The following is a 72,089-nucleotide window of genomic DNA, read 5'->3' on the forward strand; positions in this document are numbered from 1 at the left end:
AAGAGCTGTATGTGTCCAAAAACATGTACTGAGTAGGAGTTACATGACATGGCTAAATAGTTTAAAACTCTGGTTCACCCCAAACAAAGATAAAACCTTCCAGTAATCTCACAACATCATGTATTCCATAAGTATGTAATCATGTCTGTGCAATTTAGACGAGTCCAATGGATTCATAGACCCAGAAAACATTGGGCTAGACACCAAGATTACTTGGCTAGGTCAAATAATGAAGGAGTTAGGATATTTTAAGGGTTTTCTGCCCATCTTGGACGCCATCTTGAAAATGACACCTTTCTAGTGGTCAAACTTTGGTAAAGTTTTAGTATGTTATTAAGGACACCTAATACTACAAAAAACAGCTGAGAAACCTTTTGTTAGATTTTTTTTGGGGTTAGGTGTTTTTTTTTCATATATGCAGCCGCCTAAAAAGAAAGGCAGAAAATCACTCACTGCTCTTGGCTGAATCACATTAGTAGCCCTAATAAAGATTAATCTAAATGTATTTATATAACTAAATGTCTGATTGAAAGAATGAAGAATGTGGTAAACCAGTTGTTATGAAGAATGCATAATTAGCCTATATGTGGTTTAATTTCATTTTAATATATCACAGCAGTTAAATCTGTGTCTATCATGATAAAACCTTAATATGAAACCTACTTAATGTGTTTGGTAATTTTAGAGAAATGTTTAATAAATGCATTACACTTTAATTAAACCCATTAGATTTTAGCTGACTAAATCTACTTTAGATTTAGTTGACTAAAATCTTATATTTAGACTAAAATTAAAAACAATTCAGATGACTAAAATATGACTAAAACTAAATCAAAATTTGCTGTCAAAATTAACACTGGTGGTCAGTATGAGAGAATTGTACTTAAAGCTCCTAATTTTAACTGCTCTAATACAAGATACACAAGTTTTTATGGTCCTGTCAAACAGACAAAAACATAAACATGATGAATAGGATGTGCCTTTGCATGGTTAAACAACATACTGCTGTTATCACTTAGGGTCTACTCACTTTTGTTGCCAGCTATTTTGACAATAATGGCTGTATTTTGAGTTATTTTCAGAGGACAGTAAATCTATACTGCTATACAAGCTGAACATTGACTACTCTAAAATATATCCAAGTTTAACTTCTATAGTATTGTCCCTTGAAAAGATATACTAAAATGGTTACTGGGTATACTAACTTTTGTGAGATACTATAACCGTCATAATGTACTGATAAACCGCTCTGTCCTTTCAATGCAGTGTGCTGTCAAGTGACATCAATAAGGCTTGGTCATTGAAGCTTTACATAAATTCTGTACCAGAAAATGCTGAAGCAGATGTTAGACATAAAACAACACTTTTCAAACAGCCCCTTTTAATGCAGTATTTTGTATTTCAACAGTAATGTTGGAAAAAAATCTGGATCTTAGTACCTTAAGATTCCTGCAAGTTTCAAAGGAAATCACAGTATTTTTTTTTTTTTTTTTAGCTTGTGAAAATATTTGGTATTAATATCTATTAGGGATGTCACAATACTCAATATAATATCGAACCGTTCGGTACGACATCCACGGTTCAATACGCGCTAGTGAATTGCGGTTTTTCGGTTGTGCATCTAAATATCTTCCTTCCTTTTATTTCTCTTGGAATTTGCTGTATGTTTGCCCACGATTTCATGTGCTGAAATGAGAAAACGCTTCCCCTCTTATATTTGAAAAAAATATCGCAACACGCAGAGCATCTTCCATTCTAATGACATGCAATGATAAGCCTTTCTAAACCTGTTGTCCAACAAAAGTTATAAAAACAAAAACATTATAACTTGTTTTTAATTCACAACATCAGTCGAGTGTTTGAAATAACTTCCTTATGTTGTGATCTGATGTGGATTCTCATCACAGAAAGAGGCAGTCGATAAATTCTATAACGTTACTCATATTCAATGTATGTCGATTAGCAATGGCTTATGAAAATACCCGAGATGGCTTGAAGAACACAGATAAACCATATATTATTGCAGACGAGTGTTTATTGTCCTTAGATTTCATCATTCAAAACGTTTACCGTTATATCTTGTTTTTAATAAGTTACAGCAATAGCGATGCTTTTATCCATATTAGAGAAGCTGGAACGGAACGTTATTAGCGCTACTTCTTTGATGCATATGTGTTTTTTTTGCACAAGGGCGCCCTCTGGCATCCAGTATGAATGAAACCCATTCTATTTTGCGTAAAAAATCAAAAAAATTATACCTCTCTCAAAAGAAAAAATAAGCAGACACCTACTAAACCACACTTTATCTAGTGTGCAGATGTTTCCAAAAAAACCACACTGAAGTGGCAAGATATCAGAACCGAACCGAACCGAACCGAAAACCGTGGTTAAAAACCGAGGCACGTATTGAACCGTGGACTAACTGTATTGTTGCATCCCTAATATCTATGTACATTCATTCTATATTTGACAGATGAATGCTGACACCGTTACTGAGATGTCAAGATCCTTCCCAGAAGCAAGTTCAGAACAGGTAAAGTGTCATTTTGGTTGAGTGTGCTTACTTTATATCTGCAAAATAGAAAGTTGACAGAGACTTGAGGTAGAGTTACACACCATTTAACAGAAAACACACTGCATTGAGGACAGAATGGTTTGCCAGGACATTGAAGTGAAACCATAGGCATTTTAGTTTCACCAAACATGAAACTAAAGTAGATATGGAGTAGTTAGATATATTGATTTATATAAACTTTCTTTTGTCTTGCAGTTTGTTCCAGTGTGTGGCATAAGTACTGCCTGAAGCAAGAGTTGCCTAATGTGCGTCAGCTTTACTTTTTTAAATACCATTTCTTTTTGTTTTATACAGCATATTGTTCAAATATGTTTTATATGTTTAGGAGAAACATGATTTTGTGCCCATTGACTGCCATTATATGACTGACAGACTGCATCTTTGTTCTACTGAAGAAACAAAGTCACCTACATCTTGGATGCCCTGGGGGTAAGCAGATAACATCAAATTATCATTTTTGGGTGAACTATCCCTTTAATCGTAAATTAATCACACATTAAATTTGGCTGAGAAATTACTCCCGAAAGATAATTTAAAGTCATTGTTGACTAAAGCATCAAACAGACATTACAAAAAGTAGCTTCAGCACAAAATATACAGTTTGATTCAATATAACATTTAGTACACAGTAAATTATGACAACATTTTAATTTTTGTGTGGGTGAACTATATTTTAATCATTTTTATTATTATTACTATGGTAATAAGAAATTATTTCTGTAACACTTTCTAATAACTATACACTATGAACCATTAGTAAAGCTTTAGTAAATAGTCAATTCTTCATTTATAAAGCATTATCTCCACATTAATAGACAGTAGTAAGCAGTTTATAAATGCAGCTATAAATGTTTTGTTCCTGATTTATAAGCATATCTGTAATGTTTTTAAGAATTTTTCATAATGTATTAATGATCAATTCATAATTTCTAAATTAAATATTATATTAATAACAGACCAGTTATTTAGGAGTTGTCAGGTTCATAAGATCATTTAGAAAGTGTAACTAAATGATTAATAAACTTTAAGTGTACATTTATACATATTTAGACATTATAGTGTCTATAATAGTAATAATAGTTACTCAGCGTGTTAATAAATGCTTTATTAATACATTCTTACTGTAGTTCATGATTAATTCAGGTAGTTGTTGTCAGTATCTATTTTTTGAGCTCATCTAAAGTGAAAACCATTTATGCCTCGTAAAACTTTTACAAAGCAGATTTAAGGCTCAAGATTCAAAAAAAAAAAAACTGTACACTTGTTATAAAATGAAAAATAAACCTCTGCAATGTCACAGAAAATTAAAAATTCCTGTACACCTACAAAAAACATAACTTAGCAGTAATGAACCTAATCCTCTGAAATCTATATATATATATATATATATATATATATATATATATTTTTTTTTTTTTTTTTTTTTTTTGTTTGTTTGTTTGTTTGTTTGTTTGTTTTATATACAGTTTATGTTTCAGCTAATTGTGAGTCAGTTTGAAATGGAAAATTTATTTGAAATTTACCACACTTGGCACGTCTTTGTGGCTCACTGTTTGCAATGAATTTAAAAACTGCCATGAAACTTGAGACAAGAAAATTTCCTTACTACAGCAAAATTGTTGTTGCTTATTTTGTTGATGTATATTAATTTTGTTTATATATATATATGGGTGATTCTTAGACTATGGGCACTTTTATGTACTTTGGTCATATTTTTAAAAATACATATAATTTTGGACAAATTCCTCTTTCTTTGTCAAGCTATCAATAGAACCAACCTAAAAAAATGCACTACCTTTGTATTATGATTTTTTCATACTTTTCAACCTTCTTATAGGTGTCAAAATCAGTGTTTTCTCCTTGTCGCACAACCAGACTTTTAAACTTCAACAATGAAGATACAGTTTAAAAATATGACTTATCTGGTAACTATTAATGTCCTTGAATTAAGCACTAGTAAAATAATTAAAATACATTATAGTATTTAATATGAGACCTCTATCAATATTACTTTTTATACAAAATATAGCTGTCGTACAGTATTGGTGTCATTTGCACCACAACACTGTAATGTATTTTTAAAAAGTTTGTGTGAAAGATTTTTTTTTGATGTTTTCTATGGAAATGTTGAGTGACATCAGAGCACATGTTGGACATGGAGGGAATTTACATTTTCATCAACAACAAATGAAGAAAAATCAAGAGTAAAAATTGTTTGATCAGTTAATATATTTATTCTACGTCATTTCCACCACATGCTGTACCGTCAAATGTAAAAAAATGTAAAAAATGTAAGCTAAATAAGAGTATTTTACATACACAAATGCTAAGTAATAATTCAAAGCCAATCAGTGAAGCCATCTTCCATTTTTTCACAAAAAAACTACAGAAATGTAATTTCCTACCACAGTCATTTCCACTACACTGTCCTCTGTGGTGGAAATGACATTTATGGTTACAAAGTACAATTTATATGGATTGTGAGAATAGATTTGCATGACTGCAAATGTTTCTATCCAGAAACAGTCATGTTCCAGCATTGGGATGAAGCTTCCCTACATTTACCTTAATTTCTTGTCATTTCCAAAAATTTCCACCACCACCATGTCATTTCCACCACAAACACATTTTAAAAAAAATATTTAAAGAGTTCTCATCACACATTAAAAAAATTATCCACAATTTATGAACCATGCTCTACTTAATATAAAAAACAAAGTTATTCTATTTTTTAAATAACAGCTGTATATTGATATGCACATTTGTTCATTGCAGGTCAAAAATAAAATGTAAAATATTAACCATTTCTCTTGTAATCTAAGTTTGTCCTCTTACAGACCTTAAAACTAGACAAATTATTTAAACTTATGAGACTGTGTTATGTGACTTTTGAAACATTTTTTGGTAACACTTTCTATGAAGCCCCTATTTATAACACATTATAAGGGTATTTCTAAGGCATTATAATAAATGCATAATGCATTATAAGAAACCTTATAATATGTTATACCATCTCATGAATAATCATAACAACAATTATAATACATTATAATACTTGAGTATTTGAGGTTATAACTTTTAAGATTATGATCATTTATAACACACAATGAATGGCATATTAAATCTTCTTAATTTATAATGGACTATATCATATTACATTTATTTTTTTTTACATTATATTACATTTTATTTTGATGGTCCCCTAAGTCTATTGACTATAAGCTTAAACTTTCTAACTACATGCCAACTAACACTCCTTAGAGTAGTAGTAGGCTTAGGTTATGGTTGGGCTAGGTAGAATGTTCATGTACTTGCAAAGTTACTTATAATGTAACATAATAGTTTGTCTTTTGGGGAAACATCGAAATTTAGTGTTAGCATATATTCAGCATAATAACAATTACTGCTAGCTGACATGCAGTTGCAGAGTTACTTATCAAAAGCTGTCTGAAGGGTACCATCAAAATCATCCAACTGTTCATATTACACATTTATCTAAACTGATACCTAATCTTAGGGTTCTTTGGGAAATATTATTATAATTACTTATAAGTGGTCTTTGTATGCTTTAAGTAAAGTGACATGAGAAAGATGGCAAGATATGAGACTTATAATATGTTATAACTATGAGGAGGTAATCATACTCTTAAAAGCTATAACCACAAAAAAGTACAAATTATAATACATTAAAACTGTTCTTATGAATACTCATGAGATGATATAACATATTATAAGGTTTTTTATAATGCATTATGCATTCATTATAATGCCTTAAGAATACCCTTATAATGTATTATAAATACGGGCTTCATAGAAAGTGTTACCCATTTTTTTTTCTTCAAATTCTCAAGGCTAAAAGTGCACCTAGTTGAAGAAACGCCCATATATATATATATACCGAGCTTTTAAATCTTTTAACACACTATTACTATATTTATAAAATATAAAATTATTAACACGCTATTACTATATTTCTAAATATGTATGAATGTACATTTAAATAGTTGATGAATAATTTACTTACACTTTTTGTGAATCACTTTTGCAGTACATACACTAATCGGTCTGTGCAGGGCACTTTAAATCCAACAAGCCTAATGGTTCACCCAATTCATTCAAAATGTGGATCAAGAAATTAAATTTAGGTGTGTGTTGCTCGGAGACTATGGAGGACGATAAATGAGTAAAGTATAAATAATTTAATAAATGCATAAATAAATGTAGAAATACATGATTAAATAAATTAACAAATAAAAAATTAAGGAATAAATAAATGTAGAAATGCATAAATTAATCAATAAATGAATACTGAAATAAATAAATGCAGATATAAATCAATTTGTCAAAGTGCAATTTTAATTGTGCTTTTTTGTACCATTTGTGTTATACTACATTTATTTCTACATTTACTACATTTCTGTGTCCATATGTTAATAAGGTAGGCTCAATGCAGGATTGGTTAAACAGGATCGCTATCATTACGACTGTACTACTGAGGATACTACTAGATATAGATCATTCACCAAGCGACTACCTTCCGTTTCATTTGTACGTGTAGTTGATGATTTAGTTCAGCTCAGTGCTGATACGCATTTAGACCTTGAACCAGCTGTGTTCTCTGGTGTTACGGTTTAGCTGCTAGCTGTGTTATCTGGTGACATAGTTCCTGCCTGTTCCTCCGCTGCAGATGGATTGGAATGACCGCAGCATATTCGCTGATTCTGAAAGCAAAAACTGACGTGATATTAAGCTTTCTAAAAAAGGCAGACTTGCTCATTACATGATTTTGGTATTCTTGTAAAGATTACAATTTATTGGTATGATCGCCTGTGAACAAAAAGCACAGTTTAATACGTTTATATTAAGTATAATAAGCAGTGTTTCCATTAGAATATAACGTTTACATGTCATTCACTATTACGGTCAAATGAGAAATGAAATCATGTTTCCAAAGTATTTCAAGTAGGAAATAGTGGTGAAAACAATGTGGAAATAACGTTAAAGGAACCGTATGTAGGATTGTGGCCAAAACTGGTACTGCAATCACTTTCAAAATACTGTAGAACGGTGTATCCCCTCCCGCTCCCCCCTGACTCCAGGTTTCCAGCTAAGCTGCAGGAGTAGGCTGCTAGTGCTACAAGGAGCTTCAATGGCAAGTGACGAGTCCTACACAGTAATTTGTTTTTCTTCTGTTAATTATGTTTATGCTTCACAAGAGATGTTTTGCGAAGTAATCATGTATCGCAAAAATTTACAGATGGCGATTAGCCAAATATTTCTCAAAGATGTACTGTAATACCACATTTCAGTTGGAACATAGATTGTTTTCATACCCTGCTAGTGGTGCGATATAAAGGTTTTTTTGAACGCATTTAGCACGGCCGACCGCAAAAAATCCACTGTGAACGGAAGCAAAGTTAGCCAAACACAGATGAATCTTACCTGTCCAGGAGAAAATCAGCAACGTTGGCGTCTATCTTCAAATTCTTCTGCGTTTTCAGCCGTCTCCATCTTTCAAAGGCATCTCCTATACCAATCCTTGTTTTATTTCGGACTTTGTCACGACGTATTTCGGATTCATAACGAGGTCTTTTAGGTTTCGTAACGTTATACATGTTTTATCCGACACGTTCGTGCAGCTGTAACAGAGCTGGCAACCCGTCTCACAAAACTCTACTGATTTCGTGATTGGTAGATAGCTGGAGGGTGGCGCCTCAGACCAAAACACAAAATGACAACAATAACATCAGTTGAGGGCTGCAACTCTCACTTTTAAATGACAATATCCTGGCCGGACCACTGTTGTCAGTGAAAGAAGTATTTGAAATGAACATGATTTCTTAATGTCTAGTGACATGTCAGGGCCATTTTATGATTAACTGACATAAATTTCTTACATACGGTTCCTTTAAGTTTTTAAATGAATCAAATGAGACATCAGCTAGTCTCTGAAGAATTTGTACCATGTTTTTACTATAGTTTTTTTAATGAAACCATAGTAGCCTCGAGTTTACTATTGTCTGAGACTCCATGAAATGCAAGTTAACACCATAAACTATAAAATTTAATATACATTTTACTATAATAAAACTATGGTTGGTTTTCATAACGGGTCACAAATCCTGACTTCAATTCAAAAATCTGTGGCTTAATCTGTTCGGGTTGATAGCTCAGTGCATTTCTGTTGCTTCACAACTTGGCTTTTTTAATGTGTGTTCGAAAACCCGTGCCAAACAGACTTTGCAGAGGACCAGGCAGAAACTTACCAGACAACACAGCTACCAGTTAAACCGTGTCACCAGAGAACACAGAGCTGGTTCAAGGTCTAAATCCATATCAGCCCTGAACTGAACTACAGTGCCTTGTGAAATTATTCATACCCCTTCATTTTTGTTGCTGCCTCATGTTAAACTACTTTAAATTACTTGTTTTTCCCACATCAATCTACACTTCCTTCTCCATAATGGCAAAGCAAAAAATTGGTTTTTAACATTTTTGCAAATTTATTAAAAATAAAAAAATGAAAAGATCCCGTTGCATAAGTATTCATACCCTTTTCTGGGACACTGGAAATTTAGCTCAGGAGCATTCATATTGCTTCTAGATGTTACTACAATACTTATGCAATGTACTTATTTCAGTGTTTTATTTTTAATTTGTAAAATTTGCACATCTGGTTTTTGCTTTGTCATTATTATGGTGTATGGAGTGTAAATTTTACAAATGTATTAAGAATAGAACACTAAAATAAGTACATTGCATAAGTGTTCATACCCTTAGTTGAAGCACCTTTACAGCCTCAAGTCTTTTTGGGTCTGATGTGAGCATCTTTGCACATCTGCATTTGGCAATTATCTGCCATTCTTTGCCTCACCTTTTCACCTCTCCATCTCTGTCAGCTTGGATGGGGGCTGCCAGACATTTTCTAGAGTCCTAGTTGTTCCAATCGTCTTCCGTTATGGAGAATGCTTCTGTCAACCTTCAATGCAGCAGATTTGTTTCTGAACTCTTCCATAGATCATTGCCTTAACGCAAGTCTGTCACTGAGCTCTACAGGCAGTTATCTTGACCTCAGGACTTGGTTTTTGCATTTTCAGACTCATTCAAATGAATTTGCCACAGTTTAACTCCACTCGAAGTGTAGTAACATCTAGAAGCAATATGAATGCTCCTGAGATACATTTCCAGTGTCCCAGAAAGGGGTATGAATACTTATGCAACAGGATTTTTTCAGTTTTTTATTTTTAATACACAGAGGTGTCAAGTAACGAAGTACAAATACTTCGTTACCTTACTTAAGCAGAAATTTTGAGTATCTATACTTTACTGGAGTAATTATTTTTCAGACGACTTTTTACTTCTACTCCTTACATTTTCACGCAATTATCTGTACTTTCTACTCCTTACATTTTAAAAATAGACTCGTTACTCCTATTTCTTTTCGGCTAGTTTTCATTCATGTCATCGTTCAAAAAAAAACTATCCAGATAAATTGCGCCATCCACATAGAGTGGATTTGGTTGTGGTTGGATGAGAAGTATAAACATATACCATTCCGACACCCTATTGGTTTGTACACGATCCATCACACCTGCACGTGACATGACACAAATCACGTCACACTCCTGGCCATCGGGGAGAACCGGGACATTCCCGGTGGCCCGATCGCCGAAGAGAGGCAGACCTCCCGCACATTATGCGCAGGGGTGATAGCGTTCCGGCACCACGCCGGATTTCCGGCGTACTGTGGCTGCGGGGAAAAAAAAAATCAGGTTCGCGGATATTGATCTGTCATTTCTCTGAGATGTGCAGGTCAGAGAGCAGCTTGACGCTCAACGACTCAAACAAGTCACATTCTAGCCGATGAGCCAATCAGAAGTAGGGAAGGGGCGGGCCTTGTGTCTTTGTCAAATAGATTGATACAGGTTAAGGCAATGCTCCATGCGCGAAGGTGTTTTTAGCTCCCATACTGTACAATTGTCTCCTACTGGCAACTCAAACCGTAATTCATGGATATGTTTATGAAGCCAGGGGAAGACATTAAGGATTTCGATAAAGGCATATTTACAGGGCTCGCAAAATCGCTAGCCCGACGTCCCGGAGCTATTGGGTTTTCCAGTCGGGCTACCAACATTATTTGACCAGCTGCCCGACGGCTATCCTGAAGTAGAGGGCTCATGGGGTCCTTAAAACTCAATTTAGTTGTATCAAATTTAAGGCCATAAAAAGTGGTAAATATTTTAAATAGTAAAAGAAGAGGATTAATTATTTTAAGAGGTCTTACAGTTGGGGACGGAAAGACGAGAATCGCGATAGAGCTGGATTAAACTTTAAGAGGCAATGATTTCATTGAATAAATATGCTCACTGCACTTTCAAAGTCAAAACGCGGCACTGTTGTCTTTATATGAATGTATCTGAAGGGAAGCGACTGTCCTCAGAAACGTGTCGTTGGCATTTTCATTTCATGACTGATAAAACAGCGTTAATGCTGCTTTGCTTTCAGCCATTCTTAGGGAAACCGTAATATTTCAGCGCTCCTAAAGCGCCCCCTCGTGACATAGAATTAATTTGCACGTCCAAATTTTTAGCTGTTTTTGGTCAGTTCACGAGTTCGCGCTTACATATAATTAGCCGGAGAATAGAAATGCATGTTTGGCGTGCTGTCCGGTGAAGGGCTCCGAGCTCGGGGATGGCCCGAACCCAGAGTACCCCCCAAAAAGCAAATAGATAGAAGGACAGCCGCCGGATTAAAGACACCCCCCAAAATAGACACTAATGTGACGGGGGCTGATGATCGGGAAGTTGGCAGGTAGGCAGGCCAGAGTGCTCTGGTTTGAGGCTACAGTCAGGTAGGCCCTGCCAGCTGTTGATGTTGGAGTACGTGGTTTGGGGTCGGAAAGACTACTGAGATGATAGGCGGGAGATTATGGTACGTGGCGTTGGATAGATGAGTCTCGCTTGTGGGCGGCGAGTATGTAGGCCCGACCGGGAGGGCTCTCACCGGCGGGGAGGTAGAATGAAAAGCCCGCCTGGGAGGGCTCTCTTGGCAACGATGGGAGATCAAGACTCCTAGCGTTGCACCAGGCGGGGGGGAGGGAGAGTTTAGCCCCTGGGTGGGGGGGATGAGAGAAAAACCTGCCTGGGAGGGCTCTCATGGCAATGATAGGAGATCAAGACTCCTAGCATTGCACCAGGCAGGGTGAAGACGTAGCGTTTGGCCCGCCCGCTGGGTGGGAAGGGGAAACTGAACGAACCTGCCTGGGAGGGCTCTCATGGCAATGATAGGAGATCAAGACTCCTAGCATTGCACCAGGCAGGGGAAAGGTGTAGCGTTTGGCCCGCCCGCTGGGTGGAAAGGGAAAACTGAACGAACCTGCCTGGGAGGGCTCTCATGGCAATGATAGGAGATCAAGACTCCTAGCATTGCACCAGGCAGGGGAAAGGTGTAGCGTTTGGCCCGCCCGCTGGGTGGAAAGGGAAAACTGAACGAACCTGCCTGGGAGGGCTCTCATGGCAATGATAGGAGATCAAGACTCCTAGCGTTGCACCAGGCAGGGGGAAGGTGTAGCGTTTGGCCCGCCCGCTGGGTGGAAAGGGGAAACTGAACGAACCTGCCTGGGAGGGCTCTCATGGCAATGATAGGAGATCAAGACTCCTAGCATTGCACCAGGCAGGGGAAAGGTGTAGCGTTTGGCCCGCCCACTGGGTGGAAAGGGAAAACTGAACGAACCTGCCTGGGAGGGCTCTCATGGCAATGATAGGGGATCAAGACTCCTAGCATGGCACCAGGCGGGGACGTTGCATCGGACAGAGGAAGGCATGACGTTTGGCCCGCTGGGCGGGAGGCGGAAAGACAAGCCCGCCTGGGAGGGCTCTCATGGCAATGATAGGAGATCGGGACTCCCAACATTGCACCAGGCTGGGGGAGGAGGCGTAGAGTCTGGCCGGCCGGGCGGGAAGGGAAAGTGAAAGAACCTGCCTGGGAGGGCTCTCATGGCGATGATGGGAGATCAAGACTCCTAGCATTGCACCAGGCAGGGGAAAGGTGTAGGGTTAGGCCCGCCGGGCCGGGAGGGAGAAAAAGACCCGCCTGGGAGGGCTCTCATGGCAATGGTGGGAGATCAAGACTCCTAGCATTGCACCAGGCGGGGGGATAGGGAGACCTGGAGAAGGTTACTTTGGGTGGCTTATGGGCTGATGAGGGTTTGGTGGGCTTCTTTGATATGTGACTGGCTAGTTCTGATGTAGCTCTGAAAGGCTTCTGATGACCATCTTCCTAGGGTTTGGATCTGCTGTTTAGAGAGGCCTTTCTGGGCTGCTGGCGTTGCTGCCCCGATGCGAAAAGAGTGGCTTGAGAAATTTCCTGCTGGGATGCCTGATGATTGCAGGACGGACTTGAGATGTTTTTGGAACCAGAAGCGATTAGCAGGTCTTTTGGCTTCGGCATTGGTGTTGCAGTGAAGAGCGAGTACTGTGGTTGGAGGAGTGAGCTGTAGGAGGCTGGTGGAGGGCCTGTGTGAGGCAGCCAGTGCGACCAGGCGCTCGCTTGAGCTGCGAGCCCCGAGCTGACGGCAGAGGGAGGCGGGGCTGTGTGTGACAGCCAGTGCGGCCAGGTGCTCGCTTGAGCTGCGAGCCCCGAGCTGACGGCAACGGGAGGCGGGGCTGTGTGTGACAGCCAGTGCGGCCAGGTACTCGCTCGAGCTGGGAGATCCGAGCTGACGGCAGTGGGAGGCGGGGCTGTGTGAGGCGGCAAGTGCGGCCAAGCACTCGCTTGAGCTGCGAGATCCGAGCTGACATGAGCTGGAGGCGGGGCTGTGTGTGACAGCCAGTGCGGCCAGGTGCTCGCTTGAGCTGCGAGATCCGAGCTGACTGCAGCTAGAGGCGAGGCTGTGTGAGGCGGCCATTGTGGCCAAGTGCTCGCTTGAGCTGCGAGCCCCGAGCTGCCGGGGGCGGGCGGCGGAGCTGAGACTGGTGGCCAAGCGCTTGCTTGGGCTGCGAACTCCACGAGAAAAAAGGTTGGTGGCCAGGGCTGCGATTGGCAGACGAAGCGGCCAAACGCTGGCTTGGGCTGCGGGCCCAGGCATTGCTTGAGGTGGAGCTGCGGTGGAGGGCTGGGCTGCGGCCATTGTTCTGTGTAGGGTTGTTTGATTCCGAAATTTTTGGAATCAATTTCGATTCCTGGTTCAGAATCGATTTCCTCACTGTTGTTTTCAATTCTTGCCATTTAAATTGGATGAAGCTAATTTTGCAATGACTGCAGGATATTGAAGTCAAAGAAAGTAGCTTTCTCATAATATGAAGCTTCATTGTAAAAATATGAAAATGTACAATATTTTTGGCTCTGACAGATTTTAAATTGTAATTTGTCTGCATTGCCCATGGAATTAGTCATAACCCAGGGCTCAGCAGTGGACATGCATTTATTGCAATACTAAAACAAGTCATGAAGTGTCTAATGTCCACAGTTCAGCTGAATGATATTTACTTTAACAGTATGCGTCGCACAAAATTAGCAAACGATACAGTGAAACAAAATAAACAACTTTAACAACAACACCAATGTTAGAGCTTGTGGATTAGCTGTCAATCAGGTGCGTTCTAGAGACCACTGATTGGTGCTCTCTGCATTCTCACGTCTATTCCGTCGTGCAGCGCTCAAATTTGTGGACAACATGGGTGACTCCCATCGTAAAATAACTTATAGTTTTTTGGACTAGTTTATTAAAACGATCTAACAGAATTTTAATAATTATCAGTGAGCAAGAGCCGAATTAATGGGTGCTTCAGACGAGCTCTGTAATGATCGTTTCATTCAGTTTATTTTCATGGATCGCCGAAAACGTTCGGCAACATTTGATGACTAGCAGCTGAGATATGCAGCCTTCGTGGGATGCAGTCTTTCGTTTGACAGGCATCTATGTACATAGATATAAGTTGTTGAACTGAACACGGCTCTGAATAAGGAGTCAATTCCCCTTGATGGGATCGATTCCAAACTTGGAATCGACTCTCGATTCCTAATGCTTCGGAATCGATTCTTTGGAATCGATTCCCAGCCCTGTGAGAGGCCTCGCACGGGAGAAAGACATTGGCGTCGGCGCGGCCGGAGGTTTGTGTTTCCTTTTGGTCGACTTCGGGGTTAGAGGTTTAGTTAGTTGCAGATTATTGTACAAGTTAAATAATTCTGTTTTGTTTAACTTGCGTGAAGGCTGGACATCGGATTTTGCCAGCGCTAGTTTCATACTCGCCATAGTCCGTTTGTCTATGGGCGGAATTGATTGCCTGACCGAGCGGATGATGCTGGGGAATCGGCTGGTGTTCTCGCCGATGGAGGCGAGGGCAGGCCGAGGCGTTGTGAGGCGGTCTGGGCCGAGCGGCGGCCGCGAGATGAGGCCTGGGGCTCAATTGAAGCGAAATGCGGGGAAGACACGGTCCTGGAGCCGGCCGGAGGAGAGTCGGAATCGTCTTCTCTTGTGGCAGTTTGTCTTTGCGACGTAGTAGCGGACGGGCGAACCAGTTACTGATAAACCATCAAGTGAATGGAGGTGAGTCCGCTGTATTTAAACCTATGGCGCTGATTGACTTGAGTGGGCTCCTCTTGTGCTGTTTACGCTAAGTATCTGACGCGCTTCTCCCGAACTTTGTTAATGAAACATCATATAATTGCAAATCTCGACCAATGTTTTTTATGCAAACACAGAGTTGTAAATGTGAAAGAAGTTAATGTGCTTTCTAAAAATCTAAACAATTAGGACATTGTTTTAAATAAATGTTATGCATTATATACTTGATTTATTCATTTTAATGGGATAAAGGCTGAAATGCCAATCTATAAGCTTTTTTTGTAAAAAAAAAAAAAAAACCTTTATCTGACTGAACTGAACCAACAAGTTATGTGTTAAAAGTGCGTCGCATACATAGTACCTCCACCCCACTCACCTCGGGGGGCAAGGGAAAAAAAAGTTCAGGCTCAGGAATTTTTTCCACTATCAGGCCTGTATGCGCTATTTTAAATGACATTCGAAACTGCAAATAGTCCAAAAGTGTGACGTGGCGGAATCAGTCACCCGCACAGCGCGATGCAAAGTGATAAATAGCGCAAGTTCAAGTTGCTTGACGCATTTAGATTTAACACAGAATTGTGTTTGGCAGTTGTGTGATATGAGAACATTAAAGGTTCTGTAGGTTCTGCTGGGCTGCTGAAAACAGCTGCATGAGGAGGTAAAGTGATAAACGTCAATACATAATTACTGTCATTTTTTTATTAAAAATTTCATAGTTTATTATTATTATTATTAAAAAAAACAACCATTGTAAATTTATTCTTGTGACGACATCTTACTAATACTAGTCAGTTAATATCTGGATTTTAAGCAATAATTTCTTTCTTTTTAAATATTAAGTTGTAATTCATTTTAATTGGAGTAAAATGTTAATTCAGTAAGAGCCTGATTAAAGATAAATATCAGTGCCTTATATAAATGAGGTGTTTACTAGGGATGTAACGGTATCAAAACTTCACGGTACGGTAATACCTCGGTATGAATGACACGGTACGGTATTTATTGAATCATTTACAGGAAAAACAAAACTAATGAAGAGACTCGAAAAAAGTGCCAGAAGTGTTTATTAAACAGTTTACATGAACACTGAACATATCAGTAATACAAGACTAATATTGTTCTGTTACATGTTAAACCGTACTTTTATTTTGACAGGTTGCCGTAAAGTTTCTGTGTGTATACCGTAGTTAGTATGATATGATACTAGTTTTCTCAAATGAAACGGTAAAAGTGACACTCACAGCAGCTTTGGAGACTGAGTTATCTGTTCATGTGAGATGCAAAGGCCAAAAATAAGCGTGAGCGTCACGCGTGCTTCAGTATGAGTGTAGTAAAAAAAAAAAAACGTGTCTCCTCCATTCATACACACAGAGGCAAACGGAACATGCAGGATTCATATTAAAACGGTCTTTCTCCATTTCAGTTTTCACAGACACTAGTCCATATCGTGATTTGAATTAAGTGACAGACCAACTTTTGATTTATTAATCCAATAATCGACAAATTCCGTGGCATTTCGCGCTATAGTAAATTCCGTTTTTATAAATGGAGTCCGCGATCCAGTCCGTGTTTTCGCGGAGGAGACATTGTAAACGCGTGACAGTGTAGAGACAGAAATGACATGCCTTCGTGTAAATAAGATAAATAACATAAGGCAATTTAGTTTGATTAATAAAAGAGCAATGTATATAGACCTGTTCTATGGGAAAGATAACCTTAAATGACTTCTATTGTGATCTGGCGCTATATCGAAAATAAAATGAACTTGACGTTCAAGGGGGGCGGCCACACCTGGGCTGATGGGAATTGTAGTTCCCGCTACCTCCCGTTCGCTCCATTCGCCTGAGCAAACTTTTCTTAGAAGAACTATGGTTTTATCGAGTCATGCGACCACGGTAGTATCGAAAAAATCTGCTATTGCGGTACGACGGTATTTACAATACCGTTACATCCCTAGTGTTTACTATACATATTAAAGTTCTTAAAGGGACAGTTCACCCAAAAATAAAAATTTTCATTATTTACTCAACATCATGTAATTTCAATCCTGTATGAACTTCTTTCTTCTGTGGAACATAAAGGAAGATACTTTGAGAAATTCAAAAATTGTGTCTATAGAGTAGAAATCAAGGGTAAACAAATATGTTTGGTTACATTCTACAAAATATCTTTTGTGTTCTACAAAAGTAAGTAATTTTTACAGAATTTCTTAGCAATAAAAGTCCTGCATTCTAGCTCAAAATCAATGCTTTACTGCATGCATTTTTATATGACAAAAATGCATTATTAATTTTATAAATTATTAATAAAAGTCGCATTTGAATTCAGTATCTAACATTATTTGATTCTGTCCTGTTTTATTCATTCATTTATTTACTTTAAATAAAGGCCCTGCACTCCAGCAAGGATATAGCCAGTGTTCGGGTCATTACTCAAAAAAGATGATTTCTTACAAGTTATTATTTCTCGACTACTTGCTTATTTATCAAACGGGTGCTTTCTCTTCATCCTCTGCAAATGAAGCTATAGTAGGTAGTTTGATAGAAAGACGTTTGAATAAATAATAGTTTGCGATTGACAACGCGATTGACAATGTTGCGATAACAATACTTATAGGCAGCAACTAATCATCATATCTTCCGCTCCATGAAACACGTTAATGCTCAGTAGTACACATTTATGGTTCTTTAATGTAGCCTATTTGCATTGTAATAAAATGCGTTTATTTTCAATGGGCAAATATGCAGCTAAAACAGGTAGCCTAGTGCATTCCAAATTTTTCAACATTAACATTTTAATATAACATAGTCACTATGGCCTTTAGAAATGTTTTTTGGGGAGGTGGGGTAGTGCACAATAGGCCCCTGTGGCGCGGCCTAAGCTTTGGTCCTTAATGGCATTTTTTTTCCCTTACATTACTTTTACTTTTTTACTTTAAGTAGTTTTGAAACCAGTACTTTTATACTTTTACTTGAGTAAAAAGCTTGAGTTGATACTTCAACTTCTACAAAAGTCTTTTTAAATCTTAGTATCTATACTTCTACTTGAGTAATGAATGTGAATACTTTTGACACCACTGTTAATACATGTGCACAAATGTTAAAAACCTAATTTTTGCTTTGCCATTATGAAGTAGGGAGTGTAGATTGATGTGGGGGAAAAAGTAATTTAAAGTAGTTTAACATAAGGCAGCAACATAACAAAATGTGAAAAAAAAAATGAAGGGGTATGAATAATTTCGCAAGGCACTGTAAATCATCAAAATTTTTGCCCAGTCTCTTTCTTATGATGGAGTCACTTTTTCACACAGGACCATATATATATATATATATAAATAGAAACATAATGTATGGCTGTATATCAGCACAGCTGTGATTCTTTGAAATAAATTATTTAAAGTATCAGACAGTAATAAATGCATTGTAATACTATTACACAGCAAAATAATAAAATATATATACAGACAGTATAAATTATAAATTGTACAGTTAAACTAAAATTGCAATACTGATATTTACATCTTGATTTTTACCATCAAGCTTTCATTTTAACAGTTTTCAGAGTGAAGCTTAGCACATTTTGTTTGTTTGTTTGTTTTTCATTAAAAGCAGCCAGCTTATAATCCTGTTTCTCTGACTTTTATTGTAAGCATTTTTGAAAACCTCTAAACTGTGCATGACTTATTTCATTACATGCACTCATTAACATTGTATAAAGCAAATTGAAAAAGTTAATGACAGCATTTTACAGTACTTTTTTTGTTGTTGTTGTTTTTAGTGGCTGGAAGTGTTGGACATCCTGAGAACACTAGGAAGAGAAGGATGGTGTGGCCAAAAGCAGAAGTTGCCGCTGTGATTAAATATTTCAAGCGCATATCGCCAAAGGACATTTGGCTTCTAAATCCTAATGTCTTCAGTGCAAAAAAGCTGAAGAGCCTGGACTGAAAAACCAGTCAGTACAAAACATCAGAGATTTCATGAGAAACCGAGGTATTACACTCAAAAGAAGTCTGAATGTTAGTTCATCTGAAGGTTAGTTCATAGTGCTGTTTGCAGCCTAGTTGTCAGAGATTGTTGCACTTAATAATGACTATTTTACTCTTTTGTAAATTGTTTTTGTAAAACTGTTTTTACTTTTTGCAAAGTGTTGTTTCTTCCTTGCTGTTGTTGTAGCTTACATACACTACTATTTAAAAAGTTTTTGAAAAGTAAGATAATGTTTTTAAGGAAGTATCTTCTGCTCACCAAGCCTGCATTTATTTGCTCCAAAATAAAGAAAACCCGTAATATTTTAAAATATATTTTTACTATCCAGTCTTCAGAGTCACATGATCATTCAGAAATCATTCTAATATACTGATTTGCTGCTCAAGAAACATTATTATTTCATTTGATTGAAATATTGAATTATTGAACAAAGATTATTATTATCATCAATATTTAAAACAGGATTTTTTTCTATTCATCAAATAATCCTAAAAACATTTGGTAACCTTTTCTATGAAGCCCGTATTCATAATACATTATAAGGGTATTCTTAAGGCATTATAATGAATGCATAATGCATTATAAAAACCTTATAATATGTTATATCATCTCATCTCATGAGTATTCATAATAACAGTTTTTGTATTATAATTTTTACTTATTTGTGGTTATAGCTTTTAAGAGTATGATAACCTCCTCATAGTTATAATGTATTATTAGTCTCATATCTTACCTTGTTACTCATGTCACTTTACTTAAAGCATACAAATACCACTTATTGTATAAGTAACAATAATAATATTTCCCAAAGAAAATCATTCATCAGATCAGATGAATGTGTGAAATGACACATTTGTATTATCAGTTTGATTATTTTGATGGTACCCTTTAGACAGCTTTTAATAAGTAACTCTGCAACTCCATGTCCGCTAGCAGTAATTGTTATTATTAGTATGCTAAATATATGCAACACTAAACTACACTAAATGTTGATGTTTCCCCAAAAGACAAACTATTATATTATATTATAAGTAACTTTGCACGTACATCAACCTTCTACCTATAGCCTAACCTTAACCTAAGTCTACTAATGCTCTAAGGAGTGTTAGTTGACTGTTGGAAAGTTTAAGCTTATAATAAATAGACTAATGGGAACCAGCAAAATAAAACATAATATAATGTAAAAAATAAATGTAATATGATATTGTTATGGGTGTGACGTGCTGGACGGACGAGACGAAAGACAAGATTACAATAAACACTATATTTAATATCTTCTTGGAATAACAGGCAGGAACACGAAGAACATCCACACACATTGCCATCAAACGATTATCATGGGAGATGGGAGAAACCAAAGACCAAAACAGACAGAACTATGACAGATATAGTCCATTATAAATGAAATCGATTTGGTAACACTTTCTGTGAAGCCCCTATTTATAATACATTATGAGGGTATTTCTAAGGCATTATAATGAATGCATAATGCATTATAATAAACCTTATAATATGTTATATTATCTCATAAATACTCATAACAACAATTATAATACATTATAATACTTGGGTATTTGAGGTTATAACTTTTAAGATTATGATTATTTATAACACACATATTTATTCTACCTAATTTACAATGGACTATATCATATTACATTTATTTTTTTCATTTATATTATATTTTATTTTGATGGTCTATTGACTATACACAACTTTTCAACTACATGTCAACTAACACTCCTTAGAGTATTAGTAGACTTAGGTTAAGGTTAGGCTAGGTAATAGAAGGTTTACATGCTTGCAAAGTTACTTATAATCAGTTGTTATAGTATATACAGTGTTAGCATATATTTTGCATACTAATTTAAAAATTATTACATAAAAATTACTGTTAGCTGACATGCAGTTGCAGAGTTACTTATAAACAGCTGTCTAAAGGGTACCATCAAAATAATCAAACTGATAATACTAATGTGTCATATTACACATTTATCTCATCTAATACCTGATCTTATGGTTCTTTGAAAAATATTATTATAATTACTTATAAGTGGTCTTTGTATGCTTTAAGTAAAGTGACATGAGAAAGATGGCAAGATATGAGACTTATAACATGTTATAACTATGGAGGAGGTAATCATACTGTTAAAAGCTATAACCACAAATAAGTAAAACATTATAATACATTAAGACTGTTCTTATGAATACTCATAAGATGATACAACATATTATAAGTTTTTTTTTATAATGTATTATTAATGTATTATAATGCCTTAAGAATACCCTTATAATGTATTATAAATACAGGCTTCATAGAAAGTGTTACCATAGATTTAATATGGCGTCCATTGTGTGTTATAAATAATCATAATCTTAAAAGTTATAACCTCAAATACTGAAGTATTATAATGTATTATAATTGTTGTTATGGTTATATGAGATGATATAACATATTATAAAGTTTTAATGCATTATGCATTCATTATAATGCCTTAGAAATACCCTTATAATGTATTATAAATAGGGACTTCATAGAAAGTGTTACCAACACCATGTTTTACCATGTTTTTAACATGATGATGATGATGATAATGATGATTAATAATAATAATTATGATGATTATTATCAATAATATTTAAAACAGGTTTTTTTTCTATTCATCAAAGAAACCTAAAAAAAAATTCAACTTGGTTGTTTTTAACATGATGATGATGATTAATAATAATAATAATAATAATAATGTTTTTTGAGCTGCAAATCAGTATATTGGAATGATTTTTTGAAGGATCATGTGACACTGAAGACTAGGGAAATGATGCTGAAAATTCAGTTTTGATCACAGAAATAAATTACATTTTAAAATATATTCAAATAGAAAACAATTATTTTAAATAGTAAACCTATTTAAAAATGTTACTGTTGTTGCTGTACTTTGGATCAAATAAGAGCAAGCTTGATGAGCAGAAGAGACTTCTTTAAAAAAAAAAAACATTAAAAATCAGTGTACACTTCATTAAACTAGTTTTGAATGAAATTTTCAATATTCTATAGTTGGCGAAGAGCAAACAAATATTTAGTCAAACAAACAGGTTTCTCTTTGTTTGTGTTGTTTTAATGTGATATGAAGTATCTGCATTGTTTCCAAGTCTACCAAAATGTGTTCACATTGACTGTTTTAAAGCTGTTGTACTAAATCCAAAATGAATGTTGCCATCACTGAGATGCTTCTCTAATTACGAGGAATTATTTCTTCACTTTGATCAGTTTTAAGTGAGTCTGTGCTTCATTAAAATCTGTCTTCAGCAGGATTCATTGTGAATGTGTTGTTTTCACTGCAGTCAAGTCTGAAGGAGGCAAACGTATTTCTATAGACATTCAGTAGGCAATCTTTAAGGCCCTTTTACTCTATTTAAATTTTTCATACAACATTAAGTTATTAACTTGACTGACTTCTGAAACAGAGGAGGTAACCAATGGCGTTTGAGATTACAATTAAACCAGAAAGTCCCGCCCCACTTTTGGTGTTTGTCAGCGCCGCGCTGCCCATTGGGTGGCGCTACCAAACACGTCTTCCCTGCGCTGTCGAGTCGGCCGCGCAGATGACTTGTCAGCGCGGCGCGAGCACTTTAATACCGCGCTGTTTCGTCCCACTTTTGGGTTGTTTGGCTTCCCATAGTTTGGCTTCCCATACAAACACGCTTGTCCGAGCTCAGAACAGCCTTTACTCGAGAACCAAAGTTGATTTTGCGACACTGCACAGTGCTGCGAGATCCAGTGAAAATTGTTTGAATTCGCCCTGAATGAATTAAGGTTGCTGCAAGATCTAGGGAGAATCATTCAAATTCTGCTCAGAATTCTGTTATAAACAGCGCTGATGTAGGCTATGTCAGACAACCAGAAGTAACACCAACTTAAGCATAGTCGAATGTTATTACTGTATTCATTTCAGGGTTTGTACAACCTTTTGAGAGACAAATTTAAGCACTTTTAAATGACTTTCAAGCTTATTGCACAACCATTTTCAGCACTTTAAAGCTCTTATGATCCAATTTGAATGTTATTTTGATGGGCAAAATATACTTTGTGGTAAACAAACACTTATGTCAAATTAAAATACATAAAATCACGATTATAACCAGTATATGGCAATAATAATCTGTATAGTTTATGTATATACAATTGCTAGTTTATGTGAAGATCGTTTTAAAATAACCTAAATTAAAAGTTTTTATATTCAGAGCCCATTAAATGTTGAAAATATTGGCTTTCAATTATACTGTAATGTTGAAATGGACAAAATTAATATGTAAAACTGAGAGAAAATTAATTTAATAGAGACACCAGTAGCAGTATTGATATCAATACTTCATTAATAATAGGAATTGGTAAAAAGATGACATTAAACACATATTTAAAATGTACTTCATGTTTTACCATGTATTTCTACCTTAATTTGAAGGTTCAGTGTGAAATTTTGACAATATAAATATATTAGGGGTGGGCATAGATTAATTTTTTTAATCTAGATTAAATCTTGGAATTAATCTAGATTAATCTAGATTAAAATGGCTAATTTGAATTCTGCTGAAGGCATTCAGAATATGTGTGCTACCCAAATAATGACTTAAAGTCTTTGAGAATGGATCATAAAGCTCATAAAGCTGTTCTATGATAATCTGTTGATGAAAATAAATTATGTTCAATTAGATGTACTTGTGTTTACTAACTAACTAACAATGAAATTATTTTTTCTCCCTATTTCTCCCTATAAGATTGTGTTTTTTTTAACGTCAACACCTACCCAGCCCATTACATGTTACACCGTACTTTTATTTTGACAGGTTGCCGTGAAGTTTCTGTGTCATACAGTATGATATGATGCTAGTTTTCTCAAATGAAACGGTAAAAGTGACACTCACAGCAGTTTTGGAGATTGAGTTTATCTGTTCATGTGAGATGAAAATGCCAAAAATTACCGGGAGCGTCACGTGTGTTTCAGTATGCGTGTAGTAAAAGCTCGTCTCCGCAATGCATACATACAGCTAGGCAAACGGAACATATCGGATTCATATTAAAACGGTCTTTTTGCATTTCAGTTTTCACATACACTAGTCCATATCGCGATTTGAATTAAGTGACTGACCAACATTTGATTTATGAATCCAAAAAACGCAGAATTTACGTGGCATTTCGCTGTAGTACATTCGGTTTTTATGAATGGAGGACGACGCGATCCCGTCTGTGTGTTTTGGCGGAGGAGACGTAAACGCGCGACCATATTCTAATCTATAGTCTTTGGTATACATCCGCGTTAAACTATCAAGGTGAAAGTCATCATAGCTTGCGTAGTTTAGACCCAGCTCCCAACCCAAATTTGAGAATAGATTAACGGCGATATTTTTTTTATCGCGCGATAAGAGTTTCACGTTAACGCAGCACGTTAACGCCGATAACGGCCCACCACTAAAATATATAAACATGCAATTAATCATGATTAATTACAGAAAAATGTGTGATTTTTATTTTATTTTTATTGATTGAAAGACAGCACTAATGTTAACCTTTTATAGATGCTGGTGTTGGTAATATTAGTTAATTTGAGTGAATATGCATTTCAATGTAATTGTATAGGCCTCCCTAGAAAGAGTTCAGGACGGCTCCCACCCCCTTGGCCCCCTTCAAATTTTCAGTTCGATAATCCGGCCCTCAAATGAATCTAATTGAATAGCCCTGCTCTACACCGTGAAGTGAAAAGTTTCCACTTTAGGCCATAAAGTTTCCTTGTAGAGGCAGCTCTAGAGTGAAGGATGGTCTCAGCAACCTCGGTTGAGAGACCCTCACTTATGAGATGCGCCCCCTCAGGGGCCACACCCATAGTTTCCACTTCTCTGGGTGGGGGTGGCAGATTGCGCCCCCAGCCTGAGAAAGGAGATCCCTCCTGATTGGAATCTCCCACGGAGAGCCGTCTAGGAGGGCTATGATGTCCGAGAACCATACTCGGGTCGGCCAGTATGGGGCTACTCACAGTAGACTGACTCCGTACCGGCGTACTCTTTCTAGAACTCCCGGGAGCAGGGCGAACGGGGAAAAGGCGTACAGACGGAGCCTCGGCCACGTCTGTACCATGGCGTCCAGTCCCAATGGAGCTGGAGGCACTGGAGAGAACCAGAGGGGACCTTGCGATGTCTGTTGAGTCGCAAAAGGTCCACCTGAGCCTGGTCGAACACTCTCCATATCTGCTTCACCCCTCGGGGTGAAGCATTCCGTTCTCCGAGCCTCAGCCGGGCATCTGCTCTTGACCAGGTGCACTGTTGGAGGAAAGCGTATGACCCAGGGGATTCTAACCACTGACAAGCACCGAAAAGGGGCGTGGAAGGCCAGTAATTCCGCCATGTACACCTTTTGGGTGGAGTGGGTCAACCCTGCGGAAAGCGAGACTGCAGCGACTTCAGTACTGTACCAATTGGGCAGTAAGCTGAGTCATATTTGGTGCTGGTTACACCACGCAGTAAACCACTTTTCCTCAAGGCCATAGGACTTCCTCATAGAGGGAGCTCTGGAGTAAAAAGGGTGGTCTCAGCAACCTCGGTTGAGAGACCGGTCTCCATGAGATGTGCCCCCTCAGGGGTCACCCTCAAAAACTCCAGGGAGTAGAACGATCGGGGGGAAGGGCGTACAGACGAGGCCTCAGCCATGTCTGTGCCATAGCATCCAGTCCCGCAGGAGCTGGAAGCAGTAGAGAGCACCAGAGGGGTCATTGCGATGTCTCATGAGTCGCAAATGAGTCCCCTGAATCTGGCCAGACATTCTCTAACTCTGCTTCACTCATTCTGGGTGAAGCATACATCCCCGGGCCTTGGCCCCTGCCTCGACAGGACGTCTGCTCTCATAAAACACCAAGATTTCCTCCACATGTCCAGGGCACGTAGGCATTGCCGCGTGACCTTGAACTTGCGGAATGAATTTCCCCCTCGGGGAAAATCCCTTGGTCTTGAGCCACCACTGTAGCGGCCTCATGTGCAGCAGGCCAAAAGGTATCACGTTGGCTGCTGCTGCCATAAGATCTAACAGTACTTGAAACTGTTTGACAGTGAGTGACAGGCCTAGCTTGACCGCATTTGCTGCAGTAAGGATTGACTCAATCCGAGCAGGAGACAACCGTGCCTGCATCGTGGTCGAATCCCATACGACACCTAGATAAGTGGTTCTCTGTAATGGAGACAGCACACTTTTCTTGGCGTTGAGTCTCAACCCCAGTTCTTGCATGTGAGCGAGAGCAGCACCTCGATGCTGCCCGGCTTACAGTGGTCGAGTATATGGATGCTCTGGAATCATGGAGGAGCCAGAGCCGCATCCACACCCTCTGCGAAAGTTCGGGGGGGAGAGTGCTTGGCTGAAAGAAGAGCTCCCTGCTGTTGTTGAGGAAGGATGGAGACATTCTTAGATCTATCGTGACAAATTCGTCCTCGGACCTGATTTGTGACGTAACCGCCAGTCTGAACTTCAGTTACTCTGACTGAAAGATTCAACTGTCTGAGATCTAGGAAGGGCCGTAGCCCCCCATCCTTCATGAAGAGGGACCACCTCGATGGTCCCTGTCTAGAGCCTGCTCGGAGCCCACCTCGGTGGAAGCCCCGCGTTGAAGGAGGGTTTAGATTTTAGATTCTGAATGTTAAAAGAGATCGAAATGATTAACGAAAATTAACGAATATAAACGAATAATGTCCGAAGAAGATGTCCCCTCCAGGTCACCGTACAAACGAGTCATTCGGGCTTAGAGCGATGTTTGCTGCTGCTTCAGTTCAGTGCTTTACATGACTGCCTCCTACTGATCATGTCTTTCCTATGTCAATGTATTTTCCGTGTTCCCTTGGAATACACTGGCGAGAACACTTTAATTCCCGCGCGCATTTTAAATGGCCAGATCTGTATGGTTTTACTAAAAATAATACCAAAACATGGTTACTATAGTTAAACCATGGTAATCACAAGTTAACAATGGTTTTGCTACACTATGTAGTTTCACCATAGTATTTGTATAAATAGTCATCAATCTGCAAAAAAACATGGTTACTATACTTTTAATATAGGCCTAATAATACCATTGTTAATTTTCATTAGGACAAAACATGACCCATAATAATTCAAAAACATGTTTAGTTTTAAGACTTTTCTATAAATATATATTCAAGATGTAGCAATTACTGTACAAATTTTGACATTTTAACCCCCACTATCTGATGTGGAATCAATCATTTTTTTGCATCAGTTTTGGAGGCACCGCTGGGATCCTCAACAATCCATCGAATATTGTTGATGCTTCGCAAGGCAAAATAGAGGTGTGAGTATATCTCTTCTATTTTCATGTGGCTGACTGTGTGGATTGTTGAGTCTAGGAGCTATATCTTGCAGACCCATTTCATTCAATATTCTTGACTGCAGCAAGAGAGTGAATTTGGGGTGTGCGATGGTTTAATCGTGTAAAACGGGCACGCTCTGTGATGGGGAATGACGATTGGCGGCATTAAATGTATTGTACACTGTTTATGGGTTACTACAGTGTGGATAAATATTGTGCTGTACACTGTTCAGGAGTTACTGCGGTGTATAGCAGTGCTGTCAGTAATTCTGCTGCACAACAATATTTTGAGACACGCGCTGTTGGGGTTACTTCAGTGTGCTGGTCAGATCTGAAGCCGTTCTTGGCATGTAGGCTCTGGGATTAGACTCGACTGTTCGGTCACATTAGAGCCACACCTTGCTATTAATCATTTGATTATACTAAATTTAGGCTTAAATAATTGTCAGACGGTTTGTAGAATCAATCAAAATATAACTGCTGTGAAATTAGTGTTAAGGAAATAAATACCTTGATGGAATTTAAGTAAAGAATATAAAGATAAATCCGAGTAGAGTAATTCTATCAGTCTTTGTTTGTGGTGTCAGCATACGGAGTAATGGCTTTTGCACTTAGGAAAGATGGTCCAACGAAATCTCTTTCTCTTACTGTCCAAGCCGCCTTAACTGACCTGGGAGATAAGGAAAAGGATTACCAGGTAATTAAAAAAATGGATTTAGAGAAACGTAGGGACTGCACAGACAGTTTGAATGGCTGATGAGAGAAGTTAGTGAAAGTAAAAAGCATGTAGTATGCACATGTGTTGAATTGTCTGTGGATTTCTCAGGCAAGGCTAATGTTGACAGATAGGAAATGGCAGGATTATGCTTCTGAGTTAAAGAATGCAAACGGGCAGACTGGTAGGGATGTTACTGATACTTCTGCTAACAGAGGTTGTGGACTAGTGAGTTATAACCAAGATCTAGCCCCACCCACCCTGCCGATTGTCTGAAAGAGGAACAGGCAATACAGAGGTATTCAGGGTGCAGCAAGTTCTCCTGGCAGTTTGAAGAAAGCTGGAGTGGTCAAGTGGGGACGTATAGACCAATGTGTGTCCGAGATCTGAATGGCATTGAAAACGAAAATATCAAATCAAACTGCACTAATTCTAAAGTTATGGGATTGTTTATGGTTCTGGACATATTAAATCAGATTGAAGCTGACATATTGTTGACAAGAGGGCAGCTGATTGGTCACTCATTGTCTACACCTATACTCAATGAGGCTGGAATTCCCAGAATGAGTGTCAACGCTGTGATTCAAACTGTGAAAGAATTCACTGATTCTTCAGTGATTGAATATTTCTCTGAAAAAAAATAACATATATATATATAGGTCTGTTTGATTGCAATGAAACAGTTTGTTTATCGCATGCTGGCCTCCACCATGGCTAAAGCTGTAAACATAACAGAGACTCGTCACAAGTGAAAATATGCAATTTTTATATTTACTGATGTTTGGGCGAAAGACTAATTTACTTTTAGACTGAAAAAAAAAAAAAATCAGCAGAACATTAAACTGAAAGGACGGTTGTGATATTTAATTTTTAGAATTAGCAACATGATGATTTAAACATGTCCAAACCCATATTTTATTAGATCTCATGGTTCTTGAATGCACCTTTCCTAAATTGCAAGAAAACAGCAAATTCTGAAAGAACACTGTTTAGGATGTCCAGTGGGAAAGAGCGGTTATCAGTGTGAATGAGGTGATTTCTCAATGATGGGTAAGATCCTCTTTTGGCCAAGCGGAGGGCAACCTAAGGCAGGAGGTCACCATCACTGGGCACCTGCCCGAGACAGGAGGTGTTATATGTGAGACTGTCGCGGAGTTGAGCGGATGCTTGATAGGCCTAAAGCATCAGGGGAACTGTACAAAGTTACAGCAGGCAATCTGCCTTTAAAAATATGATTTGATATGATTTGATTATTGACAACTTGGGATTGGGAATTAATGTTTTTTTTTCTTTTAATCAAAACTATATTAAAGGAGTTAACAGTCATTAATAATGTGATTCTTGTTATGCCTGCTATTCTTTTAATTGTGGCATCTATTTTCATACTCAAAGATATATATAACTTTTGAAATCTTTGAATAATTTTTAACCTTTTTAAAAATAGTCTAAATATTTCAAATAATTTCCTCAGAAATTGGAAGATGGTGTTGACATATCAGAGCTGTGACACAGGAAATATTAACATTAGAAATTAAAATAATATAAAACAATAAAACTTAGCAAAGCCTGTGTGACACTGATGTACTCTGCAGAAGAGGACTGTGGCAAGGGGGTCCTTTAGAGTGAGAGCTGCCCATGATATTCCCTGATTTTATTACATTTTAATTAATGTCTGACGGTGTTGACAAAAAGTGAGGACACACTTCAAAACCTTATTAAACACATGTCTCACTGAGAAAACAACCTTGCTTTGATATGAGATAATATTAAGTGTTGCTTTTAATAAAACAAGGTCTTTTTCATCATTAAAAAACTTTATTATCCATTTTATAGCATATGAATGAGTAAACCCTTCTCTGTGGACACACTGTTTTAGATGTAGTGAGAAGACAATAAGTGTCATAGATTTCACATTATAATGATAAAATTAAATTGAAGAGAAAAATTGTTAAATACATTCTGTTATTAATCCCCATAACATCTACAATTGAAAATATTTTTTTTCAAAGCTAATAGCAGTTATAATTGCTAGAAATGCTTTGTCTCAAGAATGACTGCTGTGTGCATTAAAATTATTTAATACACGAGTTTCACAATCTGAGTTGAATTACTGAAATAAATGAACTTTTCCACGACATTCGAATTTATTGAGATGCACCTGTGTACACATGGATATTTATTATGTATGATTGGAAATGTATTTATGGGAAAGTGTGTATTTTTCATATGCATATTTGTTTTATGAGTTTTATGCATATGAGTTTGTAAATTGATACTGCTCAGTAAAAAGAAAAAGAAGTTACTTAAAAAGCCTGCGATTATCAGCGCTGCTACTGAATCTAGTGCTCACAGCGCCCTCTAGTGTAGGAAAACACAACAGATTGCCAGTAGCTGGTTAGACACCAAAGTGCATATATTGGCACGATCTGAAGAAGAAAACGCACGTCACTAAAAATAGACTACCTTATATCTGTTTATGCCGTACGTTTGATAGAGATGACTACTGAACCAAATACCAGAAAAAGTTTTTAATATATTTATTATAATATTAATAATAAAAACAGTAATTGAACAGCAAACTATAACACTGGTTGAAATAATGTTATACCTCTCTTAATATATAAAAAATACACTTATTTACTTGGCAACATTATTAGGCTATGTCAACATCGGCACAATAGAACATAAACATGAACACCACTGAAAAACGAAATGTGATTTTGGCATTTTTTAAACGTTTTAAAAGAGGCGCAGCAAGTTTGTCCACGGAGTGCGGCGCAGTAAACATGAATAAAGATTGGGTAAGTACATATAGGCTATTACACCTCAAAACGTGTTTTTGTCAGGAGCATTAATGTGCCGTCGTTTTCGCCACTGATTTCAGTTTCAGAAATGTCGGTGAAGTGTAACGTTAGACGAAGCTTTGTTTGTGCGGATGGAGATGGTTCAGGCAGGGTTAACTGCATTTGCTCAGATACTGTTGAATCTTTCAGGTGTATTAACGCTTTGGAAAACCAATCTCTAAGTCTATCAGTACCAGATTTGCGATTTCTCGAGGACGACAGACTGGAAGCTCAAAGAAAGGTGGTTGTATAAAAATAGCCTAACTTATAACTACATTTCAGCTGTTCCAGTTTAAAAGAGTGTAGTGTGAGCCCTGTCTTATGTGTGTGGTGTCAGGAGTTGTCAACATTCTGAAACAACTACATGGATATGAATGGATAATGTGCAAACATACATTGGTAAACCCTTTTTTGCCTATTTTTCCTTTAAGGAAAATGAGGCCAGACGGTTAAGGGTCATAAAAACAATAAAGGAAGAGGAAGATAAAATCGAAGAGCTAAACGAAGGACAATAAAAAGCTAAGAGATGCAGAGATGGTCTGCTCGTACAGTGAATGAGAGAAAGTGCCTTGTTAATGGAGGGACACTGATTGATAGCCAATCACATCTTTATTTTATCTAGATTTCTGCACTACTTGAGCTGAAGTAGCACAATATTTATGTGCCTTAAAGGAATCGAACCCATGATGTAAGCAGTTCAGAAGATCTTGGTTGTGTCATACTCGCTGTTAGAAATGATTCTTATCTTATTTTATATCGTTCATCTGTTGTAATTGCAAATGAGAAATGGACACCGGGTCAGTCTTATTTTGTTGTGTTTCGATTTTCAGTTTTGAGACAGATGACAAGAAAATATCTGAATAAATATTAATATAGAGTTATTTTTGAAGTTTGAAGAAATATTAATGCATTGTTTGAAATACTGTAATAGCTAAAATGTACTGTATAGTAATGTTAAACATTTTCTTGTTTCCCCCTTTTTCATAAAACGTTTGAGGTTGAAGACACTGGTCGAGACAGCGACTGTGGTGGCGCGCAGTCCATCAGAAAGGAAATTCTGGAAAAGCAGGAAAAATCTGAGCATGAACAGCAGGAACTGATCCAGGAGGGCTTAAAAAAACTTCGAACTCTTATCCGCCATCCTCACAACACACCACAGGAGCAACAGGAAGAGCTTGACAAAGAACGTTCAGAAACACGCAAATTGGTAAAAGCATACACACACATACATTTAGTTAGAGCAGGGGTCTCTAAACTCGGCCCTGGAGGGCTGGTGTCCTGCAGAGTTTACCTCCAACTTGCCTCGACACACCTGTCTGGAAGACTCTAGCATGCCTAGTAAGACCTTGATTAGCTGGCTCAGGTGTTTAATTGTTCTGCAGGACACTGTCCCTCCAGAACCGAGTTTGGAGATCCCTGATTTAGAGGTAAACGTGGAAACACAGAAAGACACACAGATGTCACTGTGGCACCTCTGTCTTCTGTCAAGTTTACAGACTATTCATGTGTTCTACAGGAACTGGAACTGGAGGAACTGGAGGAATTGCTTTCCATTGTAGAACGAAAGCAGCGTGTGGATGCAAACATCAGGGACATGCTTCAATCGATTAATGAAATGATCGCACCTTACTGTGCCCCTGTGCCGTTTGAGAACATCTCTGCGAAGCTGGAACCGGTGAATAATGAAAAATACTTCTGGCAACTTCGAATAAAGCAGTATTTGTTGTTGATATGGTGATTCAAATGAAATATATCTTCTTCTTTTTTTTTTCATTTTCCCTCCAGATTCGTAATCATTTGCAGTTGGAGATTAAAAGATTAAGATCCAAGCTCCTGAAAACAGCCAGATGTGCTTCAACTAAATAAAAAAATCTGCATCTAACCACCCTTTTGATAGTATTGTGTACTGGAGTGGGATACTGTATGGAGATAATAGATTATGAACAAATAGATTTTTATTAAAAATACACTTTTTAGTATACTTTTGTTATGAAGAGTAGGTTTTAAAGTGTTAATTGGCCTGAAAGTTGTCCCACTACACTACAGGGGCTTTGACCTGGGCCGGCTATTTGTTTCATCTAGACACTAAACACTGTAGCACTACTATATAATTGCGTACTTCAACATAACACTACTTACACACTAGAGGAGGAACCTGGGACTTGTAGGCCTAATGTGGAGGTGGACTATGTAAGTAAACATCCAAATGCTAAAACTCATCTTTTATTTTGTTAAATCTAGCAACTGATTCATGTGATGCAGTTTACACTCAAAAAAACTCTAAAAAAGATGTTAATGTCTTTCTTTCTTCAGTCGTAAAGAAATTATGTTTCTTGAGGAAAACATTTCAGGAATTATCTCCATATTGTGGAATTCTATGGTGCCTGTGAGTTCCAAAATGCAGTTTAAATGTGGCTTCAAATAGTTTTGAAATAATTTTGACTCCCATACGATACCTGACTGAAATATCTCGATATACTACTGAACCGATACTATGACAAAAACAGAACATCAGGTAGAGTAAATGAATAATAGATTATCCAAACTGAGGTTATAGTTATTTTATCTCTTTAAAAAATAAATACCACTACACAGGACTAAGGTGAGCAACTACCGAGCCTACAGGTATGTAGAGATCTTTGCAACTTGGAAAGAGCTAAAAGGATAAAGCCAAATCTTATTTCATGATATAGTAATTTTATTACACAATAACAATTTATGTAATGTTATAGTACATTTCTGTTATTTTATCTTTGTTATTAATAATAAGAACATAGATGCAAGTAACAAACTAAAGGACAAATACAATAAAAAAGACACTAATGAAATATTTTTTTTGTTTGAATTTTTCTAGATTTCTATTTTAATGGTTACATTAAAAGTATTAATCAAAAAGCATGTCTAATTATTTGAAATCATTAAACCTACATGATTTAACAGCAATTTCTTAAAAGTTGAACTAAAAGTACATTTCAAGGCCCTAAAATACATTTCATTATTTTTCTCAAATTCTGTGAATCTGTTTTATATAAATTTTCTGCATTCCATTTTAATAGTTTCATTCCATTTTACTAATCAAAATCATGTCTAATTAATTTATAAATAATTATTAGATTATTTAAAGAATTATTTATTATTTAGTTCTTTTTTCTCATCTTCATCTTGTGTATTTACAATTTTCTTGTAAATAAATTATGGTAAATCAATTTTCTGGAAAAATATTTCTTTCATATTGTTTTAATAATACTTTTATTAGTAGCTAGTAGTAGTACTATCATTACATTAATATTAATATTTCTGTCAAGTTTAAACAGAACCTTTATTTTGATGGGTTGCTGTCTTTACGTTTCTGTTTATGATATGAGAATGTTTTTTCTCAAAAATAATGGTAAAATGCTCTTAAACTGACTCTTACAGCAGTTCTAGAGATTATATTTATGTGTTTGTACTCATATGTTGAGGTGGCAGAGGCTGAAAACACTGCTTCAGTATGTTTGTAGTAAACTGCAAATGTCCATTCATTCCGTCCACATTTTCTGCTTCGCTTTAATCATAGGGCCCTAAATAAACAGTGTTAATACAGCTCTTATCGAAATGCGCTCTTAAAGTAAAGCAGGATATCACGATACCTTTTTAGTACACTAGCTTCAAAGGGCTCTAAATAAACACAGCCGAGGAAAAAGGGGTCTTATCTGGTGGAACGATGGTTATTTTCTAAAAAATATATACTTTTTAGCATTAAATGCTCATCTTGTCTAGCTCTGTGATTTGCATGCGTACGCTGTGTACTCTGGTTCAAGACAGTTAGTGTCATGATCCTGCCCTGACAGCCCTGTCTGTCTTGTCTTTGTTTAATGTTTCCTTGTTTGTCTTGTGTGTCAGCACATGGCTGTGTCTTTGTTTATGTTTGCCATGTGCTCCCCTCGTCCTGCCTCCTTGTTATCTGTTGCCACGCCCCCTTGTTTAGTCCTAGTTGGTCTGAGTGTTGTCACCTGTTTTTCTCGTCTGGTCCTCGTTTGTCTAATTGTACTCACCTGATCCTCATGTCCTTTCCTCCCTTTATATTGTGCTCCTTCCCTCTTGTCTTTGCTGGTTTGTTTTGTGAGTTTGTGTATTCTAATCTTTGAGATTTTTCGGTCCAGTCCTAGATAACTCTCAGTGTTTTTTCCCCTTTAGTCTAGTTTTAGTTTTTTTTTCTTCTGAGCCCTAGTTTTTGCCTTTCCCGTTCTAGTCTTTTTGATAATCTTTATTTTTGTTTTACCTAGCTCTTCTGGTCTCTTGTTTAAATTCTAGTTTACATTTATTTACTTTGTCATTCTTTTGATTTGTTTTCTCTAGTCTTTTTGATATCTTTATTTTGTTTTAATTCAATTTTTTCCCTTTTGTTGTTGTTTTGATTTTTCCAGTCCGTTATTACCTTATTGTTTTACCTAGCTCTTCCCAGTCTTAGTTTTTGAAGCGTTTTTGTGTGCCTGTCTTTGTCGTCTTGTCTATTGTGTGTTTGTCTGTTCCTGCTCGGCCTCCTGAGTTCCCCCTGGTTGCTGCTCCCGGCCGCCCGGACTCTCTTCGGGGTTGCACCTGCCTCTCCATCCACATCCTGCCTGTCTTCCCTAGTCGTGTGTTCCCAGGCCCGTGTGTGCGACTGTCTGCCCTTCCTCTTGTTTGCCCTGTCCAGTCAATAAACTGTCAAACTGTTCATTCTGCGTTTGGGTCCTCACTTACCAAATCCTGACAGTTAGGGTCTCATTTTCTCCTCTAACTTCAAAATCATCTGTCATACCTTTTTTTGGTACAGGGCGTTTGACCTTCTTTGCACATTCACTTTCTAAACACTGGGTTGGTACTTCTGCAGCGATGTAGGGTGATTTTGAAGTTGTTTTTCGACCTTCAATTCAAGTTTATTTGTATAGCGCTTTTTACAATACAAATTGTTGCAGAGCAGCTGCACAAAAGTTTTAGGCTACTACAATATATTTAGTAGCTTATTAGTGGTGAATACTGTATGTTGAGTCGATGTACATATGATATAAATATTAAATCAGTAACTGTGTAATCAAACAGATGATGAACACTAATTGCAATGGTTATGTGCTGTAATCAACTTGTAGGAAAATTATGTAGTGCTGTATGTTGTTTCAAGGCTGGCATCATCTGCGGTCCTCTGAGGGGTTGGCATTATCTCTTCTTCTGAATCCGGGCTGAATCGTGTGTAAATCCTAGTTACCACGGGATGGAAATCCCGTGGCAGAGACAGAGAAACAGAGAAATAATTAGCGTAGCTGCTGTTCCAACTTCCGACCAAACAAAAATGATGGTTTAGCCCAAGCTGAAGAATATTAATGTGCATTTGATCAGATGTAACTGAAATTACAACGTTATGAGATACATTATGTGAATGCTTGGCTAAAGAGATGAGTCTTTAATCTAGATTTAAACATAGAAAGTGTGTCTGAACCCCGAACGTTATCAGGAAGGCTATTCCAGAGATTGGGAGCCAAATGAGAAAAGGCTCTCCCTCCTTTAGTGGACTTTGCTATCCTAGGTACTACTAAAAGTCCAGAGTTTTGCGACCTTAGGGAGCGTGAGGGATTGTAGCGTAGTAGGAGACTAGTTAGGTACGCAGGAGCTAAACAATTAAGGGCCTTATAGGTAAGAAGTAATATTTTGTAAGTGATACGGAACCTAATAGGTAGCCAGTGTAGAGACTGTAAAATTGGGGTAATATGATCATATTTTCTTGACCTGGTAAGGACTCTAGCAGCTGCATTTTGGACTACCTGTAGCTTATTTATTGAAGAAGCAGGACAACCACCTAGTAGTGCATTACAATAGTCCAGTCTAGACGTCATGAATGCATGAACTAACTTTTCTGCATCAGAAACAGGTAACATGTTCCGTAGCTTAGCAATGTTTCGAAGATGAAAGAATGCTGTTTTTGTAACATAGGAAATATGATTTTCAAAAGACAGGTTGCTGTCTAATATAACACCCAGATTTTTGACTGTAGAGGAAATGACAGTATATCCGTCTAGTTGCAAGTTGCAGTTTAAGAGATTCTGTGTACTGTTTTTTGGTCCAATAAGTAATATCTCAGTCTTATCTGAATTTAACAGTAGAAAATTATTGGTCATCCGAGTCTTTCACATTTTTAACACACTCTGTTAACTTTGCTAAATTAGAAGTTTCATCTGGTCTTGTTGAAATATATAGTTGAGTATCATCAGCATAACAATGGAAACTAATCCCATATTTCCTAATAATATTACCGAGGGGTAACATGTAAATTGAAAATAGCAGAGGACCTAGGACAGATCCTTTCGGCACTCCATACTTTACTGGTGTTAGCTCCGATGACTCCCCGTTTAAATAAACAAAGTGGTAGCGATCGGACAGGTATGATCTGAACCATCCTAAAGCCTGCCCTTGAATACCTGTATAGTTTTGTAATCGATCTATGAGTATTTCATGATCTATAGTGTCGAACGCAGCACTAAGATCAAGTAAAACTAGCAATGAGACGCAGCCTTGATCTGACGCAAGTAGCAAGTCGTTTGTGATTTTTACAAGTGCAGTTTCCGTGCTATGATGGGGCCTGAAACCTGACTGAAATTCTTCAAAGATATTATTATTTTGCAAGAAGGAGCACAATTGAGCAGACACAACTTTTTCTAGAATTTTAGACATAAAGGGAAGATTAGAAATGGGTCTGTCATTTGCCAGTTCACTAGGGTCTAGCAGTGGTTTCTTAATTAGAGGTTTAATAACCGCTAGTTTGAATGGTTTTGGGACATGGCCTAAAGATAACGATGAGTTAACAATATTAAGAAGCGGTACTTCTGCTACAGGTAACAACTCTTTTAGTAATTTAGTGGGTACAGGATCTAATAGGCATGTTGTTGGTTTAGATGTGGTGATAAGTTTATGTAATTCTTTCTGTTCTATAGTTTTAAAGCACTGAAGTTTTTCTTTGGGTGTAATGACTAATGTTGAAGTATCAGTTGCTGTATTATCTATATTAGTTATTATATTTCTAATGTTGTCTATTTTATCAGTAAAGAAATTCATAAAGACGTTACTGTTAAACTGTGCAGGAATATTCAGGTCAGGAGGTGTTTGGTTATTTGTTAATCTAGCCACTGTGCTAAATAAAAACCTTGGATTGTTTTGGTTTTTTTCTATGAGTTGGTGGATATACTCGGCTTTAGCAGCTTTTAAAGCCCGTCTATAGCTGGACATACTGTTTTTCCATGCAATTTTAAAAACTTCTAAGTTAGTTTTTCTCCATTTACACTCAAGATTACGAGTTTCTTTTTTGAGAGAATGGGTATTACTGTTGTACCATGGCGCAGTACGTTTTTCTCTAACCTTTTTTAGCTTGATTGGGGCAACAGCTTCTAATGCAGAGAAGATAGTGCCTATGTTACTAGTCATTTTGTCTAGTTCATGTTTATTTATGGGTGCACAGAGCAGCTGAGATAAATCAGGCAGGTTATTTGCGAATCTATCTTTGGTAGCAGGAACAATAGTTCTGCCCAGACGATAGCGCGGAGCTATATAGTTAATATCAGTGATACGCAGCATGCACGATACAAGGAAATGATCGGTAACATCATCACTTTGAGGTATGATATCTATATCAGTAAGATCAAGTCCGTGCGATATAATTAGATCTAGTGCATGATTAAAACGATGAGTGGGCCCAGTGACGTTTTGTTTGACTCCAAAAGAGTTTAACAGGTCATTGAACGCAAGTCCTAACGCATCATTTGTATTATCAACATGAATCTTAAAATCTCCAACAATTAATGCTTTATCAAAATTAACCAATAGGTCAGAAAGGAAATCTGCAAATTCTTTTAGGAAATCTGTATACGGCCCTGGAGGTCTATACACAGTAGCCAGAGCAAGAGATAGGAGAGGTTTATTTTTCATATCTGACAGAGTAACATTGAGTAGAAGTACTTCAAATGAATTAAACCTGTACCCTGTTTTCTGGGTAACATTGAAAATATCACTATAAATTGTTGCTACACCACCGCCACGACCAATCTGACGGGGTTCATGCTTATAACAGTAGTTTGGTGGAGTAGACTCATTAAGACCAATATAATCGTTTGGTTTTAGCCAAGTTTCAGTCAAGCAGAGTACATCAAAACTGTTATCTGTGATTATTTCATTTACAGTAAGTGCTTTGGGTGCGAGTGATCTAATGTTTAGGAGCCCAAGCTTTAAAAATTGATTTTGTTCATTTATTGTGCATTTTTTTGGTCTAATCACGATTAGATTTGTTCTAGATCCTGCATTAAATTTTAGTTTTGACCTAACAGACACAGTCTTTATAGGTTGGACAGCACCAATACTATCGTTTAAATGTGCATGACAAAAGCCATCAACTCAACTATTTGAAGAATTGCTTACTAGTCAAATGGAGCGCAGCGTCCTGGAGATGTTGTCCGACAGGAGTTCTGCTCCGACTCTGCTGGGGTGCAGGCCATCAGCGCGGTAAAGCCTAGGGCGCTCCCAGAAAAGATTCCAATTATTAACAAAGAGCAGTTTTTGTTCTTTACACCATGACAACAACCATTCATTTAGAGCAAAAAGTCTACTGAACCTTTCGTGTCCACGTCGATACGTGGGAAGCGGTCCTGACACGATGATCCTCGTCGCAGGCGCTGTGCTGCGTACCGTCTCGATCAGGCTCCTGAAATCCCTCTTCAGGACCTCCGTCTGCCGCAGCCTGACGTCGTTCACCCCCGCGTGCAGGACGATCGCGCCGACGCTCACATCGTCCTTCAGGATGGCAGGTATCTGTGAAGAGACATCAAGAACGCGAGCACCTGGTAGACAAGCTAAGGCACTTTACCGTTAGCTAAGTTAGCACGAACGTACCGGACGATGGAGTCTCCGACGATCACAGCGTCGTGTTCCGTCTCGCGGAGGGGAGCGAAGCGGTTCCGGGTGGAGATCTCGAAGACCGGGGGCGGCGGAGGGGGAGAGGTCCTGGCTCGGGGTCTGGCTCGCGCTTTCCTCTGCTGCTGCACCCAGGGTCCGTGGTGTCCCGGCGCCGGAGTGAACGACATATGGGAGGATCGCGTCCTGGGTGCGGCGGATCTGTGCAGAGAATCACACGGAGTAGAGGTTATGGGAGTGTTAGGATTGAGCTGTACACTTACCCGGACAGATTCGAGTGAATCCTTTCGGATTCACAGCTCAATCTGTTTCGCCTGGAGCTCCTGGATCTGCTTCTCCACTGCCTCCAGCTCCATCAGAACCGAGTGCAGCTCGAACGTGTCTTCACCTGCACTCAAAGGTAGACACAAATTCGCCATTAAAGCAAGTAACAGTGAGTAAGCAGTTTAAGTGTTTGTGAATAGAGAATAAACGATGCATGCAAGATTAGCCGCGGCCACGCTGGCAAAGCTAAACGGGTTATAAGCTAGCTTAGTAGCAGACTCGGGAAAGCAAAAATAAAAACTAATGATAACAAGGCGTTCCGATTGATTTTGTTGTACAACACGACGGGTATATTCACATGTTATGAAAAACAAAAAATGATGGTGTATAGAATTGTTTTTAGGTTTAAAAATAGAAAATAGTAATTTGACTCGACGGAGCTTCAACTCAAGGCGCGCGCTAGGACAAACAGGAAGTGACGTCACTAAAATAAAATAAATTAACTAATTAAACTGAACAAATCAAATTTTTGTTGGATGGCATTTTGAACTAGCCAGATGAGAGATATGTGTGTGTTGGTGTTTTTTTTGTAGACTTTGGGGACAAAATTGTTTCTGGTAGCGTGCAAAATCAGAATAAAATAAAGTATTGAAAAATCAAATATTAATTAAATTAATTTTTTTTAAATTAAATAGCATGTAAATAAATTTAAAATTAAATAAAATAAAAATAAAATTAAATAAAATAAAAATAATATAAAATAAAAAAAAATAAATTAACAAATTAAACTGAACAAATCTAATTTTTGTTGGATGGCATTTTGAACTAGCCAGATGAGAGATATGTGTGTGTTGGTGGTTTTTTTGTAGACTTTGGGGACAAAATTGTTTCTGGTAGCATGCAAAATCTGAATAAAATAAAGTATTAAAAAATCAAATATTAATTAAATTTAAAAAAAAAATTATTAAATAACATCTAAATAAATTTAAAATTAAATTAAATTAAAATTAAATAAAATAAAAATAATAAATAAAAATAAAAATAAATTAAATTAACAAATTGAACTGAAAAATTCAAATTTTTGTTGGATGGCATTTTGAACTAGCCAAATGAGAGATATGTGTGCAAGATCTGCATATAATATATTAACAAATCAAATATTAATTAAATTTAATTACATTTTTTTAATTAAATAAAATGTCATTAAATTCAAAATGGAATAAAATTTAATTAAAAAAAATTATAATAAAATAAAATAAAAATAAATTAAATTAACAAATTAAACTGAAAAATTCAATTTTTGTTGGATGGCATTTTGAACTAGCCAGATGAGAGATATGTGTGTGTTGGTGGTTTTGTCTAGGTAGTGTGCAAGGTCTGCATAAAATAAAATAAAGTAAATAATAAATAAAATAATCAAATAAGATTTAAAAAAAAAAATAAACTGAACAAATCAAATTTGTGTTGGTTGGAATTTTGTCTGCATAAAATTAAATTAAATAATATTTTGGAAGTTCAAACTCACAGGCACCATAGAAGTCCACTATATGGAGAGAAATCCTGAAATGTCTTCCTCGAAAAACATAATTTCCTTACGGCTGAAGAGAAAAAGAAACGAACATCTTGGATGACAAGGGGGTGAGTACACTAACTGTAAATTTTGGTTCTGAAAGTGAACTACTCCTCTAAATAATTGTAGGCCTATACTATGTGCAAAAAAAATTACAATGAGGTTGTTGTTTTGCAACAAGGTGGAGATGTGTTGCTGAAAAAGTGACAGGTACAAAAAAAGTAGTAAAAAAAAAGTAAATACATGAAAGACAGAGATGTCAGGCTAAATGAGAAAATTTGAACTAATTACTTATAAAGCCCTCAATGGTTTAGCTCCTCAGTACTTGAGTGAGCTCCTATCGCATTATAGTCCCTCACATCCGCTGTGTTCTCAAAACTCTGGCAATTTGATAATACCTAGAATATCAAAATCAACTGCGGGCGGCAGATCATTTTCTTATTTAGCGCCTAAAATCTTGAGCAATCTACCTAACACTGTTTGGGAGGCAGACACACTCTGTCAGTTTAAATCTACATTAAAGACACATCTCTTTCACTTCCCATAACACCTGATGTACTCGTTGCATCATAAGAAGAATGGCATCTACGCTAATATTAGTCTGTTTCATTCTTATTCCGAGGTCACCGTAGCCACCTGACCCAACCTGTATCCAGATCAGATGGTCACTGCAGTCCCCCGGATCCAGTCCGTACCCTGCTCAGATCATGGATCACCACCTAGAGATGACTTCTATAGCCCTGAATGTCAACCAGATGAGCTCCAGAGACAGATCATCAATGAAGACCTCGCCAGCTAGACGGGCATCGGCGCTACACCACAGGAACCTGATGAGTTCTCTGCAATCTGACATTGGTACAAACTGCTGGTTTCGTCTGGCCAGAGAACTGGTCCCCCGACTGAGCCTGGTTTCTCCCAAGGTTTTTTTTCTCCATTTCTGTCACCTGTGGAATTTTTGGTTCCTTGCCGCTGTCGCCTCTGGCTTGCTTAGTTGGGGACACTTTCCAGCGATATCGTATACTATTTGAACTGAACTGGATGATGATATCACTGAATTCATTGATGAACTGCCTTTAACTGAAAATGGATTGTTTACAACAATGCGTTACTTACACACTATTGTCCTGTTTAAATACTGTGAAGTTGCTTTGACACAATCTGTATTGTTAAAAGCGCTATATAAATAAAGGTGACTTGACTTCACAATAAGTGTCATAGATTTCACATAATGATAAAATTAAATTGAAGAGGAAAATTGTTAAATACATTCTGTTGTTAATCCCCATAACATTTACAATTGAAAATATTTTTTATTTTTTAAGCTAATAGCAGTTATAATTGCTAGACATGTTTTGTCCCATGTCTCAAGAATGACTGCTGTGTGCATTGAATTTATTTAATACACGAGTTTCACAATTTGAGTTGAATTACTGAAATAAATGAACTTTTCCACGACATTCAAATTTATTGAGATGCATCTGTGTATACAGTCGTGGCCAAAAGTTTTGAGAATGACACAAATATTAGTTTTCACAAAGTTTGCTGCTAAACTGCTTTTAGATCTTTTGTTTCTGTGATGTACTGAAATATAATTACAAGCACTTCATACGTTTCAAAGGCTTTTATCCACAATTACATGACATTTATGCAAAGAGTCAGTATTTGCAGTGTTGGCCCTTCTTTTTCAGGACCTCTGCAATTCGACTGGGCATGCTCTCAATCCACTTCTGGGCCAAATCCTGACTGATAGCAACCCCTTCTTTCATAATCACTTCTTGGAGTTTGTCAGAATTAGTGGGTTTTTGTTTGTCCACCCGCCTCTTGAGGATTGACCACAAGTTCTCAATGGGATAAGATCTGGGGAGTTTCCAGGCCATGGACCCAAAATTTCATCGTTTTGGTCCCCGAGCCACTTAGTTATCACTTTTGCCTTATGGCACGGTGCTCCATCGTGCTGGAAAATGCATTGTTCTTCACCAAACTGTTGTTGGATTGTTGGAAGAAGTTGCTGTTGGAGGGTGTTTTGGTACCATTCTTTATTCATGGCTGTGTTTTTGGGCAAAATTGTGAGTGAGCCCACTCCCTTGGATGAGAAGCAACCCCACACATGAATGGTCTCAGGATGCTTTAATGTTGGCATGACACAGGACTGATGGTAGCGCTCACCTTTTCTTCTCCAGACAAGCCTTTTTCCAGATGCCCCAAACAATCGGAAAGAGGCTTCATCGGAGAATATGACTTTGCCCCAGTCCTCAGCAGTCCATTCGCCATACTTTTTGCAGAAGATCAATCTGTCCCTGATGGGTTTTTTTTTGGAGAGAAGTGGCTTATTTGCTGCCCTTCCTGACACCAGGCCATCTTCCAAAACTCTTGGCCTCACTGTGCGTGCAGATGCGCTCACACCTGCCTGCTGCCATTCCTGAGCAAGCTCTGCACTGGTGGCACTCCGATCCCGCAGCTGAATCCTCTTTAGGAGACGATCCTGGCTCTTGCTGGACTTTCTTGGACGCCCTGAAGCCTTCTTAACAATGCAGTGGAAAGTTTTTTTCGGGATTAAGTTAATTTTCATGGCAAAGAAGGACTATGCAATTCATCTGATCACTCTTCATAACATTCTTCTGTCACGGTAAACGAAGGATGAGGTCTGGGTCCAAATGCAGGGAAGGAGTTTTAATATAAATAAACAAACAAAACACAAACAAAAGGCCAACACGGCGCAACTGAACATAAACTCAAACACAAAATAAAACAAGATCAAGAATATAACTAAACTCCAAGAACAAAACAAGAACAAGGTCAGGAACTGAGATCTAGGACACAAAAACACTGAGGACAAAACACAATGCAACCATGAAGCAGAAGTGAAAGGTGAGAGTTTTTAAAGACCAGATGATAGTGAACAGCTGTGAGTGAATCAGTGTTAATGACAAAGACAGGTGAATGCAATCAGAAGGTGCAGTGTGAACAGCGACCTCAGGAGGCTGCGGGGAGACCCACAGCCCCGATCATGACAGTACCCCCTCCCTACGGAAAGGCTCCCAGACGTTCCCAAAGTCTGGAGGGAGGAGGCACGGAGGAAGGCAACTCAGGGGGAGGGATGGCGGGCCAGGCCCGTGCAGCGCAGTCACCGCCGCGTCAGGTGCAGAGATAGCGGTCACGGCCGCGTCCGGAACAGAGAGCGCATTCACCGCCGCGTCAGGGACAGAGAGAGCGGTCTCCGCCGCGTCAGGGACAGAGAGAGCGGTCACCGCCGTGTCAGGAACAGAGAGCGCGGTCGCCCCCGCGTCAGGAACAGCGAGCGCAGCCGCCTCCGCGTCAGGAACAGAAAGCGCAGCCGCCGGAGGAAGCCGCGTCCGGAACAGAGAACGCGGTCACCGCCGGGTCAGGAACAGAGAACGCGGTCACTGCCGGGTCAGGAACAGAGAACGCGTTCACCGCCGCGTCAGGAACAGAGAACGCGGTCACCGCCGCGTCAGGAGCAGAGAGAGCGGTCACCGCCGCGTCAGGAACAGAGAGAGCGGTCACCGCCGCGTCAGGAGCAGAGAGAGCGGTCACCGCCGCGTCAGGAGCAGAGAGAGCGGTCACCGCCGCGTCAGGAACAGAGAACGTGGTCATCCCCGCGTCCGGAACAGAGAGAACGTCACCGCCGCGTCAGGAGCAGAGAGAGCGGTCACCGCCGCGTCAGGAGCAGAGAGAGCGGTCACCGCCGCGTCAGGAGCAGAGAGAGCGGTCACCGCCGCGTCAGGAACAGAGAACGTGGTCATCCCCGCGTCCGGAACAGAGAGAACGTCACCGCCGCGTCAGGAGCAGAGAACGCGGTCATCCCCGCGTCCGGAACAGAGAGAACGTCACCGCCGCGTCAGGAGCAGAGAGAGCGGTCACCGCCGCGTCAGGAACAGCGAGCGCAGCCGCCTCCGCGTCAGGAACAGAAAGCGCAGCCGCCGGAGGAAGCCGCGTCCGGAACAGAGAACGCGGTCACCGCCGGGTCAGGAACAGAGAACGCGGTCACCGCCGGGTCAGGAACAGAGAACGCGTTCACCGCCGCGTCAGGAACAGAGAACGCGGTCACCGCCGCGTCAGGAGCAGAGAGAGCGGTCACCGCCGCGTCAGGAACAGAGAGAGCGGTCACCGCCGCGTCAGGAGCAGAGAGAGCGGTCACCGCCGCGTCAGAAGCAGAGAGAGCGGTCACCGCCGCGTCAGGAGCAGAGAGAGCGGTCACCGCCGCGTCAGGAGCAGAGAGAGCGGTCACCGCCGCGTCAGGAACAGAGAACGTGGTCATCCCCGCGTCCGGAACAGAGAGAACGTCACCGCCGCGTCAGGAACAGAGAACGCGGTCATCCCCGCGTCCGGAACAGAGAGAACGTCACCGCCGCGTCAGGAGCAGAGAGAGCGGTCACCGCCGCGTCCGGAACAGAGAGAACGGTCACCGCCGCGTCAGGAGCAGAGAGAACGGTCACCGCCGCGTCAGGAGCAGAGAGAGCGGTCACCGCCGCGTCAGGAGCAGAGAGAGCGGTCACCGCCGCGTCCGGAACAGAGAGAACGGTCACCGCCGCATCAGGAGCAGAGAGAGCGGTCACCGCCGCGTCAGGAGCAGAGAGAGCGGTCACCGCCGCGTCAGGAGCAGAGAACGCGGTCACCGCCGCGTCAAGAACAGAGGGCGCGGTCACCTGCGCGTCAGGAACAGAGAACGCGGTCACCGCCGCGTCAGGAACAGAGAACGCGGTCACCGCCGCGTCAGGAGCAGAGAGAGCGGTCACCGCCGCGTCAGGAACAGAGAGAGCGGTCACCGCCGCGTCAGGAGCAGAGAGAGCGGTCACCGCCGCGTCAGGAACAGAGAGAGCGGTCACCGCCGCGTCAGGAACAGAGAACGCGGTCACCGCCGCGTCAGGAGCAGAGAGAGCGGTCACCGCCGCGTCAGGAGCAGAGAGAGCGGTCACCGCCGCGTCAGGAACAGAGAACGTGGTCATCCCCGCGTCCGGAACAGAGAGAACGTCACCGCCGCGTCAGGAACAGAGAACGTGGTCATCCCCGCGTCCAGAACAGAGAGAACGTCACCGCCGCGTCAGGAGCAGAGAGAGCGGTCACCGCCGCGTCCGGAACAGAGAGAACGGTCACCGCCGCGTCAGGAGCAGAGAGAACGGTCACCGCCGCGTCAGGAGCAGAGAGAGCGGTCACCGCCGCGTCAGGAGCAGAGAGAGCGGTCACCGCCGCGTCCGGAACAGAGAGAACGGTCACCGCCGCGTCAGGAGCAGAGAGAGCGGTCACCCCCGCGTCAGGAGCAGAGAGAGCGGTCACCGCCGCGTCAGGAGCAGAGAGAGCGGTCACCGCCGCGTCAGGAGCAGAGAGAACGGTCACCGCCGCGTCAGGAGCAGAGAGAGCGGTCACCGCCGCGTCCGGAACAGAGAGAACGGTCACCGCCGTGTCAGGAACAGAGAGCGCGGTCGCCCCCGCGTCAGGAACAGCGAGCGCAGCCGCCTCCGCGTCAGGAACAGAAAGCGCAGCCGCCGGAGGAAGCCGCGTCCGGAACAGAGAACGCGGTCACCACCGGGTCAGGAACAGAGAACGCGGTCACCGCCGGGTCAGGAACAGAGAACGCGTTCACCGCCGCGTCAGGAACAGAGAACGCGGTCACCGCCGCGTCAGGAGCAGAGAGAGCGGTCACCGCCGCGTCAGGAACAGAGAGAGCGGTCACCGCCGCGTCAGGAGTAGAGAGAGCGGTCACCGCCGCGTCAGGAGCAGAGAGAGCGGTCACCGCCGCGTCAGGAATAGAGAACGTGGTCATCCCCGCGTCCGGAACAGAGAGAACGTCACCGCCGCGTCAGGAGCAGAGAGAGCGGTCACCGCCGCGTCAGGAGCAGAGAGAGCGGTCACCGCCGCGTCAGGAGCAGAGAGAGCGGTCACCGCCGCGTCCGGAACAGAGAGAACGGTCACCGCCGCGTCAGGAGCAGAGAGAGCGGTCACCGCCGCGTCAGGAGCAGAGAGAGCGGTCACCGCCGCGTCAGGAGCAGAGAACGCGGTCACCGCCGCGTCAAGAACAGAGGGCGCGGTCACCTGCGCGTCAGGAACAGAGAACGCGGTCACCGCCGCGTCAGGAACAGAGAGAGCGGTCACCGCCGCGTCAGGAACAGAGAACGCGTTCACCGCCGCGTCAGGAACAGAGAGAGTGGTCACCGCCGCGTCCGGAACAGAGAGAACGGTCACCGCAGTGTCAGGAACAGAGAGCGCGGTCGCCCCCGCGTCAGGAACAGCGAGCGCAGCCGCCTCCGCGTCAGGAACAGAAAGCGCAGCCGCCGGAGGAAGCCGCGTCCGGAACAGAGAACGCGGTCACCACCGGGTCAGGAACAGAGAACGCGGTCACCGCCGCGTCAGGAACAGAGAGAGCGGTCACCGCCGCGTCAGGAGTAGAGAGAGCGGTCACCGCCGCGTCAGGAGCAGAGAGAGCGGTCACCGCCGCGTCAGGAGCAGAGAGAGCGGTCACCGCCGCGTCAGGAACAGAGAACGTGGTCATCCCCGCGTCCGGAACAGAGAGAACGTCACCGCCGCGTCAGGAGCAGAGAGAGCGGTCACCGCCGCGTCAGGAGCAGAGAGAGCGGTCACCGCCGCGTCAGGAGCAGAGAGAACGGTCACCGCCGCGTCAGGAGCAGAGAGAGCGGTCACCGCCGCGTCAGGAGCAGAGAGAGCGGTCACCGCCGCGTCCGGAACAGAGAGAACGGTCACTGCCGCGTCAGGAGCAGAGAGAGCGGTCACCGCCGCGTCAGGAGCAGAGAGAGCGGTCACCGCCTAGTCAGGAGCAGAGAACGCAGTCACCGCCGCGTCAAGAACAGAGGGTGCGGTCACCTGCGTGTCAGGAACAGAGAACGCGGTCACCGCCGCGTCAGGAACAGAGAACGCGGTCACCGCCGCGTCAGGAACAGAGAGAGTGGTCACCGCCGCGTCAGGAGCAGAGAGAACGGTCACCGCCGCGTTAGGAGCAGAGAGAGCGGTCACCGCCGCGTCCGGAACAGAGAGAACGGTCACCGCCGTGTCAGGAACAGAGAGAACGGTCGCCCCCGCGTCAGGAACAGCGAGCGCAGCCGCCTCCGCGTCAGGAACAGAAAGCGCAGCCGCCGGAGGAAGCCGCGTCCGGAACAGAGAACGCGGTCACCGCCGGGTCAGGAACAGAGAACGCGGTCACCGCCGGGTCAGGAACAGAGAACGCGTTCACCGCCGCGTCAGGAACAGAGAACGCGGTCACCGCCGCGTCAGGAGCAGAGAGAGCGGTCACCGCCGCGTCAGGAGCAGAGAGAGCGGTCACCGCCGCGTCAGGAACAGAGAGAGCGGTCACCGCCGCGTCAGGAGCAGAGAGAGCGGTCACCGCCGCGTCAGGAGCAGAGAGAGCGGTCACCGCCGCGTCAGGAACAGAGAACGTGGTCATCCCCGCGTCCGGAACAGAGAGAACGTCACCGCCGCGTCAGGAGCAGAGAGAGCGGTCACCGCCGCGTCAGGAGCAGAGAGAGCGGTCACCGCCGCGTCAGGAACAGAGAATGTGGTCATCCCCGCGTCCGGAACAGAGAGAACGTCACCGCCGCGTCAGGAACAGAGAACGCGGTCACCGCCGCGTCAGGAGCAGAGAGAGCGGTCACCGCCGCGTCAGGAACAGAGAGAGCGGTCACCGCCGCGTCAGGAGCAGAGAGAGCGGTCACCGCCGCGTCAGGAGCAGAGAGAGCGGTCACCGCCGCGTCAGGAACAGCGAGCGCAGCCGCCTCCGCGTCAGGAACAGAAAGCGCAGCCGCCGGAGGAAGCCGCGTCCGGAACAGAGAACGCGGTCACCGCCGGGTCAGGAACAGAGAACGCGGTCACCGCCGGGTCAGGAACAGAGAACGCGTTCACCGCCGCGTCAGGAACAGAGAACGCGGTCACCGCCGCGTCAGGAGCAGATAGAGCGGTCACCGCCGCGTCAGGAGCAGAGAGAGCGGTCACCGCCGCGTCAGGAGCAGAGAGAGCGGTCACCGCCGCGTCAGGAGCAGAGAGAGCGGTCACCGCCGCGTCAGGAACAGAGAACGTGGTCATCCCCGCGTCCGGAACAGAGAGAATGTCACCGCCGCGTCAGGAACAGAGAGAGCGGTCACCGCCGCGTCAGGAGCAGAGAGAGCGGTCACCGCCGCGTCAGGAGCAGAGAGAGCGGTCACCGCCGCGTCAGGAACAGAGAACGTGGTCATCCCCGCGTCCGGAACAGAGAGAACGTCACCGCCGCGTCAGGAGCAGAGAGAGCGGTCACCGCCGCGTCAGGAGCAGAGAGAGCGGTCACCGCCGCGTCAGGAGCAGAGAGAGCGGTCACCGCCGCGTCAGGAACAGAGAATGTGGTCATCCCCGCGTCTGGAACAGAGAGAACGTCACCGCCGCGTCAGGAACAGAGAACGCGGTCACCGCCGCGTCAGGAGCAGAGAGAGCGGTCACCGCCGCGTCAGGAACAGAGAGAGCGGTCACCGCCGCGTCAGGAGCAGAGAGAGCGGTCACCGCCGCGTCAGGAGCAGAGAGAGCGGTCACCGCCGCGTCAGGAACAGAGAACGTGGTCATCCCCGCGTCCGGAACAGAGAGAGCGTCACCGCCGCGTCAGGAGCAGAGAGAGCGGTCACCGCCGCGTCAGGAGCAGAGAGAGCGGTCACCGCCGCGTCAGGAGCAGAGAGAGCGGTCACCGCCGCGTCAGGAACAGAGAACGTGGTCATCCCCGCGTCCGGAACAGAGAGAACGTCACCGCCGCGTCAGGAGCAGAGAGAGCGGTCACCGCCGCGTCCGGAACAGAGAGAACGGTCACCGCCGCGTCAGGAGCAGAGAGAACGGTCACCGCCGCGTCAGGAGCAGAGAGAGCGGTCACCGCCGCGTCAGGAGCAGAGAGAGCGGTCACCGCTGCGTCAGGAATAGAGAACGTGGTCATCCCCGCGTCCGGAACAGAGAGAACGTCACCGCCGCGTCAGGAGCAGAGAGAGCGGTCACCGCCGCGTCAGGAGCAGAGAGAGCGGTCACCGCCGCGTCAGGAGCAGAGAGAACGGTCACCGCCGCGTCAGGAGCAGAGAGAGCGGTCACCGCCGCGTCAGGAGCAGAGAGAGCGGTCACCGCCGCGTCCGGAACAGAGAGAACGGTCACCGCCGCGTCAGGAGCAGAGAGAGCGGTCACCGCCGCGTCCGGAACAGAGAGAACGGTCACCGCCGTGTCAGGAACAGAGAGCGCGGTCGCCCCCGCGTCAGGAACAGCGAGCGCAGCCGCCTCCGCGTCAGGAACAGAAAGCGCAGCCGCCGGAGGAAGCCGCGTCCGGAACAGAGAACGCGGTCACCACCGGGTCAGGAACAGAGAACGCGGTCACCGCCGGGTCAGGAACAGAGAACGCGTTCACCGCCGCGTCAGGAACAGAGAACGCGGTCACCGCCGCGTCAGGAGCAGAGAGAGCGGTCACCGCCGCGTCAGGAACAGAGAGAGCGGTCACCGCCGCGTCAGGAGTAGAGAGAGCGGTCACCGCCGCGTCAGGAGCAGAGAGAGCGGTCACCGCCGCGTCAGGAATAGAGAACGTGGTCATCCCCGCGTCCGGAACAGAGAGAACGTCACCGCCGCGTCAGGAGCAGAGAGAGCGGTCACCGCCGCGTCAGGAGCAGAGAGAACGGTCACCGCCGCGTCAGGAGCAGAGAGAGCGGTCACCGCCGCGTCAGGAGCAGAGAGAGCGGTCACCGCCGCGTCCGGAACAGAGAGAACGGTCACCGCCGCGTCAGGAGCAGAGAGAGCGGTCACCGCCGCGTCAGGAGCAGAGAGAGCGGTCACCGCCGCGTCAGGAGCAGAGAACGCGGTCACCGCCGCGTCAAGAACAGAGGGCGCGGTCACCTGCGCGTCAGGAACAGAGAACGCGGTCACCGCCGCGTCAGGAACAGAGAACGCGGTCACCGCCGCGTCAGGAGCAGAGAGAGCGGTCACCGCCGCGTCAGGAACAGAGAGAGCGGTCACCGCCGCGTCAGGAACAGAGAGAGCGGTCACCGCCGCGTCAGGAACAGAGAGAGCGGTCACCGCCGCGTCAGGAACAGAGAACGCGTTCACCGCCGGGTCAGGAACAGAGAACGCGTTCACCGCCCCGTCAGGAACAGAGAACGCGGTCACCGCCGCGTCAGGAGCAGAGAGAGCGGTCACCGCCGCGTCAGGAGCAGAGAGAGCGGTCACCGCCGCGTCAGGAACAGAGAACGTGGTCATCCCCGCGTCCGGAACAGAGAGAACGTCACCGCCGCGTCAGGAGCAGAGAGAGCGGTCACCGCCGCGTCAGGAGCAGAGAGAGCGGTCACCGCCGCGTCAGGAACAGAGAGAGCGGTCACCGCCGCGTCAGGAACAGAGAGAGCGGTCACCGCCGCGTCAGGAACAGAGAGAGCGGTCACCGCCGCGTCAGGAACAGAGAACGCGTTCACCGCCGGGTCAGGAACAGAGAACGCGTTCACCGCCCCGTCAGGAACAGAGAACGCGGTCACCGCCGCGTCAGGAGCAGAGAGAGCGGTCACCGCCGCGTCAGGAGCAGAGAGAGCGGTCACCGCCGCGTCAGGAACAGAGAACGTGGTCATCCCCGCGTCCGGAACAGAGAGAACGTCACCGCCGCGTCAGGAGCAGAGAGAGCGGTCACCGCCGCGTCAGGAGCAGAGAGAGCGGTCACCGCCGCGTCAGGAGCAGAGAGAGCGGTCACCGCCGCGTCAGGAACAGAGAATGTGGTCATCCCCGCGTCCGGAACAGAGAGAACGTCACCGCCGCGTCAGGAACAGAGAACGCGGTCATCCCCGCGTCCGGAACAGAGAGAACGTCACCGCCGCGTCAGGAGCAGAGAGAGCGGTCACCGCCGCGTCAGGAGCAGAGAGAGCGGTCACCGCCGCGTCCGGAACAGAGAGAACGGTCACCGCCGCGTCAGGAGCAGAGAGAACGGTCACCGCCGCGTCAGGAGCAGAGAGAACGGTCACCGCTGCGTCAGGAGCAGAGAGAGCGGTCACCGCCGCGTCCGGAACAGAGAGAACGGTCACCGCCGCGTCAGGAGCAGATAGAGCGGTCACCGCCGCGTCAGGAGCAGAGAGAGCGGTCACCGCCGCGTCAGGAGCAGAGAACGCGGTCACCGCCGCGTCAAGAACAGAGGGCGCGGTCACCTGCGCGTCAGGAACAGAGAACGCGGTCACCGCCGCGTCAGGAACAGAGAACGCGGTCACCGCCGCGTCAGGAGCAGAGAGAGCGGTCACCGCCGCGTCAGGAACAGAGAGAGCGGTCACCGCCGCGTCAGGAGCAGAGAGAGCGGTCACCGCCGCATCAGGAGCAGAGAGAGCGGTCACCGCCGCGTCAGGAGCAGAGAGAGCGGTCACCGCCGCGTCAGGAGCAGAGAGAGCGGTCACCGCAGCGTCAGGAACAGAGAACGTGGTCATCCCCGCGTCCGGAACAGAGAGAACGGTCACCGCCGCGTCAGGAGCAGAGAGAGCGGTCACCGCCGCGTCCGGAACAGAGAGAACGGTCACCGCCGCGTCAGGAGCAGAGAGAGCGGTCACCGCCGCGTCAGGAGCAGAGAGAGCGGTCACCGCCGCGTCAGGAGCAGAGAACGTGGTCACCGCCGCGTCAAGAACAGAGGGCGAGGTCACCTGCGCGTCAGGAACAGAGAACGCGGTCACCGCAGCGTCAGGAACAGAGAACGCGGTCACCGCAGCGTCAGGAACAGAGACCACGGACACTTCCGCCTTCCCACAGAGGAGAAAACTCTACCCCCACCGCAAAGCGGGAACGCCGTCGCGCCGACTCGGCCCTACAGACCTCCATCTCGGCCAGTTGGCGGTAGATAACCTCCTCGAACCGATTTGAAATATACAGTTGAGTATCATCAGCATAACAATGGAAACTAATCCCATATTTCCTAATAATATTACCGAGGGGTAACATGTAAATTGAAAATAGTAGGGGACCTAGGACAGATCCTTGTGGCACTACATACTTTACTGGTGTTAGCTGCGATGACTCCCCGTTTAAATAAACAAAGTGGTAGCGATCGGACAGGTATGATCTGAACCATCCTAAAGCCTGCCCTTGAATACCTGTATAGTTTTGTAATCGATCTATGAGTATTTCATGATCTATAGTGTCGAACGCAGCACTAAGATCAAGTAAAACTAGCAATGAGACGCAGCCTTGATCTGACGCAAGTAGCAAGTCGTTTGTGATTTTTACAAGTGCAGTTTCTGTGCTATGATGGGGCCTGAAACCTGACTGAAATTCTTCAAAGATATTATTATTTTGCAAGAAGGAGCACAATTGAGCAGACACAACTTTTTCTAGAATTTTAGACATAAAGGGAAGATTAGAAATGGGTCTGTCATTTGCCAGTTCACTAGGGTCTAGCAGTGGTTTCTTAATTAGAGGTTTAATAACCGCTAGTTTGAATGGTTTTGGGACATGGCCTAAAGATAACGATGAGTTAACAATATTAAGAAGCGGTACTTCTGCTACAGGTAACAACTCTTTTAGTAATTTAGTGGGTACAGGATCTAATAGGCATGTTGTTGGTTTAGATGTGGTGATAAGTTTATTTAATTCTTTCTGTTCTATAGTTGTAAAGCACTGGAATTTTTCTTTGGGTGTAATGACTAATGTTGAAGTATCAGTTGTTGTAGTATCTATATTAGTTATTGTATTTCTGATGTTTTCTATTTTATCAGTAAAGAAATTCATAAAGACGTTACTATTGAACTGTGCTGGAATATTCAGGTTAGGAGGTGTTTGATTATTTGTTAATCTAGCTACTGTGCTAAATAAAAACCTTGGATTGTTTTGGTTTTTTTCTCTGAGTTGGTGGATATACTCGGCTTTAGCAGCTTTTAAGGCCCGTCTATAGCTGGACTGGTCTATAAATTAAATTTAGGTGTGTGTTGCTCGGAGACTATGGAGGACGATAAATGAGTAAAGTATAAATAATTTAATAAATGCATAAATAAATAAATGTAGAAATACATGATTAAATAAATTAATAAATAAAAAATTAAGGAATAAATAAATGTAGAAATGCATAAATTAATCAATAAATGAATACTGAAATAAATAAATGCAGATATAAATCAATTTGTCAAAGTGCAATTTTAATTGTGCTTTTTTGTACCATTTGTGTTATACTACATTTATTTCTACATTTACTTATTTCTGTGTCCATATGTTAATAAGGTAGGCTCAATGCAGGATTGGTTAAACAGGATCGCTATCATTACGACTGTACTACTGAGGATACTTCTAGATATAGATCATTCACCAAGCGACTACCTTCCGTTTCATTTGTACGTGTAGTTGATGATTTAGTTCAGCTCAGTGCTGATACGCATTTAGACCTTGAACCAGCTGTGTTCTCTGGTGTTACGGTTTAGCTGGTAGCTGTGTTATCTGGTGACATAGTTCCTGCCTGTTCCTCCGCTGCAGATGGATTGGAATTTTCACAAGGAGGGAGTCGGAGAGATCAGAGAGCGAGTGAACAGTGTTTATTAACAATAGCAAAGGAACAAACTCTTCAGAGAAGAGCCATACACTCGCCAGCATGGAGAAAACACAGAAGAATCACTCAGCAGAGTAATCAACTCGCACGCTACCGTCAGCGTGGGGAGAGCAGCAGGCAGCCAGGAATTCCAGACCGAAACTCCAGAAGAGCTACAGAGAACCCGGCGAGTGCAAATAGTCCAACGTGAGTGCAGAGTCCAAAACGTGAAAGCAGTAATCCGAAGCTGGCAGAGAGGTGGACAACAGAGCTAAAACGGAGACAAGACAAGATTAACGAACCGACAACACGCCATGCAAACAACAGCCTAATAAAGGCAGCGCAAAACGAGCCGCAGCTGTAGCTACTGATTAGAGCGTGAGCTGCGGCTGCTAAGCAACGGACGCACACACACACACACTAGACAGAGACGCAAAATGAACACACAGATCCATAAACCGTGACAGTACCCCTTCCCCTAGGAGCGCCTCCTGGCGCTCCCAGAGGAACCTACCTGGCGATTGTAATCATCGATAAGGGAGTGATCCAGTATGTCTCTTGCAGGAACCCAACTCCTCTCCTCAGGACCGTAACCCTCCCAGTCCACCAAGTACTGAAATCCTCGTCCCCTCCGCCTCGAGTCCAGAATACGTCTTACCGAATAGGTTGGTTCCCCATCTACGAGACGCGGCGGGGGGGGAACCGGGACAGGCGGGTTAATGGTTGAATGAAACACGGGCTTTAATTTGGATACATGAAACACCGGATGAATTCTCCTGTACGCCGGAGGAAGTTTGAGGCGGACTGCCACCGGACTAATAATCTTGGTGACAGTAAATGGGCCAATAAATTTGGGAGCAAGCTTATTACTGACGGAGCGAAGAGGAATATTCTTAGATGAAAGCCACACTTTTTGACCAACGACGTAGACGGGAGCCTTTGACCGGTGGCGATCGGCCTGGGCCTTGGTGCGCGCACCCATCTGGAGGAGGGTCTGTCTAGCCCTGCTCCAGGTGTGTCGGCACCTCTGGACAAAAGCGTGGGCAGAGGGAACCGCGACTTCGGATTCCATACTGGGAAAAACAGGTGGCTGGTATCCTAAACTACACTCAAATGGGGATAGGCCCGTGGCTGAGACTGGTAACGAGTTATGTGCGTACTCAACCCATGAAAGCTGCTGGCTCCAAGAGGAGGGGTTCTGAGAGACCAAACATCGCAACATGCGCTCCAAATCTTGGTTGGCCCTCTCGGTCTGACCGTTACTCTGAGGATGAAAGCCAGAAGAAAGACTAACAGTCGCCCCCAATAAACGACAAAACTCTCTCCAAAATTTGGAAACAAACTGAGGCCCCCTGTCAGAGACCACATCCATCGGGAGGCCATGAATGCGAAAAATGTGGTCAATGACAGCAACCGCTGTCTCTCTGGCAGAAGGTAATTTAGGCAGAGGAATGAAATGAGTTGCCTTCGAGAACCGGTCCACCACGGTCAAAACCACCGTGTTTCCCTGTGAGGGCGGGAGACCCGAAACAAAATCTAGCGAAATGTGGGACCAGGGTCTCGAAGGAACTGACAACGGTTGAAGGAGTCCAGCGGGGGGTCGATTGGAAGACTTAGAAACAGCGCAGACCGAACAAGCCAATACAAAAGAGCGAACGTCGCGAGCCATAGATGGCCACCAGAACCGTTGTTTAATTAAAAACATAGTTCGATTAACCCCAGGATGACAGGCTACCTTGGAACAATGACCCCATCGGATGACTTCGGACCTTAACCCCTCTGGCACAAACAAACGACCCGGTGGACCTCCGGGCGGAGGCGTTACCCCTTGGGAGGCCGTGCGGACCTTCGACTCGATCTCCCACGTGACCGCAGAAAAAAAAACCTTCTGTGGCACAATGGGCTCTGGACAGAATGAGCGCTCCAAATGATCAAAAATACGGGATAACGCATCTGGCTTGATGTTTTTAGAGCCTGGACGGTAAGAAATGGAAAAATCAAAGCGATCGAAAAAAAGGGCCCACCGGGCCTGCCTAGAGTTTAGTCTTTTAGCAGATCTGATGTACTCAAGATTCTTGTGGTCAGTCCAAACGATAAAGGGAACCCCCGAACCCTCCAACCAATGACGCCACTCTTCCAAGGCAAGCTTGACTGCCAGCAGCTCTCTGTTACCAATATCATAATTTTGCTCGGCAGGTGATAAACGGTGAGAAAAATACGCGCAGGGATGCATCTTGTCGTCCGAGGAGGAGCGCTGGGATAACACCGCGCCAACCCCCACCTCTGACGCGTCAACCTCCACCACAAACTGCCGGGACGGATCAGGGGCAACAAGGATCGGGGCTGAAACAAAGCAGCTCTTGAGTTTAGCAAACGCAGCGTCAGCTGCGCTGGACCACCTGAACGGAGTCCTGGTGGAGGTTAAGGCGGTCAGAGGAGCGGCTAGCTGGCTGAAATTGCGAATGAACCGCCGGTAAAAATTGGCAAACCCCAGAAATCTCTGCAGGGCCTTGCGAGAATCCGGAGTTGGCCAATTCACCACAGCCTGAGTCTTGTCGGAATCCATGCGCACCCCCTCGGTCGAGACGATGTACCCCAAAAATGGAACAGACTGTGCATGAAAAACGCATTTCTCCGCCTTGACAAAAAGCCCATTCTCTAACAGCCTCTGAAGCACTCGTCTGACATGCTGAACATGTTCCTGGAGAGAATGAGAAAAAATCAGTATGTCATCCAGGTAGACATAAATAAACTGATCTACCATGTCTCTCAGCACGTCATTGACGAGTGCCTGGAAGACCGCAGGCGCGTTCGAAAGGCCAAAAGGAAGAACAAGATATTCAAAGTGCCCCCTGGGGGTATTAAAAGCAGTCTTCCACTCATCCCCCTCTCTTATGCGAACCAAATGATAAGCGTTACGGAGATCCAATTTCGTAAAAAAGGAGGCTCCCTGCAGACGCTCGAAAGCCGATGACATCAACGGCAAAGGATAAGTATTCTTCACCGTGATGTCATTCAACCCTCGATAGTCAATACAGGGACGAAGAGAGCCATCTTTCTTTTTCACGAAAAAGAACCCCGCGCCAGCTGGAGACGAAGAGGGGCGGATGATCTTGGCTGTTAGAGAATCAGAAATATATTTCTCCATAGCCTCCCTTTCTGGGGTAGAAAGCGAATATAATTTGCCCTTAGGCGGAGACGTACCTGGTAATAAGTCTATAGCACAGTCATAGGGACGATGCGGAGGTAGAGAAGCAGCTCGAGACTTACTGAACACTCCCTTCAGGTCAAGGTACTCACGTGGCACGTTAGACAGATCCAGGTGTTCATCCTGAAACACAGAACAAGACACAGGAGAACATGCAGACAATAAACAAGAAGCATGACAATATTCACTCCAAGCCAACACAGAATTCATACACCAGTTTATATGGGGGTTATGAAGTACCAGCCAAGGGTGCCCCAAAACCACAGGAGCTGAAGGAGTGTCAATGAGAAGAAAGTCAATGTTCTCAGAGTGATTGCCTGAGGTGATGAGACTTAAAGAGACGGTCTGGGTGATGGAGGACAGAGGCTGACCATTCAGCGCAATCACAGAGATGGGCTGGGTGAGAGTAACCACAGGTATCATGAGACTGTGGGCGAGGCCAATGTCTAAAAAGTTACCCTCAGCACCAGAGTCCACTAAAGCCTCACAGTCATACGTCGATGAAAGTAATCTTAAACTAACAGGAAGATGCGTGGCTGAAAAAGAGGATTTGGTTAGTGTAATCCCACCCGTCAGTAACCTCTTACCTACTGGCGGGTGCTGGCTTTTACTGGACACTGCACGGCGATGTGACCGGCGGCTCCACAATATAAGCATAGTCCTCTTTCTCTACGTCTCTGCTTCTCTTGCTGTGAAAGACGGGACCGGCCCATTTGCATGGGCTCCGGCTCTGAAACAGAAAACACAGTCTCACCAGGAATCGCTGAAAAATGGCCCAAAGAGGAGGCCGGTAAGCCGCGAGGTGTCCGCGGGCCCCGTCTCTGCAGGCGGGAATCCACCCGGATAGCCAGGCTGATGAGGTCATCTAGGCTGACCGGTAATTCCAATGCATATATCTCGTCCTTGATTGAATCAGAAAGTCCGTGTAAAAACATGTCCCATTGCGCCTCAGAATTCCAGCCACACTCCGCAGCCAGCGTACGAAAATTAATAGAGTAATCGGTAACAGTCAGATCACCTTGACGTAACTCTGCAAGACGTCGTGCGGCTTCTCTGCCAGCAGCAGCGCGATCAAATACTTTCTTAAGCTCATCCGAGAAAGATTGAAATGACGCACAGCATGGGAGTTTCTGCTCCCAAACGGTGGTTCCCCAACTGGCCGCCTTTCCCGAAAGGAGGGTTATAACGAAGGCGACTTTAGACTCCTCCGTAGGAAATGAAGAAGGTTGGAGAGATATGTACAAGGAACACTTGGCCAGAAACGAACGACATAATAAGGGCTCACCAGAGTAAAACGCAGGAGGTGGAAGGCGGGGTTCGGCTACGCGAACAGTTTGATCCACTGGAACAGGTGGACCGGGTGTAAGTGAAGGTTGTGAGGTCGACGCTGTCTCCATCCTCAGTTGCTGGAGCTGTGTAGTCAGTCCAGAAACCTGAGTAATCAGAGTCTGGATAGCCCGGGAAGTGTTGAGACTCAGCTCCTCCTGTTGATCCAAACGCTGGTTGCTGTTAGTCAAAAAATCTCTTAATTCTGCCGCACTCGCTGAATCCATCATTGGTTCGGTTCGTTCTGTCACAAGGAGGGAGTCGGAGAGATCAGAGAGCGAGTGAACAGTGTTTATTAACAATAGCAAAGGAACAAACTCTTCAGAGAAGAGCCATACACTCGCCAGCATGGAGAAAACACAGAAGAATCACTCAGCAGAGTAATCAACTCGCACGCTACCGTCAGCGTGGGGAGAGCAGCAGGCAGCCAGGAATTCCAGACCGAAACTCCAGAAGAGCTACAGAGAACCCGGCGAGTGCAAATAGTCCAACGTGAGTGCAGAGTCCAAAACGTGAAAGCAGTAATCCGAAGCTGGCAGAGAGGTGGACAACAGAGCTAAAACGGAGACAAGACAAGATTAACGAACCGACAACACGCCATGCAAACAACAGCCTAATAAAGGCAGCGCAAAACGAGCCGCAGCTGTAGCTACTGATTAGAGCGTGAGCTGCGGCTGCTAAGCAACGGACGCACACACACACACTAGACAGAGACGCAAAATGAACACACAGATCCATAAACCGTGACAGGAATGACCGCAGCATATTCGCTGATTCTGAAAGCAAAAACTGACGTGATATTAAGCTTTCTAAAAAAGGCAGACTTGCTCATTACATGATTTTGGTATTCTTGTAAAGATTACAATTTATTGGTATGATCGCCTGTGAACAAAAAGCACAGTTTAATACGTTTATATTAAGTATAATAAGCAGTGTTTCCATTAGAATATAACGTTTACATGTCATTCACTATTACAGTCAAATGAGAAATGAAATCATGTTTCCAAAGTATTTCAAGTAGGAAATAGTGGTGAAAACAATGTGGAAATAACGTTAAGTTTTTAAATGAATCAAATGAGACATCAGCTAGTCTCTGAAGAATTTGTACCATGTTTTTACTATAGTTTTTTTAATGAAACCATAGTAGCCTCGAGTTTACTATTGTCTGAGACTCCATGAAATGCAAGTTAACACCATAAACTATAAAATTTAATATACATTTTACTATAATAAAACTATGGTTGGTTTTCATAACGGGTCACAAATCCTGACTTCAATTCAAAAATCTGTGGCTTAATCTGTTCGGGTTGATAGCTCAGTGCATTTCTGTTGCTTCACAACTTGGCTTTTTTAATGCGTGTTCGAAAACCCGTGCCAAACAGACTTTGCAGAGGACCAGGCAGAAACTTACCAGACAACACAGCTACCAGTTAAACCGTGTCACCAGAGAACACAGAGCTGGTTCAAGGTCTAAATCCATATCAGCCCTGAACTGAACTACAGTGCCTTGTGAAATTATTCATACCCCTTCATTTTTGTTGCTGCCTCATGTTAAACTACTTTAAATTACTTGTTTTTCCAACATCAATCTACACTTCCTTCTCCATAATGGCAAAGCAAAAAATTGGTTTTTAACATTTTTGCAAATTTATTAAAAATAAAAAAATGAAAAGATCCCGTTGCATAAGTATTCATACCCTTTTCTGGGACACTGGAAATTTAGCTCAGGAGCATTCATATTGCTTCTAGATGTTACTACAATACTTATGCAATGTACTTATTTCAGTGTTTTATTTTTAATTTGTAAAATTTGCACATCTGGTTTTTGCTTTGTCATTATTATGGTGTATGGAGTGTAAATTTTACAAATGTATTAAGAATAGAACACTAAAATAAGTACATTGCATAAGTGTTCATACCCTTAGTTGAAGCACCTTTACAGCCTCAAGTCTTTTTGGGTCTGATGTGACCATCTTTGCACACATCTGCATTTGGCAATTATCTGCCATTCTTTGCCTCACCTTTTCACCTCTCCATCTCTGTCAGCTTGGATGGGGGCTGCCAGACATTTTCTAGAGTCCTAGTTGTTCCAATCGTCTTCCATTATGGAGAATGCTTCTGTCAACCTTCAATGCAGCAGATTTGTTTCTGAACTCTTCCATAGATCATTGCCTTAACGCAAGTCTGTCACTGAGCTCTACAGGCAGTTATCTTGACCTCAGGACTTGGTTTTTGCATTTTCAGACTCATTCAAATGAATTTGCCACAGTTTAACTCCACTCGAAGTGTAGTAACATCTAGAAGCAATATGAATGCTCCTGAGATACATTTCCAGTGTCCCAGAAAGGGGTATGAATACTTATGCAACAGGATTTTTTCAGTTTTTTATTTTTAATACACAGAGGTGTCAAGTAACGAAGTACAAATACTTCGTTACCTTACTTAAGCAGAAATTTTGAGTATCTATACTTTACTGGAGTAATTATTTTTCAGACGACTTTTTACTTCTACTCCTTACATTTTCACGCAATTATCTGTACTTTCTACTCCTTACATTTTAAAAATAGACTCGTTACTCCTATTTCTTTTCGGCTAGTTTTCATTCATGTCATCGTTCAAAAAAAAAACTATCCAGATAAATTGCGCCATCCACATAGAGTGAATTTGGTTGTGGTTGGATGAGAAGTATAAACATATACCATTCCGACACCCTATTGGTTTGTACACGATCCATCACACCTGCACGTGACATGACACAAATCACGTCACACTCCTGGCCATCGGGGAGAACCGGGACATTCCCGGTGGCCCGATCGCCGAAGAGAGGCAGACCTCCCACACATTATGCGCAGGGGTGATAGCGTTCCGGCACCACGCCGGATTTCCGGCGTACTGTGGCTGCGGGGAGAAAAAAAAATCAGGTTCGCGGATATTGATCTGTCATTTCTCTGAGATGTGCAGGTCAGAGAGCAGCTTGACGCTCAACGACTCAAACAAGTCACATTCTAGCCGATGAGCCAATCAGAAGTAGGGAAGGGGCGGGCCTTGTGTCTTTGTCAAATAGATTGATACAGGTTAAGGCAATGCTCCATGCGCGAAGGTGTTTTTAGCTCCCATACTGTACAATTGTCTCCTACTGGCAACTCAAACCGTAATTCATGGATATGTTTATGAAGCCAGGGGAAGACATTAAGGATTTCGATAAAGGCATATTTACAGGGCTCGCAAAATCGCTAGCCCGACGTCCCGGAGCTATTGGGTTTTCCAGTCGGGCTACCAACATTATTTGACCGGCTGCCCGACGGCTATCCTGAAGTAGAGGGCTCATGGGGTCCTTAAAACTCAATTTAGTTGTATCAAATTTAAGGCCATAAAAAGTGGTAAATATTTTAAATAGTAAAAGAAGAGGATTAATTATTTTAAGAGGTCTTAAGGTGCGTTCACACCGGACGCGAATGAAGCGGCAAGCGCGAGTGATTTACATGTTATGTCAATGCAAAGACGCGAATAGCCATCCTGCGGCGCGAAACGCGCGAATGAGGCGGCGCGAAACGCGCGAATAGCGCGGCGCGCATTGAGCGTTTCAAGCGATTGCCGCGCCATTCGCGCGAAACGCGCGAATTCAAAAATCTGAACTTCGGCGGAATTCCGCGCCGCGGTGACCAATCAGGAGCTTGCTCTAGTAGTGACGGAGGCAGAAATCCGAAACAACAATGGCGGACAAAATCACCGTTGCTGTCTGTGGTTCCTCGGAGCTGTACGATACATCTTTGGACTTTAGTAGAAACAGGAATAAAAGGGATCTTGCTAGGAATAAAGTGAGTGAAGAGGTCAGACAATCTGGTTAGTTTTAAAAACGCTCTTTACTCAATTTAACCTACATATACATACATATTGAGACTACAAGCAAGCTAAAGCTGGCAAATTGAGCTCATTCACCTATTTTACAACTACTTTCCCGCTGACGAGTGGCAGAAGCCCCTCCCTTGACGCGAATTCGCGTCTGTTGTGAAGAAAATGTCACGCGCGAATGACGCGAATTTTACCGCGCGAATGGCGCGAGTAAACTCAAATGTTCAAGCGTTCAACTACGCGCGAATAGCGCGTTTTTTCCGCGCAAGTCGCGTCCGGTGTGAACGCACCATTACAGTTGGGGACGGAAAGACGAGAATCGCGATAGAGCTGGATTAAACTTTAAGAGGCAATGATTTCATTGAATAAATATGTAATAAATATGTAATAAATATGTAAATATGAATAAATAATAAATATAATAAACTTTCAAAGTCAAAATGCGGCACTGTTGTCTTTATATGAATGTATCTGAAGGGAAGCGACTGTCCTCAGAAACGTGTCGTTGGCATTTTCATTTCATGACTGATAAAACAGCGTTAATGCTGCTTTGCTTTCAGCCATTCTTAGGGAAACCGTAATATTTCAGCGCTCTTAAAGCGCCCCCTCGTGACATAGAATTAATTTGCACGTCCAAATTTTTAGCTGTTTTTGGTCAGATTATTGCAAATCTCGACCAATGTTTTTTGTGCAAACACAGAGTTGTAAATGTGAAAGAAGTTAATGTGCTTTCTAAAAATCTAAACAATTAGGACATTGTTTTAAATAAATGTTATGCATTATATACTTGATTTATTCATTTTAATGGGATAAAGGCTGAAATGCCAATCTATAAGCTTTTTTTGTAAAAAAAAAAAAACCTTTATCTGACTGAACTGAACCAACAAGTTATGTGTTAAAAGTGCGTCGCATACATAGTACCTCCACCCCACTCACCTCGGGGGGCAAGGGAAAAAAAAGTTCAGGCTCAGGAATTTTTTCCACTATCAGGCCTGTATGCGCTATTTTAAATGACATTCGAAACTGCAAATAGTCCAAAAGTGTGACGTGGCGGAATCAGTCACCCGCACAGCGCGATGCAAAGTGATAAATAGCGCAAGTTCAAGTTGCTTGACGCATTTAGATTTAACACAGAATTGTGTTTGGCAGTTGTGTGATATGAGAACATTAAAGGTTCTGTAGGTTCTGCTGGGCTGCTGAAAACAGCTGCATGAGGAGGTAAAGTGATAAACGTCAATACATAATTACTGTCATTTTTTTATTAAAAATTTCATAGTTTATTATTATTATTAAAAAAAACAACCATTGTAAATTTATTCTTGTGACGACATCTTACTAATACTAGTCAGTTAATATCTGGATTTTAAGCAATAATTTCTTTCTTTTTAAATATTAAGTTGTAATTCATTTTAATTCGAGTAAAATGTTAATTCAGTAAGAGCCTGATTAAAGATAAATATCAGTGCCTTATATAAATGAGGTGTTTACTATACATATTAAAGTTCTTAAAGGGACAGTTCACCCAAAAATAAAAATTTTCATTATTTACTCAACATCATGTAATTTCAATCCTGTATGAACTTCTTTCTTCTGTGGAACATAAAGGAAGATACTTTGAGAAATTCAAAAATTGTGTCTATAGAGTAGAAATCAAGGGTAAACAAATATGTTTGGTTACATTCTACAAAATATCTTTTGTGTTCTACAAAAGTAAGTAATTTTTACAGAATTTCTTAGCAATAAAAGTCCTGCATTCTAGCTCAAAATCAATGCTTTACTGCATGCATTTTTATATGACAAAAATGCATTATTAATTTTATAAATTATTAATAAAAGTCGCATTTGAATTCAGTATCTAACATTATTTGATTCTGTCCTGTTTTATTCATTCATTTATTTACTTTAAATAAAGGCCCTGCACTCCAGCAAGGATATAGCCAGTGTTCGGGTCATTACTCAAAAAAGATGATTTCTTACAAGTTATTATTTCTCGACTACTTGCTTATTTATCAAACGGGTGCTTTCTCTTCATCCTCTGCAAATGAAGCTATAGTAGGTAGTTTGATAGAAAGACGTTTGAATAAATAATAGTTTGCGATTGACAACGCGATTGACAATGTTGCGATAACAATACTTATAGGCAGCAACTAATCATCATATCTTCCGCTCCATGAAACACGTTAATGCTCAGTAGTACACATTTATGGTTCTTTAATGTAGCCTATTTGCATTGTAATAAAATGCGTTTATTTTCAATGGGCAAATATGCAGCTAAAACAGGTAGCCTAGTGCATTCCAAATTTTTCAACATTAACATTTTAATATAACATAGTCACTATGGCCTTTAGAAATGTTTTTTGGGGAGGTGGGGTAGTGCACAATAGGCCCCTGTGGCGCGGCCTAAGCTTTGGTCCTTAATGGCATTTTTTTTCCCTTACATTACTTTTACTTTTTTACTTTAAGTAGTTTTGAAACCAGTACTTTTATACTTTTACTTGAGTAAAAAGCTTGAGTTGATACTTCAACTTCTACAAAAGTCTTTTTAAATCTTAGTATCTATACTTCTACTTGAGTAATGAATGTGAATACTTTTGACACCACTGTTAATACATGTGCACAAATGTTAAAAACCAAATTTTTGCTTTGCCATTATGAAGTAGGGAGTGTAGATTGATGTGGGGAAAAAAGTAATTTAAAGTAGTTTAACATAAGGCAGCAACATAACAAAATGTGAAAAAAAAATGAAGGGGTATGAATAATTTCGCAAGGCACTGTAAATCATCAAAATTTTTGCCCAGTCTCTTTCTTATGATGGAGTCACTTTTTCACACAGGACCATATATATATATATATATATAAATAGAAACATAATGTATGGCTGTATATCAGCACAGCTGTGATTCTTTGAAATAAATTATTTAAAGTATCAGACAGTAATAAATGCATTGTAATACTATTACACAGCAAAATAATAAAATATATATACAGACAGTATAAATTATAAATTGTACAGTTAAACTAAAATTGCAATACTGATATTTACATCTTGATTTTTACCATCAAGCTTTCATTTTAACAGTTTTCAGAGTGAAGCTTAGCACATTTTGTTTGTTTGTTTGTTTTTCATTAAAAGCAGCCAGCTTATAATCCTGTTTCTCTGACTTTTATTGTAAGCATTTTTGAAAACCTCTAAACTGTGCATGACTTATTTCATTACATGCACTCATTAACATTGTATAAAGCAAATTGTAAAAGTTAATGACAGCAGTTTACAGTACTTTTTGTTGTTGTTGTTTTTAGTGGCTGGAAGTGTTGGACATCCTGAGAACACTAGGAAGAGAAGGATGGTGTGGCCAAAAGCAGAAGTTGCCGCTGTGATTAAATATTTCAAGCGCATATCGCCAAAGGACATTTGGCTTCTAAATCCTAATGTCTTCAGTGCAAAAAAGCTGAAGAGCCTGGACTGAAAAACCAGTCAGTACAAAACATCAGAGATTTCATGAGAAACCGAGGTATTACACTCAAAAGAAGTCTGAATGTTAGTTCATCTGAAGGTTAGTTCATAGTGCTGTTTGCAGCCTAGTTGTCAGAGATTGTTGCACTTAATAATGACTATTTTACTCTTTTGTAAATTGTTTTTGTAAAACTGTTTTTACTTTTTGCAAAGTGTTGTTTCTTCCTTGCTGTTGTTGTAGCTTACATACACTACTATTTAAAAAGTTTTTGAAAAGTAAGATAATGTTTTTAAGGAAGTATCTTCTGCTCACCAAGCCTGCATTTATTTGCTCCAAAATAAAGAAAACCCGTAATATTTTAAAATATATTTTTACTATCCAGTCTTCAGAGTCACATGATCATTCAGAAATCATTCTAATATACTGATTTGCTGCTCAAGAAACATTATTATTTCATTTGATTGAAATATTGAATTATTGAACAAAGATTATTATTATCATCAATATTTAAAACAGGATTTTTTTCTATTCATCAAATAATCCTAAAAACATTTGGTAACCTTTTCTATGAAGCCCGTATTCATAATACATTATAAGGGTATTCTTAAGGCATTATAATGAATGCATAATGCATTATAAAAACCTTATAATATGTTATATCATCTCATCTCATGAGTATTCATAATAACAGTTTTTGTATTATAATTTTTACTTATTTGTGGTTATAGCTTTTAAGAGTATGATAACCTCCTCATAGTTATAATGTATTATTAGTCTCATATCTTACCTTGTTACTCATGTCACTTTACTTAAAGCATACAAATACCACTTATTGTATAAGTAACAATAATAATATTTCCCAAAGAAAATCATTCATCAGATCAGATGAATGTGTGAAATGACACATTTGTATTATCAGTTTGATTATTTTGATGGTACCCTTTAGACAGCTTTTAATAAGTAACTCTGCAACTCCATGTCCGCTAGCAGTAATTATTATTAGTATGCTAAATATATGCAACACTAAATGTTGATGTTTCCCCAAAAGACAAACTATTATATTATATTATAAGTAACTTTGCACGTACATCAACCTTCTACCTATAGCCTAACCTTAACCTAAGTCTACTAATGCTCTAAGGAGTGTTAGTTGACTGTTGGAAAGTTTAAGCTTATAATAAATAGACTAATGGGAACCAGCAAAATAAAACATAATATAATGTAAAAAATAAATGTAATATGATATTGTTATGGGTGTGACGTGCTGGACGGACGAGACGAAAGACAAGATTACAATAAACACTATATTTAATATCTTCTTGGAATAACAGGCAGGAACACGAAGAACATCCACACACATTGCCATCAAACGATTATCATGGGAGATGGGAGAAACCAAAGACCAAAACAGACAGAACTATGACAGATATAGTCCATTATAAATGAAATAGATATAATATGGCGTCCATTGTGTGTTATAAATAATCATAATCTTAAAAGTTATAACCTCAAATACTGAAGTATTATAATGTATTATAATTGTTGTTATGGTTATATGAGATGATATAACATATTATAAAGTTTTAATGCATTATGCATTCATTATAATGCCTTAGAAATACCCTTATAATGTATTATAAATAGGGGCTTCATAGAAAGTGTTACCAACACCATGTTTTTAACATGATGATGATGATGATAATGATGATTAATAATAATAATTATGATTATTATTATCAATAATATTTAAAACAGGTTTTTTTTCTATTCATCAAAGAAACCTAAAAAAAAATTAGACTTGGTTGTTTTTAACATGATGATGATGATTAATAATAATAATAAAAATAATAATTTTTTTTGAGCTGCAAATCAGTATATTAGAATGATTTTTTGAAGGATCATGTGACACTGAAGACTAGGGAAATGATGCTGAAAATTCAGTTTTGATCACAGAAATAAATTACATTTTAAAATATATTCAAATAGAAAACAGTTATTTTAAATAGTAAACCTATTTAAAAATGTTACTGTTGTTGCTGTACTTTGGATCAAATAAGAGCAAGCTTGATGAGCAGAAGAGACTTCTTTAAAGTGCCCCTATTATGCCATGTTAAAGGTAGTTAATATTGTTGTAATAGTCTCTTAAAACAGGTTTACATGTATGCAAGTTCAAAAAACACTTCAGTTTTCTCAAAAATTAGATTTAATTTTACCCCGTTTCTAAATGATTCGTAAACGACTCGTGTGAAGCAGTTCGAAGAATCAGTCTCTCTAAACCCCTCCTTTCCGTGAGCCCTCACCGCTGTGATTGGTCAGATGGTGCAGTCCTTTTGGATTGGTCTACCGCTTCAGCGCAAAACGAAACGCCCATTGGCATAACTGAATGACAGCTGTGGAGACCTGTTAATGCATAGAAAAGATAGCCTCGATTTTACCCTATCAATTCGAGCCGGAGTCTGACGATGAAACGGTTGAAGTGGCACATCGACAAGAAACTGTTTTGCAAGCACGACTGGAGCAGGACGTTTCTCAGTGGGTGTCATATTATAACTGTGGAAAGTGCTTGCAATTTGCTTTTGTAAGCGAACCGGGCACACCTCTACGTTGTGAACTTCAACACTGTAACGTACAACCCATAACACTGCGTTAAGCCATCGTTTATCATTATCATTACTTAAACTAATAAGGCAGACAGACAGTCAAGCTGCATCAATCACAATTTTTATACTACATTGCACTCACAGCTGAACAACAGAACTACAGAAACGCAAGTTAGCCGGTTACCAAGACATGTGCGGGGTTGTTACACACCAACGTACACAAAGACGTATTTTGAACGATCGCTAGAAAATACAATCATCAATTATTAATCATACTTACAGGCAGAAGTTCAGAGGAGCAAGCCGGTCCAAATAAACTGGGCACTGATCCATTTTTTAAAACCAAGTGTTTGGTGAATCTTGCGTTGTAACGTTACTCCCCAAGATTGGAAAAACAGTCATCAGTAAAATGACGCGAACACAACACAAGATTGGCATTGGACTGCTGAGGTGTTGAAAAAATTAATGTTAACCACTCATTCTTGGTAGTTTCATCTTTCGGAAGGGCATATAAAACAAATTCACTCTCACAGCGCAGGGCGTCTTCTTGACATGATGTAACGTTAATCCACGTGAAAATGGTAGGCCTACTGTTTGTGGGCGGGCAAGTTGTTTGCGAAATTGAACGTGGGCGGACATTACGCAAATGTGTAGCTCGTGACGTGTGGCCGTTACAGAAAAAAGATTCGAATTGCTGACGACTCGTTTAGGCGAATGTGAGCCGACTCTTTTTTTTGATAGACAAAAACTTCATTTATAGTGCACTGTCGGCGTCACAACTTTGCAGATAGTTTATGTTCACATACAGCTACATGACACACTACATGAAATATCATATTTGAAAAGGCATAATAGGGGCACTTTAAAAAAAAAAAAAACATTAAAAATCAGTGTACACTTCATTAAACTAGTTTTGAATGAAATTTTCAATATTCTACAGTTGGCGAAGAGCAAACATAAATATTTAGTCAAACAAACAGGTTTCTCTTTGTTTGTGTTGTTTTAATGTGATATGAAGTATCTGCATTGTTTCCAAGTCTACCAAAATGTGTTCACATTGACTGTTTTAAAGCTGTTGTACTAAATCCAAAATGAATGTTGCCATCACTGAGATGCTTCTCTTATTATGAGGAATTATTTCTTCACTTTGATCAGTTTTAAGTGAGTCTGTGCTTCATTAAAATCTGTCTTCAGCAGGATTCATTGTGAATGTGTTGTTTTCACTGCAGTCAAGTCTGAAGGAGGCAAACATTGTATTTCTATAGACATTCAGTAGGCAATCTTTAAGGCCCTTTCACTCTGAATGTGATTAAACAGCATGACTGTATGTTTAGATGACATTCTTGAACTGAAAGAATAACTCCCTATGGACCCTATATATCAATCGCAGCATGACAGAGCAAGATTTTTTACTTTTTTACTTTTTATTCTCAGATGTTTACTGTTTCATTAAACTGTCAGGGAATGCTAGACCTTTCACTCATATGACGTGATTATAAGACATCCCATACACATCTTCGTTAAGAGTTCCGTACATAAATGAGAAAAATGTTTCTACATATGTAATGCTAAACAGGTGTAGCATGTAGTCCATTATGAAACACTACATAAAATGCATGTTGTCCATTACATAATCAAAATTTATGATGTATTTGGTCAAAAAAAAATCCTGTAAGAATGCAATTTCATGTAATCCATATATTGGAATTAGTACTACTGCCAAAACTATAGATAATTCAGAAAACTATTGTAAATTATCACAATATATTTATTTATTAGCATAAGAAACTGCAACTTGAAATTTGATTTAAAAAGAGTATTATTATTGTTTTAAAATAAGTTTCCTTTTCATTTAAAAATTGTAATATATATATATATATATATATTTGTGTGTGTGTGTGTGTGTGTGTGTGTGTGTGTGTATATATATATATATATATATATATATATATATATATATATAGTTTATTATTATGATTTCACAGTCCTAGTAAACCCTACTGTCCTTGCAGTGCAGGGTGTTATCATATTTGTGTGTACTGATTTCATTATAATGAGCTGTGATGTCATCGCACTGTCCTTGTAAACCTCTTTGTCCCCATAATTCTGTATTATGTCTTCTAGGTATGGAAGCATATGTGTAGCAATATTCAATTTGCAATGCAATATGCAAAAGGGCAATACAATATTCAAAATGACAATGCAATTGTCACATATCTGGTCTATCTCATCATGAACTCTTGCACACACATTCTGGACTGCAATCCCCATAAGCCACTGCACCAATCACTGCACACAGCTGCTCCTCGTTTCCCACTGAACTGATTGCTGCATACACCTGTTTCACATTTACCCACATGCATTTAAGCCACTC

This window comes from Garra rufa, chromosome 20, assembly GCF_049309525.1.
Source record: "Garra rufa chromosome 20, GarRuf1.0, whole genome shotgun sequence".
NCBI lineage: Eukaryota > Metazoa > Chordata > Actinopteri > Cypriniformes > Cyprinidae > Garra > Garra rufa.